Genomic DNA, 72,089 nt, shown 5'->3' on the forward strand with positions numbered 1-72,089 from the left:
CCAGGCATTTCAATATCCTGTTCCAATGTATTGCAGGGAACATTTTAGCTCTGAATGTTCATAAAAAAAGTACTCCCTCTGGTGCCCTGCAAGATATTTCAAACACTCTCCCATGACCAAAGCATGCTGGCAGTTTCTGCATAATGCTTAAATTCAATGGATCCCATATTAACTTACAATATAAATGCACTGGCAACACTCTGAGCTAACATGATAATCCAGAAATTGACCAATAAAGAACAGACTGATTTGATAAAGGACAAGACGAACAGTTAAGTTTTTCTGGGGCCTGACCATATTTTCATCTGGCTTTGTACTGTACCTTGCAAAATAGGGGCCTCTGGCTGCTCCTGTAGTACGAGTAATTACTGCGGATAACATACTGAATTGTGATTCAGAGTCTCTACGTTCCTTGGTGCTCACAAGACCCTTCAGCTAGTCAGTTCCTTACACCCACTGAAGGCATGTGATGACCAGAAAACATTTTCAAGGGCCAGCATGAGTTCAGTTTCATTCTAGGGGCCTGAATCAAGACAAAGGAAGTGATTCCTCTGAAATGCAGGCAGATTCCACATTAAGCTGTGTTTGGGGGAAGTGAAGCCAGCAGCATGGCCCCAACACTCCCTCTGCTCCCAGGGTATGGAGGTCAGAGACCCCTGTTTCAGGATTAGGTTTAGGCAAAGGAGAGCTGTCTACAATCAGGTCAAGGACTGTGGCATTCAGTTGCCACAGATGGTGTCTCACAGGAGGTGAAACCACAAGGTGGGGGCGGGGAGGGGGAAAAATGTCCCTTCTCGCCAACCTTTTGTTTTGCTGTAGATGCACAGCGCAGGAACATGCAGTCACACACCTGGGTCTCCTCCACCCATTGTTTCCAGTATGGTTGCACCTGGCTTCACTGGAGACTTTGCAGAGGGAGAGTAACTCAGACAAGAACAAAGCCACGCTGAAAGGATGAGTGCATACACAGCAGAGTTAAATACCCACTTAGTTCTGTGATTAAAAATACAATCTCTCTCTCACCTATGGCATTCTATCCACAGAAATACAATCAACAGGAGCGAAAGCCCGAGAACACTGAAGTTTCCATGCAAAAGGCATGGAACTGGGTGTTCCAAGGGTGTTTATGGAGCATTAATCTGGGTCGAAGGGGACTGTTGCTGGGATGGGTTGAGACTCTTATGTAGAGTAGGTGCTGCCTTGCATTCCCAGCCATTGCGCCTCATCTCCCACTTAGCCTGACAACCAGGTCAAACCAGCAGTAGGGCGTTCACATTTAGGCGAGGAGAACTGGTATCAGGCAGGAGCTGGAGCACTAGGTCTTCTGCGTGTGGCCAGGAAGCAACTAGTAGAGGAGCATACATCAGCTGGTATTTGCCTGTGCAGCTTCCTGAGGCCTTGACTCTTATGACAGTACTTCCCAGCTGCCACAAAGGTGAGTCTGTCTGTCCAGACTCCACCTGGATGACTCGTGGGAGTTCCCCTCTGCGTAGCTGAGGATACCGGACCTAACCAGGCAGTGTTGTCCTACTTACCTGCTCAGTATTTTAAGAAAATATTGAAGTTGGTTGGTATTCAGCACTGGAGAATTGCCATTGGGTGGGGATCAGGAATATTGAAGGGAGATTGCTTTATGGCAGCTGCATGCAACTCACGCAGCCTCACGACCATGGGAAAACTCAACGAGGGCTGGGACTGGAGAGCGAACAAAAATGCCCTTGAATAGACAGAGGCCTGCCAGCTGTCTCAGCCACAAAGGAATGTGCTCTTCTCCTCCCTCTGGCTACTTAATCTTACCCTTCTACCTGCACTCCCAGCTGCCTCTGTTCAGTGCAGTGCTGCTCCATTCCACCTCTGCCATCTAGCTCCTAGACCATGGGTGGCCAAACTTTTTGGCCTGAGGGCCACATCTGGGTATGGAAATTGCATGGCAGGCCATGAATGCTCATGAAATTTGGGGTTGGGCTGTGGGAGGGGATGAGGGCTCTGACTGGGGGTGCAGGCTCTGGGGCGGGGCCAGAAATGAGTTGTTCAGGGTGTGGGAGGGGACTCCAGGCTGGAGCTGATGGGTTCAGAGTGCAGGGCCTTTGGCTGGGGATGAGGGGTTTGGAGGGTGGGAGGAGGATCAGCGCAGGGGCAGGGGATTGGGGCATGGGAGGAGTTTCAGGGGTGCAGGCTCCAGGCAGTGCTTACCTCAAGCAGCTCCCAGAAGCAGCAGCATGTCCCCCCTCTGGCTCCTATGCAGAGGTATGGCAAGGAGGCTCTGCGCACTTCTCCATCCGCACGCACTGCCCTGCAGCTCTCATTGGCTGGGAACTGCAGCCAATGGGAGCTGTAGAGGTGGCGGTTGGGATGGGGCAGCGTGTGGAACCCCCTGGCTGTCCCTATGTGTAGGAGCCAGAGGGAACATATGCCACTGCTTCCGGGAGCCGCGCGGAGCCATGGCACGCACAGAGCAGGGCAAGCCTCTCACCTTGCTCTCCAGCTGGAGCTTGAGGGCTGGATTAAAAGGTCTGATGGGCTGGACACAGACTGTGGGCTCTAGTTGCCTACCTCTGTCCTAGACAGTCTCCCAGGTGGGGTAGTTTCAGAGATGGACTGAACTGAACTTCATCCTGGAACGAGGCTGCCCCAAAGCAGGTCAGACTCAGAGCTTTGCCCCCTAGGTCTCCCTCTTAGTGTTCCCAATTTCTCTTCCGGCACGTGTTCTTGCAGACCTGCTTTGGCATAGGGTTGGATATGAAAACCCTCCTCTGTTGGGTTTCAAACAGGTGTGCAACCAAACCTGTGCACAGCTGCTGAATCAGAGAGGTTACATCTTCATTGAACTTTTGCTTTCCACAGGCAAAGCTCAAAACAAGTACACTGCAGCCGTGATATGCAGATCCAGTAACAGCTGAAAAGTCTATGCAGCCACAGTCACGACATGTATCCACTTCTTGGACAGGAATTGCCTTGGGCAGTCAGATGCCTAAGGATGCGCTCTGCCTTAATGCAGAACTACATCCTGGGTCATCGGTGCCAAGGCTATGTAATTATTTAAGCATAGGAAGGTGTAATGGTTTTATGAACCTGGTATGTGACCTGGGTAGGGAGGCGAAATGAGTATATATCGGATTTAAGACATGCCTGTACGATTTCATTGATCTTGCTTAGAAGGGGGCGGTGGGGAAAGCCAACAGAGAAGCAGCACAGTGGATCTAGATAAGCAACCTTCAGAGAAACACTTAGTTTTTCCTATTGGGTGGTACTTACCCCTATTTCTTTTGAGGCCCTTATATCCAACGAAGAGGCAAACTTTGCTTCATGAGGCTAGGACTTGACTCAAAACAACTTTTGACTCTGCCCTTGAGATGGGGAGGGAGAAATGGTTTGTTAAGGGAATGAATGACAGCCAGACTTCTAGGACCCCTGCAGCGGTGGGGGGGGGGGGGTGCGATGTGGCTACAGGCAGCTTAAACCTATCAAGACCCCCTCCTGGAAAATGATTGAGATGCCAGGCTGAGGCCTGAGACCTGGGGGTGGGGGGGAGCAGGGATACACTTAGCCCAGTAACTGACACCACCTAAATACCATGCAGGGTTGTGCTGCCAACATTTCAACATCTCACCTACAGAGATGCAACAATTCCCACATATACATAACACCCCACCACCACCATCCCAAACACCCCAAGAAACAGCCCCACCCCCATTTTTAGCCTTTCTGCTCCTAACACTACTCCAGTACCTCAAGGTACCATGGGATTCCCTCCACCCCAGCCCTTAATGGAAGCTTCTCCAGTGATCCCCTCAGCAGCTGGCTCCTCTTTCCAAGACAGGTCCAACCCCTCTTCCTTCTCACATCTGGGATACAGTTTAATGCCATTCCAACACCTCCCATTACCTCCTGCAGAAGCCCCCAAAGCAATTCACATATAAATGTGAAAGTGTTCTCAAACTTCCAGGTTGCAACATATCAGAAGAGGACATGGATTTAGCAGAAGGGACATAAGGTGGTTAATTGCGATGGTGCAGGTGGACAAGAAGTTGAAATGCAGGACATTTTTAAACAATGGTAAGCAGACTAGCTGACTAATCCAATTCATGGACCTCTTTCCTGACTAGTTCAGGTAGTTTGAAAGTAGACTAAAGCAAAAAGCCTGAACATTTTTCATCTGATGCCCCATTAAACAAATGTAAACCTAGCCAGGGAAAAAAAGCCAGTGTACAAGTGCTACAGATGGCCAGTTTACCCTATCTAAAATAACAGTGCGAGTCTGAGGAACTCACCTTTACTAACCAATTCTGTAAAGGAACCCGTACCTGATGATTGATCAGAAGGCACATGCCACATTAGAGGCAGCTCTAGCAGAAGCAAATAAGCAATACATACTCAGAAGACTGCCCGGGTTATTTTAAAGGTCAGATGGAAGATCTGAGACAGACTAGTGAGTTACTTTTTCAAATCTCTGCATCTCAACAGGGTATCCATACAAAAAAAAGATGATAGGAATAGGATTTCAGATCCCAGCCTGATTCCACTGCCTTCACAGTGGATTGAAATGCTCTCTCAAGATGCTCTACAAGAAGTTCCCAACATGGCAAGAGGTAAATCGCTCTGCTAGTCATCCTGGACAAAGGAAGTGGTGGATTCTCCATCTCCTGATGGTTTCAAATCAAGCTTGGATGCCTTCTGAAAGACATGCATCAGCCAAACACAAGTTATGCTTTAGTCAAACATGTTCGGCTCAGTACAAGTGAATTTTAGTGACCTGAGACATACAGGAGGCTACACTGGGTCTAATGGTTCCTTGTGACCGTAAGCTTTAGGATTCCACACAGTTTTGTCTGGAAGTGTGCACACCTCACCTGCATTCCATCAGACTCTAGTCTGGGTCCCTTTCCAAAGCATTGCCAGCTCTGATTAAATATGCCAGTGATCACAAGTCTGAGGACAGTCAACTTTTGGATATTGCTTTGCTGGTGGGCTAAATCAGCAGTTCTCAACCAGGTGTCCAGGGCCTCCTGGAGGGGCCATGAGCAGATTTCAGGGGGTCTGCCAAAATAAACCAGACAGCAGGGCCAGTGTTTGTGACACTGGGGCTCAGTGCAGAAAGCCAAAGCCCAAGCCACATGGGGCTGAAGCCAAAGCCTAAGCAACTTTGCCCTGCTTGTTACCCTCCAACACCAGCCCTGTCTTTTAATCTACTGGATATGTAGAAAAATAGTTGGGGCACAGGTGGGGCATGGAGGTTTTTAATAGCATATTTTTTTGGGGGGGGGGGCACCTCAGAAAGAAAAAGATTGAGAACCTCAATCTTAACAATGCATGCCACCCAACAGATTCAGAGGGATTGTAGAACCAAGCTGCACTGGAGCTACAGCAAGTCTTGCTTGCTGACATGGATTGCTGTAACAGTTACCCCCAGCATATGGGAGACCAACAAATCTTCTCTGGACCTGCCTTTGGTAGATACCATCACTGTGAGTCACAGGAGACATGGCCTTGTGTCAGCACAGAGGTACGCTCACTTGAATAGGATTCCATCCCAACCCCTTACAGCATCCTGATTCTGCTGGTTCGTTAATTGCTTCTGGAAAGTTTGTATCAAGGAGCGCATACAGTCTGATTGTTATTCTGCTGGAGGGCTGCTAGATGTGTGTATAGAGGTGACCTTTGCCCAGCTCCATAGAGCTGCATTTTTGCTTTTTCATTGAAGTGCGAAGGTGAAGAGTATTATGCCCCCTGCCAATTGAATTAGTGCTAGGGGAAAACAACAGCAACCATAGCTGGAATAAGTTAGATACTCAGAATAAATCTGGTATGGATCATTTGTGACCCAGCGCCAACTTAGAGAGGATACCTGGCTCAGCCACATCAGCTATTTTCCCTCTGCATTGCACAATTCAGTCAGTCTTCACGAACTTCAGAGTAACAAGTGTCATTGACAAAATTGGGTCATGTTGCAAACATTGACTTTTGGGAGCCATGTGACAACAAATGTGATTAAATGTACTGCATCTTGTTGACACCTGCAGTGGAGTACAAACTCTGAAGCCTTCTTCTGGAGAGGAATAGCCCATCAACTACATTTTCTAGGATCTGACGGATTTGTGCTGATCTCATCTTGATTCTTCTACTCTGCACTATGAAGTCAATTGTTACTCAGGGTTTGTAGATCAAGACTAGCATAGCCAGGTGTCCTTGTGGAACAGACTGTCTTGTCTGTTTCCATTCAAATATCGATGCTGTTGCCAGAGTCTTCCTAGACCCACATACTTGAAAAAGACAAGGACTTTTAAATCATCCCTGAGCTGGAAAATAAGTGGTTGATTTAAGGATGCTTCCATCAGGCTCAAGCACCAAGTTCTCCAGGGCAATAGTGGAAAGTGGGATGCAGGCAGAATTGGATTTTGATACTGCCTAAGAGTGGGTGAATGTGTGAAGTAGGAGTCCATCTTTATAGCTCCCACAAGGTAGCACGAGGCAGCCTGGCTTGAGTAGGCCACATGTGGCCCCTGCACGTGTGGGGCGGGAAGGCAGCTAGAAGGGATTAGGGAAAGCTGTAGGTATACTGTTGCCTGTAAGAGGTGACCATGAGCCATTGTAGTCACCTCTGCTGATGGGGAGAGGACCAATAAGGAACAGCTCATATCCCCAGCCAGAGATGCATTGGCAGCCAGCAGCAGCATGACCAAAGGGTGAGACAGGGCACTACTTGAGGCACAGGTTTGAGTTCTATGGATTAGGGGAACCTCATTTATATGTTTGATACAGGAGAGGGCTGGTGGCCTACCAGAGCTAAGATCCAAGGAGCAGCTGGTGTTGACTGGGCCACCAAGTCCTCCTGCTGATCCAGCACTGACAAATGCCTGCGCTTGAGATCTCAGCTGCATCTTCCCGTTTGTTTTTGCTCTGCTGGGTAGCAGAGGGTGAAGCAGGGATAGTGCTCATCATCTTATGGAGTTGCCAGGCACAGGTGGCAAATGCCAGGAAACTGCTCCCAGCAAAGAGTGGATGGGAATGAGTAGGGGCTAAAATAAACTGGTGGAAGAAAAGTTGCAAGTCTCCTTGCCTGGCAAGGCTGTTTGGAGTAGAGCAGGCCATAAGCACAAAAAGGTGCCTCATGGTGGGCATGTCTGCCCAGCGTGAGGAACAAGGCAGCCCGGCAAGTCAGAGGGTACATTTCTTTGCAGGAAGAGAAAAGACATTTTGGAGCCAAGCTGGTAGTTTAATAGGCTCTCTGCTGCTCTAGAGTTGGGATCAGGGGATTGGAAGTTACCTGCTGCCACCAGGAGGAGGATCCAACTGGAGAGTTCTCTAGAAGCGGGAGCCAAGCCCTTACTGGCAACTCACAAGTCTGACTCTGCCTCAGATTAAAGAGCAGAGGAAAAGCCCACTGCAGAACAGCAAGGCTGGATGAATGAGATTAGTTGGATCAGCAATGCATGGTTTGGAGTGCTGATATAAAGGAACCATGACGCCAGTAGTCTGAAGTCACCATTAGTCTGCCACAAGAGGCTGGTCTAGCAACCAGATTTGATGGCTGTTAGTGGTAAGGGAAAAGTTACTGCCAAGCTGGAGTTCAGAGGCCAGCCCTAGCTCCCTTAGAGATGTAGCTCGTATTTTTATGACAAGGAATCACTAAGAACTACAGTGTGATCTCTTATTTCCAAGGTAAGCCCCCCGAAGTTTCAGGCTACCACTACAATGCACTTAAACAGATACTCACTCAACAAGGCATGTTATTGAAATGTTCCAGCACTGTACAGCCAGCTGCTTAGTTGTGAAATGCCCAATCCCACACCTGGCCAGAGGTGTGTCAATGAATAGCTGGGGAAGACCCAACTGGCTGCTGTAATGCCAGGCCTGACAATGAATGCTGTTTGTGCAAATTATTATACCTTCAAGGAAGGGAAAGCAGCATGAGCTGAAACAGCACAGTCTCCTTCCACCGTCAGACAAGTTCCACAGCAGTGATGCATTCTCCCCTTCATCTTCTATCAAAAAACGATCCCATTTTCCACTATTCCAAGCTATCATGTCAATTACTTGGTATCTGTTCCTTCAACCCTTGCTGTGCTAGGAAAACAAGCCTCACTCACCCAGAGATCTGTAGCAGGTGATGAGGTCAGTAACAGGACAGCAGTCCTGGCTAATGAACCCCAGCCTGCCAGCTCATCTTCAATAGGGAAAGCACATTGCAGTAGGATAACTAACGCATGACAATAGCACTACTCAAAAGTTACAGTGCAGCCCAATATCAAAACAAAGCTGGCCAATGCTAGCAAACTTCAATTGCAGTTACACAAAAAAGTTTCTTTAACTCAGTACAACACAAACTCCTGAGGCCCCTGCATTTCATCATAAACAGGGAAGCTTAAATGAAAGCACCTTTCAACCAAGAGTACTTATGCTATTTTACAATCACTTCCCCCTCTACTGAAAATGTGATCACCTACGGGGAGGTCCTGTTTAACGTAACAATTTAGGACAGAAAGTGAAAACTGCTGACCACTGGAACAGGATGGCTCACAAGCACTGGGCACTATCTTACTCAGGGCACGTCTTCACTACCCGCCAGATCGGCGGGTAGCAATCGATCTATTGGGGGATCGACTTATGTCTAGTGAAGACGCGATAAAATTGATCCCCGATGGCTCTTCCGTCGACTCCGGAAATCCACCGCGGCAAGAGGCGGAAGCGGAGTCGATGGCGGCGCGGCAGCGGTCGACTCGCTGCCGTCCTCACAGCCAGGTAAGTTGACCTAAAATACGCAACTTCAGCTATGCTATTCATGTAGCTGAAGTTGTGTATTTTAGGTCGACCTTCCTCCTCCCCCCCCCCCCCCCCCCATAGTGTAGACCTAGCCTCAGACTAACACACAGGGGAAAGAGGAAGAGGCTGTCAGAAAGCATTGATAGTTTGCTTTGATACAAGACTAGTAGGAATATGATTTCTGCATCTCTTTCAACAAGATGACCAACTGTTCTGCAATTGTCCTAGGCACTGCCCAACGCTTACCATGCTCAGTTCACAGACAAGCAGCTAACCTTTAAGAAAGGCATTTTTCAGAGTTCTAGAGTGGTTGAATTTGATTTGGTTTTCCCTCTCATGCTTCTAATATTCTACATTTCAGCTCAACATTAGGGAAGCCAAACAAAGATCTGTGCACTCTGGGCTGCCAGTTGGGGAAGCTTTTGTGCTAAATGGAAACAAGATGCTCTCTATCTAGGTTTGAGAATTGAGCACGGTTGTTTGACTAGGTGGCCTCTGCTGAGAGTTCATGAGGCCAGTAAAGCAACATCACCCCCTGTAAGAGTAATTACTGTACTAAAAGAAAATCAAGAGTCCATGCTATATTCTTAAATATGGTTTAATACTCTTCTCCATTTCTGTACATCACAACACCAAGATATCACTGCTTGGGATCTCTCTGCAGAGGCTATATAGTATGCGAAGGCTAGGATTTCTCACCCACCTTTTAATGTGTTTGTATGTGTAAGTGTAATACATATCAGTATATATTGATATACACATCAATATATAATGCAATATATATCACCAAAGAGAACACATTGATTAAAGAAATACAAAAATTTGGCATCATTTCCAAACTTAAATAGTAAAAATAAAAACTACAAAAAGGAGCTGCATATCCTAAATGTATCATGTGAAACAACAAGCAGTATATTCAAAAATGTAAATTTACATCCAATTTTTCTGGTCTTGTCATGTCACATTAGACCCATTTACAATGGCAAAATCCAAACATACTGCTTTGAAGACCGCAAACTCACTGGCGCTTGGGTTTTGTGCAAATCTATAGCAGACCCAACTGCAAAACTTTCATAGGAGACTCCAGCTTTGATGGGAACATCTGTTGTAGACAATGGCAAACACTGCCTTGTTTGCTGGGTTATAAAACAGCGGTACAAGTTATATTGCTCACATTGACAGTCATTTTGGACCTCTAGGAGTACAGTGTGTCAGAAGCTATGTTTTAAGACAAACACTCCCCTCCATTCAAGTGAAACAGGATTATTGGAACGATATGCAAGTATGCCACTTAGGAACAAAAAGCTGCTTCCAACCAACATGCTAAAAGTGACTGAGGAAGAATCAGTGAAGGACAGCAGTTAGGCACTAAAATGTCAGAGTACCCATCAGAAAACCCGCTATCCCAAGAGAACAGAAAGGTCAGCTCTGTGCATTAGATCTCGTGCCAATGCAGATTTTAACCTTTGGCTCTAGGTAAATGGAACCATTTTTACAGTTTCGAAATGCATTCTATTAACAGGCATTACAAAGACATTGCTTGAGGGTCTGGGTATAATCAGAAGTTTGAACCCACTTCTAAGGCTAGACTAGAGTTCAGTCTCAGATGTACATGACCACCTGCTGATCCATTATGAAGTCCTTGGTGCTGGGGAGCTGGGATTTCCCAATGGGGTACTTAAGTGTTCAACAGTAGCATCAAGTTTTCCAAATCCACCAGTGCCAAGGGTTTAATCACAGTCACATCTTGTTAGTTGCTCCTGTGAAATACCTGCTTCCATTTATGGGTTCACCAACAATCAAATTCACATAATCAAGGAAATTTTATGCAGTCCTAAAGCAAAAATAATAAAATCTTACCAAAAAAGACCCAAAGGGGTTCCACCTTACTTCCCTTACATCATGTGTTTATTTCTGAAAAGAGTGAAGGCCACACCACTCAATTCCCAAATTAAGCCTCCCAAGACTCTGGCAGCATTTCCATTGCAATCAAGGAAGTGTGCTTCCTAATTTGTACAAGTAGTGCTTTTGCAAAATGGATTAAGGTAAGAGTTTGGCTTGTCAAAGCAGCTCCCCAAGCTATCTGAATTTTCCAGCCACACCTTGTCAGCTGGCACTCAAAGAGTGCCTTTTCTCTTATTCTTCCAATACTAAATAGAGAAACAGTGGCTCCAATATCTCACTACATTTCTTCTTCTGCAGTCTAAGCTGAGAATGCCATGTAAATGGGTCATGTCACTGCAAAATGCAGCAATTGATTTTCTCCAATCAAAATAAAAGAAACAAACCAGTATGATCTTACTTCTATTAATTTTTGAAGGAAGAAGGTTTACAGCAGTTAATGTATCATGACGGTTAAAAAAATCATTTTCATAAAATACAAGAGCAACCAATTTCACCATTGAGTAAGAGTAAAAACTGGGATTCTTTTAAATTAGTCCAAAGTGGCATATAGGAACTTAGTAGTTTGCTGCTGTACTGACACTATGACAAATCAAAGTGTAGGGTTTTGTTTTTTTAAATCCAATGCTTATGGATCAAGTTCTGGAAATGTTCCAATTCTAAGGCAGGGATCTGTTGTGTTTTCCACCATTTGCTCCTTGGGTTGGATGCTGGAGGGGTGAGGCACGTTTTGCCGGACCCAGGTCGACTACCTAGTAGTCATCAAGGTCAAAAAATTCATCATCTCCTCCTTGGTATTCCATTCCCTGGAAATCCACTCGGTACCGCAAGATACCTGTAAAAACAAGACACCTTTTAGCTTCTTCCTAGTTCAGTGTACTAGAAAGGGCTTAGTACAAAATATATCTTACAATACACTGTGGACCTATTTAACATATGTGCTAGTCAGCAACTTCTGGATCATGTCATCTCAAACTTTGACTTGCACCATGGAGATGGAGACCATGATTTTTAACAACAGAGTCTAGTGTTTGGTCTGTGTGGAATTAAGATGCTACAGAACAAGGGTAGTCAATAGGCGGACCACAGGCCAAATCCAGACTGCCAATGGACCATGAAGTCTTTTTATTTACTGATTCTTATTTCAGTCTGAAAAACGTTTCTCTGGAGTCTGGACCTTGACCAAGAAATCTTGACCTTGACAAAAACTAATTAATATATTTTCCAAATATTTCATGTGCTTCCAAGTCACTAGACTTCCAGGAACAGAACTCTTGGCACAGAGAAGCAGTAGAGCAGAGTGAGCTTCATTGTCAGTATAGCTGGAAACCCCCTAACTGAAAAACATTGGGCTAAGCAGTACTCGTGGCAATGTGAAGTGACTTGGTAGTCCCAAGCTGGGCAGACAACTGTCAAACCCTACTCCACTTAGCACCATTGCTGGCAGTTTCTGAGACTGACCTTCTCTCCCACCCAATGCCAGAGTATGGCTGAGGTAGACTGTACAGGGCAGGGAGCATAGTGTGGAAGTGACCCCCACTATACATTTTGCAGCTGGTACACGCAGACAAGTTGCACCAGTATAGCTAAAGCAGTACAACTCCTTGGCATGGATGCCGTTATATTGGGATAGTTTACTCCCATACAGAAAGGGGAAGAAGCTACACTGGGTGTAAGAAACCTTTGTACTGGCGTAAATGGGTCCATGAGGAAGGGTGCAAAGGTGTAACTACCTATAAAAGAAATCACCCTGATAGTTATTGCAGTATGAAATCGTTTAGATTTAGACCTTCACCTGAGAGTCACCCATCAGCTCTGAATTCATCTCCCCCCAGGAAGGGCCTAGGTAAAATGGCTGACACTGGGGATCATGAGCAGAGTTCTATTTGACACAAAGTAGTTCCCTCCCCACAGTGCTCTGAAGGCCCTGATCCTTATCAATGCTTGCTTAAGTGAACAATAATCAGGAAGTCCATCCTTCTAGGACTATGGGCACTGGAGCACAGCAGTCAGTGGGCAATAAAATCCCACCAGGGAGTTAAGTCTTTAGGCCCATCAAGCTTTTAAGAGCTCCTGGACTTCTACAGCACTCCAAACTTACCCAGAGAGAAAACGGCCTCTTTCGCAGAGGAGCTGGAGGACTGGGAAGATGGATGGGGACAGATTTTCAAAGGAAAAAAGTAGCAGATACCCAAAATGCAGGTGTCCCTTTGAAACTCTCCCCATTGTCTCAGACACCTTCCTTCCCATTCATGAGGGCATAATATTCCCATGCAACTACAGCAGCTTCTTTGAGTGACAGGGCAGTAATGACATTTTGCAGCTGGATACAAGGGGAGCAAGCATCATGTGACCAGCCAACTCTCCACTGAGAACCGAAATGCGCTTTGTGGACCACCAGTTGTTCCTGGGCTGCAGTTTGAGATCCCTGCTATATGATGTAGCATACACAAAGTTGTTTTACTGAATGGGGTCCTTACTATATAGATAATTGAAGACAGTCACTGACTCACTGAGCAGAGGGAAAAATGACACTATGGGAATGTAGCCTCTCCTATTCTGGTTTCAGAACCAGATTAACAGCAGGTTACATAGGGCCAATGTTTTCAGCTTAGCCTACTTTTTCCTCTTGCAATTTACCTCCAATTCCTCCAAATCCTTTCACAAACTGGGATCCTTCCTGTGACTTGTCTGTAACAATTTCCAACGTTGCTCCAAATTTCTTGTAGTTGTTAGCAAACCATTCCAGAAGGGGCATACTTTCTATCAGTTCGTGTTCCTGGCCGGTCTACAGACAAAGAAAAAAAAAGTAAGGCCTGATCTACACTCAAAAGTTAGCTTAACAGCTATGGCACTCAGGGGTGAAAAATCCACACACCCGAGTGCCACAGCTGTGCAGATCTAACCAGTGATGCAGACCCAGCTACACTGACAGAAGAATGCTTCCGTCAGCCTAGCTACCATCACTCAAGGAGGTGGAGCTACTACAGCGACAGAAAATCCCATTGCTCTAGGAAGCGCCTGCATTACAGTAGCATAGCTACAGCGCCATAGCTGTGCCACGATAGCAGGTATGGCTTAAGTGATGTTTCTTTGACTTCAATTTTCACAGCATCTACTGAGGGGTCACTTTCTTCCCAATTCACATTAACTTTAGAAGCACTCTTTGGTCTCACAAACACAAGCACTGGTGGTGCTGTCAGAGTCCTGGCTCCATAGGCACACCATTGTTTAAGCATGTAGCTGATGGGCATTCAGGCATGCTCATGGCACAGGCCTGAAGAGATGCTCTGGTGCTGAGCATGCTAGTGAGAGCAGAGAACAGAGTGTCCTAGATGAGCACTAAGGCAGAGGGATCAGTGGTTTAAAGCAGTTGGGGGGGGGGGAGGGAAGGCGTAATATGCCTATACACCACTGACCACTCTCACCACAGCTGAGTGCCTTGTGCCACCATTACCATTAGGGCCCTCAGCATGCACACGGCAACCGTAACAGCAAAACAAAGCGAGACGGAAGTGGCTATGCTAGCCATGTGGTCAAACTGCAGCAGTTCAGTGTCTTTTCAGTGCTGTCTTTTTCAAGGGGACAGGGTCCTGCCTGACTCACGACAAAAGGGGAAAATTATATGTAAGAGCACTTAGCATCCTCTAGTTAAGGATGGGGAGGCATCCCCAAAGTTGTCCATCAACCCTACTATATCTAGAGGGAGATTCTCCATTGCCCTGCACCTTGTGCAGTCATTTAGACCAGTACAAATGCCACCCAATCAGAATGGTGATGTTTCACACTGGTGTAGACTGCTGCACCAGGTGCGGAGCATGTGCTCAAGGAGAAGAGCTAGGCTCAGTTGTGTTCAACTAGTCCCTTTTACTTCATCTTTCAAGCTCATTTGACCTGAGAACGAAGACAGAGCAGCAAGGAAATCAATTAGGAAAAAAACAACAAGGTGAGACTCTGGAGTAACATTCAAAGCCAATAGGAAAGACTGCAGCACAGCCCATCAAATCGAGACTTTGTAAAGGAGCCAGAGCATAATTTGGTGCAAAACTATCAAGCATTAGCTAAGTGTGGAGCATTAAGCATAGTTAGAGTCAATCAAAGCCCTGCACCAGTACAGCATAATCATCCTTTCTGAGTGTACTACAAAACCAGGAGTTGAAATACCTCTTTATCTGTGAAGTGGGATTTATCTTTCTCTTGTTCTGGTGTCAAATATAGAATCTTCTCCTCTGAGAGAGAAAAACAGTGTTAGAGATTTGATGCAACTAGCAGCAGGCTAGAAACTCTGTAGAAGCCAGTGCAACACAGGGGTCTACAAGGTCTCTGAATCCCTTCCTTTCTGTTTGGGGTCGCACAGTCAAGGCTGCACATGGAGGCACTGAGCACGAGGTGCAAAGTCAGAAAAGGTCTTTGGGCATGTAATGCCCTTGCTGGGGCAGGAAGAGAATTTTGCATCTGGCTAAAAGGAGGATGGAGGAATGTGGGTGCTAGTGGTGGGAAATGGGTGGGTGGCTAGATGCCGCAGGGTCAAGTCAATCTCCCACTGTATTATGGAAGTGTAAATACAATCACAACACAGGGATTAACACTTTCACAAAACTATATCTTCAAGGCCTACTTAGCCAAGCCCCCTCCCAGCACTGCTATGCCACCCCACCCAGTCTCTGCTTGTTTTCAGCTTCTCCTCCCACATCATCATGCAAGTGGGAAGTGACAAGCTAGTGACTTGGATTTCTATGAAAAACTCCTAAAAGGGAGGTTTTAAAGCACAGCTCCTGCCGAACAGCAGAGAGTTTTCCCAAGGAACACTGAACAGCTAATCCCCTCCAGGCTCCTACTCCAGCTCTGAATTAGGACATACCTTCCGTGCCTTGGCAATGGAGAACGTATCTCATTATATCCAGATTTTCATAAACTATCAGTATCTCTACTGCTCCCATTTCCAAAGCTTTCAGTGTATCTTCAACACCAAAGCAGTACTTCCCCGTGTCCTGACTGATTTCATCAAAGTATCGGCCTGCATTCAGGAGACAGAGAAACACTTGTGAACACAGATCATGTCACATGAAATTTTACTAAGCCTCGTTTGAAGAAAAGCTACAGTAAAGTGAGACTGTTTTGTGCCTGGCTATACAGGCCACACACTAGTATGCCAGGCAGAATTAACTATCCATCACCTGCTAGGGAGCTGGCAACATGTCACTCAGAGCTCTTAGCTAGGAAGTCTCAGTGCCAGCTAGGCAGCTCTCTCAGGAGCACTGTGAAGTGAGACAGAGAGGTTAACCTCTGACACCCAGCCACCAACCACAAGCAGGCACTAAACTTTATTCCCCTTCAGTGTAAGGCAGCTACTGTTATCGTCCCCCAGAGTGGGTCTTACTAAGCTTTCCTACTGGTGTGTGATGAGAGGATCATTTCTGCTGCAATTTCAAAGAAAAGCAAGAATCTAATCCTCATTTTCTTGGAGATGGGAGAGATCAGAGCAGAGGAGTTGATTTCCCTGACTGCATGGGAGGTCTGAGAAACTAAACCTGGCCCTGATGAAAGGATAAAGAATAGGGTGGAATGGATGGAAAGATTGCAAGGGAGGCAAACTGGTAAGAAAGGGAGAGCAATCTCCATTATCAGCTCCAGCTGTATTTCCAAGGGTATTTAAGGATCCAGTCATTCCCTAGCACTCTATTCACAATATCACATCAGTCTGTAATATTGTTATTGAGGCAGGTAACACCCAACGAGCCGTTTAGTCTGTACAGGCCGGGACTTGTTTTCGGACGCTATGAACAATGTTACAGCCAGAAGGGACTGTTTTACAGATGAGGAGCTGAGGCAGAGTTGATGCAACTTTCCCAAAGTCACGCAGCAAGTCAGTAGCAGGTCCAGGAATTGAACCCAGGTCACTAGAGTTGAAGCCCAGTGCCCTAACCCCAACTCTCACAGTCCTCCATATGTTGACAAACTTGGGGGTCCTTGACTAAAGCAACAACTGATAGCACTTCAGTGTGTCACAGTGGACCCAACCAGATGCGTATGTAACAGATACCAGGCCAGCTGCTGCGATGTCTCACTTCACACCACGTGCATTCTGAGGGCACTTTTGTGGCAAGGCAGAAAGAAGAGTGGAGGATTTATTTTAAGCAGAAAGCAGTGTTTGAGGTGGTGCTTGGAGAATGGAGGTCATCAGTGACATCCCCTTTTGCCCAACTTTCACATGAGGACTTAGCTAGGGGTGAGTAGTAAAGCAGGATGGGTATCCAACTCATGAGAGGCTAGCTATGTAGGTCTATTCATACCTATTAGTTTCTTCTCTTGAATGAATTTCACATTGGAGAGGACCTCGGTGGACAACTCAATTGCTTGATTGAATCCATTTTCTCCACCATACGAGATATCAACTAGTTTCAAGACTTTGGACTGCAACCGCTACATACAAAGAAAGTCAGTGTTAGCCAACCTATTGAGCAGCACTGCCATAAACTACTTCAGAAACCCATCAGAATGAAAATGCCTGACAAGCTACACTGGTAATCTGACTTCAGAACCTCTGCAGGCAAGTGAAACAAAACAGTTCTGAACATTCAGTGTGTAAATACAACTTTCAGAGTGCAGGGCCACACAGATCAAGTTTAGAGGAGTTGAATTCTACTAAAGCCTCTGCTTTTCGCTTTGGAATATAACCAAAGAACATTAATTCCACTTTTAGCCAGAAGAGACAAGCAACCCATCAGGTACGCTCCATTACTAAGTGAAATCCTAGCTCCTTACAGGTCACTGGGATATAGCTCCCTTTCTAGAAAGGGGCCCCCCCTTTAGAATACAACAATTTTACATTTTAATTGTATTCTTAATTTAAGATACTTTAGTTGGGTTTCTCCTGAAGAGCACGGATCAGCCATGAACCACTTGCCACCACTAGCACCACGAGGACATTAGTCACAGTCCTTAAGCAGGCAGGCTGTGGGTTTCATTTAGCACAGGAAGTCCACTTTCGCTTACCTGATCAAACATGTCAGATTGACTTAGTTCAGTTTTGAAGTCAGCTGATCCAGCTAAAACGAGACCAGCCACATTCACCTTATCACCGGAAATGAACAGCTGCACAGCTGTCTCCGCTACCTTCCTCACATAGTTGTGTCGCTTTTCCATCCTTAAACGAGCAAAACGCAAGGCAGATTGACCTCCTCTACCTTTAAGAAAGAACAGATGGGATGTAGCCATTTTGAGGTCTACTACCACAAAAACTGTTGGCATGTGGCCCCAACAGAACCCAAGATATGATGCAAATTAGTTTACCACAAGTAGGGATAAGGGCATTCAATTAAAACAGCGAAGAGTGAACAGGCAGGACCCACCCATCAGGTGATTTTCTACATGTCTTCCACATGAAAGCATGTCACAAGGAATCATTGAAGAATGACTAAAGATCTGGAGATGTGAGGCTTACACCAATGCAGTTTACTTTGGTATGTCACCAGGCTATGCTGTACTAATTTAAGCCTTGCTACATACTAGCACGGTGCGCCTCTGCAGTAGAGGTCTATACAGGTTTGGCTACATCGGGGCAAACTTCCTTAATGTGGATATGATTGGGGCAAAATTAGATGAAACAGAAAGATAGTTAACTAAGACTAGGCAACTGCTGGTTAAGTACTTAATTCACAAATATTTAGAGACAAAAGGAAGATATTTAAGTTAAATATCCTTGCTTACATCACAGACACCAGACTGAACATTTAGAAGTTTGGTTTACTGAACTCGGTACCACTAAACCTTTTGGCATTTCTTGTTGCTTTGACAGTGCAAGGGGCCAAGTCAGTTCCATTGTGGTTCTCATGCAATAGGTCAGTGTCGGAAATGCACACACTTTCAGGGCAAGATTCAAAGGCACTTTCCACTGCAATTTAAGAGCTGCTGGTCTTTGTTTTGGATAATTCATTTGTGAACACCCAAGTTTAGGGTCAAATTTGGCCAGAAAGTGTCCCTTTATATGGGTCATGTTGATTTGCTAACAGTTTATGAGACTAACATAAGATGGCAGGGAAATGGACTGCAGGATTTGGACGTTACCGGTTTCATTCTTTCAAATGTACCTGTGTCTTAATATTTCATTGTCTAAGTTAGTTTCCTGAGTGTGGAATTACACACTGTCTCGGCATCACTAACTGTACTTTACACTTCTCTCCCTGCCTCCACATTCCCTTTCTGCTGGAGGCAGTTAAGATCTTTGTTACTGCATTACCATGCTTCTTTGGGAGATCCACAGTGAATTTGTGCAGGACTTCTCTTGTGTTTCCTTGAAGAGTTCCGAAGAGTGCGCCACTACCATCTATTACAATAAAACCAAACTTGCTGTCATCAGACAGTAGTGCTGTCAGAGCCTGAAATGTGAACACAACATGGTTAGCAATAACCACTATCAAGCCATCATCAGCACTTTGGTCTGACTACTGAGCAGAGCAGCAGTTCATTAAGTGAGAACAGCAGGCACAATACAGATCATTGAAACAATGGTTTGGTAATCATGGATATTTTTATGAAGCAGTCAAGATAAAATTGACAAAAATACCCGAGAAAATTCTTGATTACTATCTTGTACCCGGTACCACTGAGTGCTAGAGCAAGATGCCAGTGCTTTGAGTCAGACACAAGTTGTCCCCACCATTTGCGGTGCCATTGATCAACTGTTCATTGCTTAAAGGGACAGGTTTAGCAGGAGGATTACCTCTGTAGTCCACGAAAGCTTATGCTCTAATAAATTTGTTAGTCTCTAAGGTGCCACAAGTACTCCTGTTCTTTTTGCGATTACCTCTGTGTATCCAAATTAGCTCTCCAAGTTAAAATCCTATTCTGCTTGGATGCGTGGAGAGGAAGGTGAGCTAGTTTTCCTAATAGTCCTGTCTGGGGGATTATGTCTCATGTAGTCCTCTGATCTGGCTCTATCCTTGCAGCGCCGTTAGGTTTACTGTATTAGTCACCAATGCAACCCAACCCAAACTTTAGCTCGGCTGCTATCAAGGAATTTCAACTTTAATCGCATGTCTACCAGCAAGAGAATCACAGTGTTGATAGTTATGAAATCCATGACAACTGTGACAAAAACTCAGCCTTACAGATTTAAGGGGGATTCGTAATGATTCTATTGATTTATTAGCTATGGGTGGAAGAGGGACAGACATCATCTGGAAGATCAGGTATCTCAAGCCTCCTTCCTACTGCAGTGTTGAAGGTTAAGCAGGGTTTGAGTCTCCAGCATGTTCTGAGTTGACTGTTCCCTTCTGAGCCAGCAAGCCTTATAATGGTTGCTCACTGACTAGACCTTATCAGTTGCTTCCTTCCAAAAGCTGCTTCCATTTCCAGTTTCTGGAAAGCAGGGAGGAATATTTCAAGTAGACAGTGAGCAAAGATTAGCATTTGAAGTTAGACTGTTTCTTGCCCAATCCTAATTCAGGAGTTTCAGAATCTGTAACTGGTACCTGAAATTAAATTTTAAGTTGACAAGTTCTCAGCAGCTTGTTGAATGCTGGAGAAGTGATGCTGTTAACTTGCTATCACAGGGCTTAAGCTGTTTGCATGTGTCTCAGAGTAGACAGACTGAATGGATGGAACAAAAAAGCATCAGCCACCTTTATTCAAAATCCACACAATCAAGCCTGTGGCTTTTGAGCTAAATATCAGGGAAATACTGATGCCAAACTAAGCATTTTTTAAATTAATTTATGAGGAGGAATAGTGGCCTATTACAATGTAACCTATTTAACTGGGACAGAGCCAAGCAAATTGTGTGACCAGGAAGAGCATTCCAGCCAAGGTATCAAAAAGTCTTCATAAATCCACTACTTAGACATAGATTTCAGAGTTCACACCCCCCTTGGGAAGTTACTTCAATTTCACACATGCAATAAAATAGCTTGAGGAAATCTTATCAGATCTCACGATTGCCAAGAGGTAAGTGACTAAAATCTGTGTGTTCTTGATTCATTCTTATTTTAATATAAGTATCAAATGGTCACCAGTGACTTCCCCTTCATCACTGCTCAGCCATGGATTCTATTGTTCCTGAACAGAAGCCCCGCAGCTTTTGTTCAGGCTATTCCTTCAGCCTGGGTCTCTCTTGCTACTCCATGACATCCATCCACTTCTGTCTGCCAAAACAAAGGTGCCACCTTGGATCACAGAAGTCAAGTGTTGCATCTTCCATTTTACCCATCAAAATGGATAGCAATTGTGGCATCCAGACGTCAGTGGAAATTGGCATTACAGAATAGAATACAACATGCTCTTTCAGAGATATACGGATTCTGCACCACAAGCAGAGCTAGGAAAACTGGAACTAAGCACTACTCAGTGGAGACAGGCGAAACAGGCAGGCCAAGGAACAAGGTGCTATTATCATGTCACTGTATCCATTACAATTTTCCAAAGTAAATGACATTCTCTTGCTGACCAATGCAACGCCAGCTAGGAAGTTATTTGCTGGGCTGCAGCTACATTTTTCAGAAGGGGTTTAGCCCACTTGAAGCCAAAGGTTCTAATTTTGCTGGAGCCCCCGATGTCTGAGACAGATTGCAGACTACTGTTCCGGTCTCAAACCTCCGGGTCCCCACACAATATGCTGGAGCAGTTGCCATGTCTCATGCCTTTGTATTCCTGGTCTTTCCCATTTCCCTGGGTTTGCTTTTTATTCTTTTTTGTGGTTTCCCTCCCCTTCTTCCATATGGTCTCTGCCCCAGATGAGTGAGAGTTGGAGCTTCTAGCAGCACTGCCTCTCCTGGACTGTAGGCTGGTGTACCACCTAGGCAGGGGGACTGCTGCCAGTGCCAGCAATTCCTGGCAAGCCAAAGGGGTGTTTGGGAGTCCTCCCAGGAGTATATCCCCAAAAGGAGGGGTGGGAAAGATCTCTCACATCTTGTACAAACAGAATAAAAAGACAGTTCCCACCCCACAGAGTTTATAATCCACTATGAGGCTGGCAATGGACCTTATCACCATTCGGAAGTGTGAACACTGAGTGGGAGAGCTGCGGTGAGACTCCAGTCGCTGATACGTACATGCCCCCAAATACTGGACTTCCTACTTCAGACGCATGATCTCATTTTAGATGCCAGGTAAGTATACCTCAGAAAGCTGCATGTTCAATTCACAAGTGCAAAGTGCAGCCAGAACTGTACCATGAACTTGAAGGCCTGTGCAAAGTGAAAACAGCCAGGAAGGACTATAAGTTCCAGCATGCCATGCTCCCTCCTAGTCCAGGTAGAAGGGACTCCCAGCACTGTTTTCAGAAGGGTGGCTGCAATCTGCCTCCTAAGTCATTGATGCAACTCATTAGGGCAGTTGCCTGAGTAGTAATTAACCCTCTGCTGTCAGAGGATAGAGTGGTGCTTGCTAGAAGTGTAATGAATTTAGACAGGCCAGGGTAATACTTATGCTAAGCTAACTGGCTTCAGCCTGGTCTTTGCTTGACTTGAGTGTTGCTTGCTAAATTCATCCTTATGAAGCTGTTTAAGTCATGATTACAGCTGCTATGTAGGATAAAGGTGATGCTTTGTAGTGTCTTGAAAGCCATAGATAAGAGGAAGTTAATCAGTACAACGAAACAAAAGTTACAGACAAAAAGTCCCTGTATTGGGAAAAACAGGAAAGTCCCTGCACTGAATGGTATGATGCGAGTAAGTAAACCGATTGGGAGAGAGACATGAAAATTGCATGGACAGCAAGAGTGATGTAAACTGAAGCCTGCTCATGCATACCGTATGGGTTATGTAAGAATGTTTAATGTTGATTGGATGGTCAGATAATGTGGAAAGGTATAAATATGCTGAACCGTTAGGGGATAGAGGGACCCTTGAAGAATAATCCATTGTGACCTGCCTATTCCTCAGGAGAAGGTAACTGATTGATACCTTTTTCTAGATATCTGTCATTCATTGCTTTTATAGTAACTGTAAATACAAAGCCATGCTTTCGGTTCAAACAAAGGTTTGAATTAATAAACCTGAATGGCTCGGCCCCGAGTGCGTGGTAATCCTCACCCAACATGCTGCTCCATTTCCTCCAGCAAGACATGTATGAGAACTAGTGACATTAGCACAGATGTATCTTGACTCTTTACTAAACCTCACTTCAAGCATGGCTCAGAATGACTTTATAGACTTTAAGGTCAGAAAGGACCATTATGATCATGTAGTCTGACCTTCTGCACAATGCAGGCCACAGAATCTCACCCACCCACTCCTGTATCAAACCTGTGTCTGAGCCATTGAAGTCCTCAAATCATGGTTTAAAGACTTCAAGGTGCAGAGAATCTTCCAGCAAGTGACTCGTGCCCCACGCTGCAGAGGAAGGCGAAACCCCCCAGGGCTTCTGCCAATCTGCCTTGGAGGAAAATTCCTTTCCGACCCCAAATATGGCGATCAGCTAAACCCTGAGTATGTGGGCAAGACTCACCAGCCAGACACCCAGGAAGGAATTCTCTGTCGTAACTCAGATCCCACCCCATCTAACATCCCATCACAAGCCATTGGGCATATTTACCGCTAGTAGTCAAAGACCAATTAATTGCCAAAATTAGGCTATCCCATTATACCGTCCCCTCCATAAACTTATCAAGCTTAGTCTTGAAGCCAGATGTGTCTTTTACCCCCGCTACTCCCCTTGGAAGGCTGTTCCAGAACTTCACTCCTCTGATAGTTAGAAACCTTTGTCTAATTTCAAGTCTAAACTTCCTGATAGCCAGTTTATATCATTTGTTCTTGTGTCCACATTGGAACTGAGCTTAAATAATTCCTCTCCCTCCCTGGTATTTATTCCTCTGATATATTTATAGAGGGCAATCATATCTCCCCATAGCCTTATTTTGGTTAGGCTAAACAAGCCAAGCTCTTTGAGTCTCCTTTCATAGACAGGTTTTTCATTCCTCGGATCATCCTAGTAGCCCTTCTCTGAACCTGTTCGTTTGAATTCATCCTTCTTAAACATGGGAGACCAGAACTGCACACAGTATTCCAGATGAGGTCTCACCAGTGCCTTGTATAACGCACTAACACCTCCTTATCTCTACTGGAAATACCTCGCCTGATGCATCCCAAGACCGCATTAGCTGTTTTAACAGCCAGATCACATTGGCAGCTCAGTCATCCTGTGATCAACCAATACTCTGAGGTCACAGCACTCTGATGCTAGATAAGGCCTGCCACCAACTCCAAAGAAAAGCCTGTGGGTTATACAAATTCAGCCAAGTTATCCACTTCGGTTATTAAGTTTAGCTGCAGCAGAGTGAGGACACAAGAACTCTGGATCTCTCCAAGACAAAACCCCAATCAGCAAATATCATGCATTTCTGAACACAATCCAGTTATAAGTCACCCCACAGCATTTACACAAAGAGGCTGGTTTCCTCTGTTAAGATCTACTGCTCTAGGGAGTCTGGATACAAGTATGATATGAATTATTTAGTAAGTCTAGCACAGCTGTTTGAAATGCATCACCATGCTTTGGCTACAGCAAGACCTGTGAGCAGTACAGGATCTCTCCTACCTCCGTATGGAATTTGTTGTCGCATAAATACAACGATGTATTGATTGGTTTGAAAGGCTCAAAGTCAATGTTCACTTTCTTTTCTTTTCCTTCTTCTGTCACAATTGTTCCACAGTAAACAACCAGACCATTTGGAGGTACTGTAAAGGACACATGAAGTACCATAGTTTTAGATCACCAAATATTACATTCAGTATTGCTTACTAAGAACACCAGGATTTCCAAGATCTGAGGACATAAGGATTTAATTTCAAATTTCCCCACACTACTACAGGAGTTCCCCTCCCCGCCAGCCCACTACCCACCCCCCACCTCACTTGTTCCTTCAAGAAACCCAAAGGACTAATTTGTGTGTTCTCATCATAGCTACACGGGGAGCAATGCACAAATGCATTTCTAAAAGCTAGCTAAAAGGAGTAAGCTTGCCAACAGGACTTATTTATTGGCAACTCAATGCATTATGATGACAAAGACTTCCCTGGGACTAAGTTAAGAACATGTACCCAGCTCTTAAACCAGCTAGAAGGCAAATATTTATGGTGTGGAAGAGAGTTAAACAGCATCACTCCATAAAGACTATCAATTCCTACATGGCAGCTCTCCTACAGCTGGCCTGATCCTGCAGCTCTTATTTGTGTGCACAGTCCTATTGGAGTAAGACTACTTGCTTGAAATAAGAGCTGCACAATTAGACCCGTCGAGGGTACACCTTGATGGCAGGCTTTATTTCCGCCCCAGATTTGCACATCCGTGTCACACTGCATACACAGAGGGGCTAAAAGATAAACCAAGGCCAAATTAAGCAGGGAAGTATGGATTTAACATTGAAGAATCCACACCCTTTTAAAACTGTTCAAGTTTCAGAACTGAGCCCACAAAGACAGCCAAAGAAAGGCAACCAGGAGCCCACTCATGACAGTGCTCAGAGGTCCTCGCATGAGGACTGGGCTCCACTGTGCTGGCCATTGTACCAACACACTGGAGATTGCATAGGTTTACAAAAGGGCCTAGGGTTTCAAAGCAGTGGATTGGAGGAGCCACACCCCTTTCCCTCCCCCCCACCCAAAGGGTGACTTGCTTTAAACATCTTGATAGCAGAGGGGAAATTTACTAGTGCAAAGCAGCAGAAGGATGGTGAGAGGCAGCAATAGACAACATGCTTTAACAGCAACTTATGGTCTGCCTTGGCCAGCCTGCTGCAACAGCCCAAGCAAATATCGTAGTAAGGACAGTTTGCCTTGGGAAAATATTTAGCAAGCAGGAGTCCCATACAGGCCATTGTGTTACCTTTGTTATAGAGTTTGAGTCTTTGCTGTACAGATGTAATGGCTCCCAGTACTGAAAGGCGATTCACTCGAGACTTTATGTTTGACGCGGTACCAAACTCATCCGCTAACATTTTTGCCACTCGTGAAATCTGGTCTTTGGGGGGAATGATCAACGAAATCATGCTGGTGCCATTGCTGAGGAAGGGAAAAAAATGGGGTTAATCACAGAAATTAAGACAGCACATATTGCTTAGGGTGGGGAGAATACAAGAATGTCTTTGGTATGAACAATACCCTAGGACTGTGGTTTTCAAACTTTTTTCCTAGCAACCAAGTTGAAGAAAACTGTTGCTGCCCACGATCCAACGGAGCTAGGGATGAGGGGTTTGGGGTGTAGGAGGGGCTCTTTCCATTTCAGTTTTTATACAAAAGTCTGAAGTGAAAGTGACTCAGGAAAGAACAGTTTGCAGAGTAACTACAAGCCCCCCTCACATTGCACACAACCATAGAAGCCATTTTAAGATAACTAGTTTTAAACAAATAGGTATGAGATTGCGAAGCATCTACTAGACTGTGCGAGCATGTCTGCTAGTTCAGCATTGCTAACTCCAAGCATTAAAAAAAAAATCATGAAACAGAAAGAATCACAGATTGGCTTTAAATGGGGTTGGGATTCCTTTTTATTTGGTCTTCTGGGTTGAGCTCTCTGGGGTTTACTTTGAACTTCTCTAGCCACAAGGGCTGAAAATTTACTTTTAAATGAAAATGAGATTCTCATGTAATCACAGGAATCCAGGAGCTGGGGCTTGAAGACAGATACCAAGTATCGTGAGATTCAAACTCCTATGGGTTAGTGCTAAGTACAAGGGGCTCCTCTTTTCTGTAACCGCCATCCCCCTGTTCTTTTTTAAACTGACCCATTAGTAATTGCCTGGGGACAAACAGGAGATGCATGCAGCATCTAAACAAGTGGACTACCAGAAAATCTGAACATCCCTTATTTTAACTATAATTAGTGTTACTACTGACTTTGCCAAGCAAGAACAGTTTAAGAGCCAGATTGGTTTTTGCAATTCAGTTTGGGAGGGAAAGTAGGCATGTCATTTTCCCATCAGCTTTCTCTTCAGTGTCTCAAGCACTAGCATAGTCCTCCAAAGTGCTGAGCTACAAACATACAGGGGAAGGTTTTAAAAAAAAAGCATACTTTCCATTAGCCTTTGAATGTACAAGTGTCCTTGGTGTTTTCCAAGACCTACATTTTGGGCCAAGTTTGACCCAACAGCATAAGTTTAAGCAAGTCCCCAAACTTAGAGGACTAATTGGTTTTAAATATCCATAACCGCCCCACACAGAATCAAACAGCCTTGAAGAGTCACTTGCATACAAGTTATTCCCCGAAGGGAACGTGAGCGACAGATCTTCAAGTGCAGCTTTGACTTCCAGGTCACTGCAGCCACAGAGTACTTCATACCACTCTTTCAAGCAATTAGCTACCTCACTGAATGGCATGAACCTTGCAGGAGACACAATGGTCTAAAATTCCCAGCTGGTTCTTTAAGAGAAAGGCTGATGAGAATGAAAACCCGCTCTTCCAGTCTTGGGTAGGAGCTCACTCTAGTGAATGCTACCTTTAGAAAAGGTATAGATATCTCCTCTAAAAGCACCCTGAGACACCTGGAGACTGTTAATCTCCCTAGTTCACACTATTAGTTGAAGACAATTTATTTGTGGCATGAAATAAGAATAGTCCTGCTCCAACAGGGGGAAAGGTTTTTTGCCATGTGCAGGTCCATACACTTTGTGCACTCCTTTCTAACAGCAGAGTCCTGGAGATTTCACACAAGTCTCTCTCCCTCTCCTCCACTGAACAGCGATGGGAACAGATAGTAGGCTGATGCAGAAAAGTGCCCTGGTGTAGAACAAAATATGGAGAGAGCACTTAGGTTCCATAAGTGTGCTCCTGGCCCGGTACGAGATCATCCATCACTGATAGATCTTCTTGAGCGTATGGCGGAGATCTGCCTTCACATTGTAACTTCATTGTTCTTTCCCCATCAACCCATTGTTCCTCAAGCCCCCCCTTGCCTAGAATTTCACACACTATCTTAAAGCATGCCATTGTTCCTATTCTAGCTTTAGACAAAGATCTGTTATACATACATACTGGCACGGCTTGCCCACTGCCTACTACCATTCCCTCACATAAGCTAGGGCAGCAAGCAGATCAGGCAATCCCACATCTTGCAGGCTTCCCTGAGACAGGAGCCATTGCTGCGTGCTGGATCGCCCGTCCAAGTTCACGCTAGCGTGACAGATTGTTTGGACAACCCATGGTTAAGGGTATAGGGGAAACTACAGTACAGTGCCAAACTACCGTGCCACCTGTAAATCCTATCTCAACATTGCAGCAAGGAATCCTGTTGCAATGAGCCACTCGTGGCCACATTCAAAATAGACTAGAACATATGAGACAGTGGGTATCTTCCCACCATCTTTGGCCATAATGGCACAGCTGGCTTCAGAGATCCTTGTAGTCTGCTACTGCAGTTAGCAATACAAGAGCAAAGGCATCCGAAGAGGAGGAAGAAGGCACATTGAATTGCTCTGCTCAAGCCAGAGTTTGATTAGCAATAATACTCTGCTTTATACCGAGCACTTTAATGAATTCTGCCTTCCCTGTTCATGTGAAAGCATGCTAAGTGCTTTCCTCTGATTTGACATGCTTCACTACCATTCACATAGTGAAGGCCATTTCACTGTTAAGCCGTTCCTGCAGAATCATGTAAGATAGCAGGCTCACGATTTGCTATTAGAAAGGCATGGCACAATCTGAGCTTGAAGCTGGCACGGAAAGACAGACAGCTCAGTTATTCAATTGCCATTTTCCAGTTTACTGAGCCATCTCTTTTCAACACTATCATGTCTATTCAGGTCCACTCAGTAGTTTATGCCGAGCATTCTGCTGCCATCTGCTGGGTAAGTGAGTAAAAGCAGCCAAATTATTTTTCATTAAAAAGGAAGGCATGGAAGATCAACAGCCAACCCAAATGCACTAAGTTTTAACATTCTGGGTTCAGAAGGATTTTCTTTGCTCTGAAGTAGTTTCACTTACTCAAACTGGGATCCATGAATGCTTTTGAGAGACAGGACCATCAGCTTCTGTAACTTAATACTAAGTGGACCTAGGAAACTAGAAATCCAGTAAGACACCAGCTCAAAGGAACGTGCATTAAGAGTCATCCGATGGTGGCTGGAGAGCTGTGGCTGTTACAGTGGTAATAAGACCCTGATGACAAAAGTTCTCAGAACTCTCACCTGCATCAGCAATAGCTTACCACAGGAAAGCAGCTTTCCTGTCTCAGAGCGATTACATATCTGTAACGCGTCATGGCCAAGCTATTCCTGTAAATCTGAAATCATATCTGTGAGATAAGTCATCTTCAGATAAGCACTGTTCTTTCTACAGTTTAACACACTGAGCCCAGAGTCTGAGATGCACTGAAGACAGTGTTTCTTTCTACAGTGATATGCACTGTATCTGGGCTCAGAAAATCACATTTGCTAGCAACCCCTATACTGTCACAGCGAGACTGCCTCGGCACCAGAAGACAAATATTTCTGCATACCCCATATCTTACTGGGCTTCTGACTGCTATACCAATTGTGTATTCTGGACAGAATTATTGTGGAAATTATCTACAGGAAAGGTGCCAATTGCGAATCCAGGTAGGAACGCGGTCTAATCTAAACAGGGGCACAAAGTCCATCAACTACTTACATGACTATGTAACTGTATTTCCTACCTAGATGGCATGCGGCAAGGCATGAACCCCCTACCATAGCTGGGAATAGCTGTGCTCCACCAAGTGTTTGCCACAATAAAGTTTTCAATACAGTGAAATTTAAGTATCAACGCCATGGCATGAGACATGAAAGTTGTCTGAATTAATGGAGTGTTCAGACTGGTTGCTAAGCATGCACCATGGTGTTAAAACTCCGGCTGACTCTCCCTGTTCCCTTCCCCTCATAGCCGCCCATGAAAGGCCAAGACCAAAGAGAGATTCCCTCCTACTTAGCTACACATGGGACTTTTCATTTAAGTGAAGACAGTGATTTTAAGAATTCCCCTCTGATTTTAGTGAGCCACAACAAAAGTTATACTAGATCTGCTAGAAGGATGGTACTAAGGTCCTTTGTACCAGGCATTTGTAAGCTGTTAGAGGCACAGTATCTCCTGTTAACGGGCAGGTCAGCTTGCCTGCACAGCAGCTTTCCTGTCATCCTCTTAATGGCATCTGTTCATCTGTAGTCACAGTTCAGCAGTGATATCACTGCACTCAGTCTGAAGTATTTGGGACATTTGCTCAGCAAGGAGGTGGGCGCTCTCTGGAGCATGCATGTAGAGAAGCAACAGATGAGGCAATGAACTCAGGATTCCTCCAGCTCTGGGCAGCAGGGTGAGGACCAGCCAAACAGACATACTAGGGGGCTCCTGTCCACACTGCATGGCAGGAAAGCCGCCATGTGCCAGCCTCTGACAAGGAGGAAACACTTAAGACTTGATTAGTTACCATAGAATGGTATCACCTGGTGTGCCAACCATGTCAGCAATCAGCAATTAACTCATACTTAAAAGTGGCCAGGGCTTAAGTAGATGTCAGCATAAGGAGTTCCAGAGCAGAATCCGGAGAAGGGCCAGAGTTTGAAACCCTTCCCCAATCACTACAGGTTTGAGGATCCAACGTGACCCTATGACACAACTGTCAGGAATTCAGTCACTAGGACAGTAACATGTCTTCTATTCTCCCTATACACAGCAAATTATTTTAAGGTTTTAAATGGTAAGCTCCAAGGGACCAGAGAGTAACTAATCCTGGAGTCTTATTACAATCATGGAATTTCTATATGGCCACATGGTGCTACACAAGAGTCTAATAACTGTAGGAAGACATCAGGGTTAGTGTTAACACTTGCCACTCCCAGTAATGGATGTGCTCTATTTGGTCATTAGCCAAGTTCTGCAAAGAAAAAAAAAGTGAAAAAAGTGAGCAGCACAGATTTGCGTCCCACTGATCAGGCATAGAGGCATTCAGCAACAACTTGCACTTAAAGATATTCCTGCTCCCCATAAAATCCTCTTGCACCTCCCAGTCGGAGTATCTCCAAGTGCCTCATCCGTCTCACTGCAACCTCTGGGGGCTGTTGGGGAATCTGCAGGGCCAGAAAAAATGTCTTCTGGGCTCTTTTGTGAAGCAACAGTGGAACTTCCAAACTTCCAGAGCAGACATTTTACACAACTAGTTTGGCATGGCTGTGCTGAATTGGTCCAGCCCGGGGAGCTGCAACTCCAAGATGTACTTGTTTCTGTGTCTTTTCCAGTCAGTCTGAAGGAAGAGCACAGCCAGCATATGAACGTTCACAAGACAAGTGGCATATTTCATTGGAGCAAACTGCCTTCTGTACTTGCAGACGGTTATTTTCATTACGATCGGCATTTGAGCTTCCTACCAGAGGCGGCCATCTTGCTGAGAAGGGATTTGGTTTCTAGACAGAGCTGAACAGGTTTTCACATTTTCAAGTTTCAATGGATAAGCCAAGCTGGCAATCAGTTTAGTCTCTTCCAGAAGGGGCACACAGCCTCCCCTCAGCAAACTGGCTGCCTCTTGCCCTAGACTCCAATGTGGTTTGGTACTACACAGATCATTCGTAGTGACAACGATTCTCACCTCAGGATCTTTCAGAGTGCTAGGAGAGCAAGTAGCAATCACAGGTGGAAATCTGAGGAGCTAGGCTCACTCTAGACTGCCTTACTGACCTGATGCTGGCAAGGGAGGATTATAGCTGTTTATAACCAACCTTGCTAAATAAATAGGAGTTAGTGGCCTACACTGAAATATCAGAGGAACCTTTGTTAGATACACAGAAAAAGCAATTCAACAGTAGCTGTTCCACAATAGATGGTTTTACTCTAATATCACAAGGTGTAATGAGCAGATATCAGCAAATGTAAGGAATGTCAGTAGTCAGAGCCAGCGAAGAGCAGTGGGGAGCTCTAAAGCTTGCCCTTTTCACCAACAGAAGTTGGTCCAATAGAAGATATTACCTTCACCCACCATGTCTCTCCAATAACTAAATGCTGTCAGTCAAGTGCAGAGATGGCTTGCTTTAGTTGAAGGTAGTAAAAGCTGGGAGCAATGTTCTCAAAGGGCTACTCTAAGCCCTTATTTCTTTAACTGTAAGAGCCTGCAGAGAGCCTACCACAAACAAGATATGCAGATAAGTGATCCTAGCTACATACTGTAGCTGGAAGACTTTCTATGGAACCATCGAGCCCAGATACTGCTATCAGAAGAGTCACCTTCCTGGATGTACTTCTGTGTTTTCTCCCCCCAAAAAGGACTAGAGAATACAAGCAAAGTCCCTCCATGTTTAATGTGGTGGCAACAGGCTGGGCAGAAGAACTCCCCACTGCCATACATAATTGACTTGCAGGTTATGCCCCACTGAGGCACATGTCCCATAGCCAAATGGGAGATTGAAACTTTTAGTGCACGGCTTCCATCAGTCAGTACTGCACATTAATTCAGATGTCCACATTTCTGAATGATCAATAGGCACAACTGGCCTCCAGGTGTTTGAGGCTCAACAAGTGTCCATGAAATTCAAGAATCCAATATGGCAAAAACAAGGAATGCTACATTAGTGGGGGAGGAAGGCTCAGGAAAGGCAGGATTCTGCACATACACCTCTACCCAGATAGAACGCTGTCCTCGAGAGCCAAAAAAAAACAACAAAAAACAAAAACTTACCACGTTATAGGTGAAACCGCATTATATCGAACTTGCTTCAATCTGCTGGAGCACGCAGCCCCGCCCCAAGGAGCGCTGCTTTACCGCATTATATCCGAATTCATGTTATACTGGGTCGCATTATATCGGGGTAGAGGTGTATACAATATCTGGAAACTCACTGACTTGATACTGCCTTGCCTCCCCCCCATGCCATACTGCAACAGCTGCAATGAGGCCCCTGAGCCTGATCCCCTTGCTCAGGAGCTGCTGGTAGTCCTGTAAGGCCTCCTCCTTTCCTTTGGAATGTTCTGGCCCCCCGAAGGTCTGAAATAGCCTGAATTTGCTGACCTTCCTGGCACAAAGCAGAGACTGCGTGAGCAAGGGTTGAGGGCTGAACTGGTGTTTAGTGGGAAAGTACAACGCATGCTGGCCACGTGGCTCAGAATCAAAGGATTTATGGTTGGGTGGGAGGAAGAGGTGCTGCTCCCGCTCTGGCGGAGTTTTACTTTACCTCTACATTCCTATGCTCAGAGCGCTGGATGGGTGTTCTTCAACGTGGATTTTGCAAAAACAAATCTCAATAAAATCATTGCTAGTCTTGGTTTTCTTGTTAAATCTGTCTTATACACATACGCCATTTTACTGAATACCTATAGTCACACCCTCAACTAGGCAATACCCCAATGGTATTCAGTCTGTTTTCTGCACCTAGCATTATAGGATGAGTACCTGACAATGCTATCCTACTTACATGGTACCCTGAATGTCATGCTTTGGGATGCATGCAGATAGGGCAAGCATTTCCCAGATAGGCGCCAGCACCGCCACAGAAACAAGGAGAAGCAGTCTCAAGTAGCCACTGCCCAAACCCATTCAGGGCTTGATAGACCAACATCACTTTGAAACGCACCCAATAATAGAAAGCCCTGGCTCAGTCTTCAAATAACTGGTATAATCTGCTGCCAGAGAGGAACTAACACAACCTCCAAGAAGGGAAGTGAAAATGCTTTCTACAGAACTGGCCCTTCTTGAGATGGTCTCAGCCAATCAGGAACAGGCAAAATTACTTGGAATGGATCACATGGCATCAGAATCTTGAAATGTCCCTTGAGCAGTAGACAAACAAGTCACAGATAGCTAATTTCTTGGCTCTCTTTAGATAACAGTTTGGACAGTGCAAGTTTCAAGCAACAACTGATGGGCCCCAAATGCAGGCTGAGCTCAAACCCAGGTCATCCAGAGCATTTATTCACTAAGTGGCAAATGTTTTGCAACTCTCAATATAGACTCAGTAAAAGCCCCATGTTCTCTTGCATCAATATACTGCCGTTTGTGTGGGTTTCTCAAGTGCACCAAGATGCAGAGCACCACCAGAGCACCACCCCATGTTCTGCACAGCGTCCTTCCAAAGGAAGGTTGTGGAAGCTGCTAGCGTTCTGTGCAGCATCTTTGTTGGACCACGTGGAATGCTATGCTCAACTACTGAGAAAAGGGCCAGTTGCTAGGTGGAAGGAAGTTGGGATCAAGTATCCGATAGCAGCTGGGAAAGAGAAGGACCATCTGCTTGGGATTGTGGTGGCAGGAATCTGATACATTCCTTCTCTAACTGTAGCTCTGGGTATAATGAGGGAGAACGGGAACTTGAAGGAAATGGAATTCCTTGCCCTGAAAGTCACTTCTGATCTGTGCAAAGCTAGTACCCCAGCTGCTCTGTAGTGCCCCACTCCACCCTGTGGCAAACTAGAGCAGCTTAGCAGCACTGAAGGAGATGCAATGCTTAACAGCACTGTGGACTGAAGTGACAGCTTGGGCCCAGTCTCTCACAACATAGTTCTCATCCCCAGCCCTGTAAACTCGATCCCTGCTCTTGCTCAACCTCATATGCCAGATTAGGCAGCACTAAACAGATGCCACACAGTGGATCATTTGGATTGTCCAAGCTCCCCAGCTTCCTCTGTTCCACCAAGGACTGCCTTAGGGAAGAGATGCTCCCCTTATGGAGGGGAGTTCTGTATGGTAGCAGGGGGAACAGTCACCAGCTGCTGTACAACCCTTGGATGCAAGCTGGGGAGCCAAGCACTGAGACCAACACGCAAGAGACACTAAGTAGCAAGGCTCTTCTCCCCCATCGCCTTGTCTAGGCAGGGACCTCATTCCGGCCAGTGGGAGAGAGCCCCACAAGGATGTGACAGGTGGGTGTTGAGTGAAGGAGCAGAGGCGAGACTGCTTACACTCAGTGAGATGCTACCCAGATGCAATGCTTCCCCTGAGCAGCTTCTGGCCTGCTGCCAGCATTGACTCCTGCACTCAGCATGCATAGCTCATCTCTGGGGAGGGTGGGGGTGGAGTGGAAGAGATGACAGAAGAACCAGATCATATACCTCCTCATACTTCCATCTGGTAGGAACTAGGCCAGGTGCCACTGCTGGGCTCTTGTGACATGTCAGACCCACCAACTCCCCTCTGCAGCCTCTAGGTTGGCCTCTTCCCTTCGCCCACCCGTGGAGGTCCCTAAGCTGCAACTGTTGCTCTGACAACTTCTGCCACCGTTTGTCTCCTCACTAGATCCCAACTCAGGTAATTCCATTTTGCTGCCCTGAATACCCTACCGTTCCAGCGGGCTATGTCATTTTTGGCTGCCCATGTACTGCTGCAGAGCACGGACGTATGATGGTAAGGAACCACTGATCTGCCCGTGGTCACTGCGCTTCAGTGGTGGGTAAAGTGCTCTCTCTATATCCCATAGCTCCCATACAGGGGAGCAGAAGCTGAATTAGTTACTGCCACTTTGCTGTATTCACTTTTCAGCCAAGGATTTCAAAGCATCACGGTATGGGCATGTTCTCAGAGGAAGCTTGCAGGCCTGAAGCACCAGGGTTCTCCTGGGGCAGTGAGGCAGATATTGGTAACCCATGTGAACACTTTTATACTTCAGACACAGATGACTCACTAGCAGACTTAGTTCTGCCACCATACTCTGTCACCAATTACTGTACTTTCCAACTTCAGAAGATTTTAGCTGCACTACACTATTAGGCCAGTCAGTTTGGTACAAGATGTACCCTGAATGACTGAAGCAAGGCGGCCAGATTTGCATATTCAGATGTTTAGGCCTCAGGGGTACATGGGGAATAGCGAACTGATTGCAAAGCACTCACCAGTAAGCACAGAAAGTTGTCCCCTTCTCAGTTTCCCACTCCCACCTCTCGCTGTGTCTATCTTTCAGATAAGTCAGTTTCAGTGATGATCTGTTCGTGAATAATGCTCTGTGCAAGAACCATGCCGTTTGGTAGTGATTCAGGCAGCATTGTGAAGGAAGATTACAGGGCACACAGGTCACTCCAAATGCTTGTCTTAAAGTCCTTTCCTTGACATCATGTGGCAAACCCAGAGGCATGAGCGCTTAGCAATCAGATGCACCCAGAGAGTTCTTTACACTGACTGCCAATGCATCAGCTATGAAAGACATGCAACAAGGTGTCCTGGAGCCCACCTGCACTGTTAGCATAGCTCAATAGAAAAGTTAAGAGCAGGGGAAGGAAAAAGCCTAAAGAAAACACTTCTGAAATTGACAGGCAAGAAAGGCAATAGGCAAATGGCCAGCTCCCCTTTACAGTTACAAGTTCCTTCTGGATAGCACATGGCACAAGGAAAACTGCTGTCCTGGAAGACTAGTTAGAACAGGGGTGTCAGACACTCACCCCATGGATTTATATTTATCCAGCTTCATGACAGACTACAGAAGGCAAGCTCTCATTTATAAAAGAGTGTAATGCTGCCTTAGATAGAATCAGCTCCCAGGGGTGAATGGCGGACACTCAGCCATTTGCATATTTAACTCCTAAGCCTAAGGACAACACAAGGGCCAGCATCCAAGTAACCTAGGTGCACAGCTAGGTAACAATACACATGACCAAATAAGCTAAGAGCAAGCGTAGTACTCAATGTGTGTCACTCCTCCTGAGTAATTGGAGTCATTGTGGATAGTTCTCTGAAAACATCCACTCACTGTGCAGCGGCAGTCAAAAAAGTGACCAGAATGTTGGGAATCATTAGGAAAGATAAGACAGAAAATATCATATTGCCTCTATAAATCCACGGTATGCCCACATCTTGAATACTGTGTGCAGATGTAGTCACCCCATCTCTAAAAAGATATATTGGAATTGGAAAAGGTTCAGAAAAGGGCAATAAAAATGATTAGGGGTACAGAATGAATGTCATATGAGGAGAGATTAATAAGATTGGGACTTTTCAGCTGGGAAAAGAGATGATTAAGGGGGGATACGAGATGTCTATAAAATCATGACTGGTGTGGAGAAAGTAAATAAGGAAGTGTTATTTACTCCTCCTCATAACACAAGAACTAGGGGTTGCCAAATGAAATAAATTGGCAGCAGGTTTAAAACAAACAAAAGGAAGTATTTCTTCACACAACGCAGTGTCAACCTGTGGAACTCCTTGCCAGAGGATGTTGTGAAGGCCAAGACTATAACAGGGTTCAAAAAAGAACTAGATAAATTCATGAAGGATAGGTCCATCAATGCCTATTAGTTAGGAGGGGCAGGGATGCAAAACCTTGCTCTAACCCAGCGGTTCTCAAACTGAGTCGGGACCCCATTTTAACAGGGTCGCCTGGGCTGGTGTTAGACTTGCTGGGGCCTGGGGCCAAAGACTGAGCCCCACTGCCTGGGACCGAAGCCTAAGGGCTTCAGCCTGGGGCAGCGGGGCTCAGGCTTTGGCTTCAGCCCAGGGCGGCGGGCCTCAGGTTATAGCTCTCCCTCCCCAGCACTGAAGCCCTTGGGCTTCAGCTTTGGACCGCCCAACCAGGGCAGCAGGGCTCAGGCAAGCTCAGGCTTTGGTCCCCCCTCTTGGGGCCTTGTAGTAATTTTTGTTGTCAGAAGAGAGTCGCAGCACAATGAAGTTTGAGAACTCCTCTAATCTGAAGTCTGGCTACCACAAAAGGGCCATACCCTTTCTGCAAACACTCCCTCTTATCAGGAGTGGGCCAGCTCACATAACATGCATTTAGCCCTCTCTTCAGCCTGGGGTAAACAGCCTAGGTTTGATGGGCTCTCTAGTCAAAGTTGGCCAACATCAGGTTTCATAAAGCACTCTTTATACATTAACTGAAGTAGCTGTTTAGCAATCCAATTAGAACACAGAGCACAAGAGTAACCATAAAGTAAGGAAGTCTACTTCCATTGGTGCCTCTCTTAACAGATCCCTTCTGCTTCAAGCTAACATGACAAGTTTATTAGGAACAAGGGAAACTGACATGGAGAGCACATGCTGACTGTCAGTTTCTTAGTCCTCTACCTTTTCTTCAAGGAGAAAAAAATGTCTCTTGCTAACCTGCAACATCTCACTAACAGGACAATAGCCATTGCACTACCTCCTACAGAGCTCATAGCAGCAGGACACTGTACGCAAAGGCAGAGAGATTTACAGAGATGCCAAAAAGCTGACTGATGGGACAGGAATTAGGTTAATGATTATGAAACTTCAGTTATGGAGTCTAAAGCTTCTCCTTAAGGTTAATAGTCATCACCGTCAAATTGTACGACTTTTAATGCACTTCTCATCTACCAGAGCAGTAAATATTCAGATAACTCCCTAGAAGGGAAGCAACATCTCTATTAAAGAACAGATTTAGGTGAGCCTTCAGGAGAAATAGGAAACATAGAACTCTTCTCACATGCTACAGACTTGACTGAGGGACCCTCAGCCCAAAACAAGAGACTTATTTTCCCTTCAGTAAGGTAAATCTCATGTAGTATTCCTGGCGGATATACGTATAGTATTTGGGACTTAACTCAAGCCTTCTCTCAGGTTGAATACGGAGTCATTTACTTTGGAACTGCCCCAACCCTGATGCAAGTACAGGCAAAGGGGGTTTTATTAAAGGTGATCCCACCACATTACAATTCCAGATTCCTCTGTTCAGTGCATGGGAGGGGTTTCAGTTAGTGAGATAACGATGCCTAAAGCTTGATGCTTGGAAGCAGGCATGCTCTGAGACTGTGCAGACAGGAGTACCTTTATCTCCTTTCTGCACTCCTCTGGCCACACAGACATTCCAGTGTCCCGCTTCCTCCTCCTTCCCGGACCCTGCAAGCCTCAAGAGAGATTGTGATGGGGGCTACAAATCCCTTGCGCCCAGAGAAGGAGACAGGGAAGACTAGAGGGCTTGGAAAGTAGCCTCAGTGAATGTGCATATTGCCACACTCCTCTCCCAAAGTCCTGCTGCGGGATGACAGTTGTATCCTGTTTGCAGTCAACTTTTTACTGCATTTTTAAAATCCAGCCTGTTCCAACCACCCCACACATGCCATTAGATATGTTTTTCCTTCCTGCCTTCACATCTTGGTACTATCTTTTCCTCTGCTATTTCCAGTGTCCATCCTTCCTCTCCATCACCTTAAACCCCTTTTGACCCCACCATACGTTACCTTCTACACCTCCCTCCCCTGAATTTTCAACCCTGCTCTTCTAACTTTGCTAATCTCTCCCCCTCCATCTCCCACTCAAACCCACCCCTCACACAGAGAGTGCAGTTTGTCACCTAATCTGCACAAGATTACATCGGAATAAGGGGCTATATAGCCCAGGAGCAGCGCCTAGATGATAAGCCAAACCACATTGTCCTAGGAGTGCTGGGATTCCTATCAGGGTGCCATCCCCAGACAATTTTGTAGCCTCTCTGATACAGATACCTCCCTCCCACCTCTGGCTGCTGTTCTATGTGATCCTCTCCCCTCCCAAATCTCTTCCACTCGCTGCATGAGGTGTCTGCAAACCCAGCCTTCCCATGTCTCAGATTTCAGGTTCTCCTCAGTGAGCAGTCTACTGTTAGCCTCTAATATCAGTGGGGTACCCGTGTTAGTCTGGATCTGTAAAAAGAGACAAAGAGTCCTGTGGCACCTTATAGACTAACAGACGTTTTATTCCCCACGAAAGCTTATGCTCCAAAACGTCTATTAGTCTACAACAGGAGTCGGCAACGTTTGGCACGCGGCTCACCAAGGTAAACACCCTGGCGGGCCGGGACAGTTTATTTACCTGCTGACGCGGCAGGTTCAGCCGATCGCAGCCCCCACTCGCCGTGGTTCGTGGTCCCGGGCCAATGGGGGCGGCAAGAAGTGGTGCGGGATGTGCTGGCCGTGGCTTCCTGCCGCCCCCATTGGCCTGGGACGGCGAACCGCAGCCAGTGGGGGCCGCGATCGGCCGAACCTGCCGTGTCAGCAGGTAAATAAACTGGCCCGGTCCACCAGGGTGCTTACCCCGGTGAGCCACGTGCCAAACGTTGCTGACCCCTGGTCTACAAGGGGCCACAGGACTCTTTGTCGCTGTTGGCCTCTGTTGCTCAGAGTTTGCCCTGCTGCAGCAAGGTAAAGCCTATTTGCTTTTTTAACGAGTTTCACAACTACACCTGGGGGTAAGCACAGCAGCAGAACCAATGGACAAGGCTCTGGTCAGTTTGCACTTTGCTGCATTTTGACAGAGCAGCAGCACGGGCACTGGAGCTGGATGGCTGCAGTGCAGGCTCAGGAAGACAGAACTGTTTACACTCCCGCTCACCTTTGGGAGCTTTTCCACAACCACAAGGGACGCTAAGAGGAAAGCTTAGATTCTGCAAAAGTGGATGACATTCAGGGAAAGCTGCAGACTCAGGACTGGGAAAGTTTCCTATTCAAACTGATATAGTGAGTTTTCCAGCTCCCGCTCACCAGGATCCAGAGGTGGGGCAGGGTCAAGATGGAAATGAGCATACCAATTCAGGCTGCAAGGGCTTTGGTTGTGGGAGGAGCACTAAGTGACATTGACTTGGTGTATGGCCAGAAGTGTGTGTGCAAATGAGAAAGGATACTGCAGCTTGTTCCTTCTTAGGCCTGGTCAGAATAATTATCAGTTGCGGGGAGGGGGTGTTACTGAAATAGTGATACCAGTACAAACCCGCACGTGGGTGCAATTATACTGATAAAAAGGTGCCTTATACCAGTTCTCCTATCCACCCGCCCAACACAGGAATAGCCAGGGGGGATCCACACTAGGGAGGGCTGTACTGCATTAACTGGACCAGTGTAGTTGAGGCAGAATAACCCAGCATTAACAAGGCCTTATGCTATGCCTGCTATTGGTAGAGTGAACCATTTACAGCCAGGAAGAGCTGTTTCAATAAGTAGTTTAAATACTCATGTTGCTGAATTTTGATATATTCTTTATTATATTCATCAAAACAGACAAGACTGTCTCTCCAGTGCACACCAACAAAATGCCAGCATGCCCCTACTGAACCTTTTCCTTTAGCTAGAGCCCGGTCCTCACACAGGACAGGAACTAGGCCAAAGTGTAAAGGGACATCTCACTCAGAACGGAGTGCCCATTCATTCAGGAGCAGAATGTCAGCCGTTCAAGGTTAGCACTATGCAGCATAATCCCCACTACTTAATAGAAGTTATGGGTCATTTGTTAAGAGGCCCGTCATGCCAATATCACACTATTAAATCTACCTTTTCTCCAGAGCCAGCAGGGTATGTGAACTTCCAAGGGGCTCGCAAAGTTTTGCCAGCTCATAAGACTGGCATGGTACAAGCATGCACCAAAACAATGCATGTAAATCTGATTCAAGCCCTCCCAGCTTTGACAGTGTGCTGTTACCCAGAATGGATTTCAATTAGTGTCGCACAGGGCTGGAAAGCGATGGCAGCCTGAGGCTACTCCTGTAACTGGGCCATTCCACATGGGTCAGTAAGTTGCCTGATGGGCCACAGGAAAATTCAGAAACAATGGCAGCTTTTTGCAACACATACTGGGTACTACCTTTGTTAAGTTATAAGTCACCCAGCTAGTGTTCAAGTATAACCAGTTTTGAAACAGGTCAGCTCTTAAATGTGGTATTTTGCAGATGTTCCTGCATCTTTTTACCTCACTTTGTATTTACCCTGTGTTTATTTTCCTACATGTAAGACACGAAGAGACCTGCTGGACAGCATCCCTCTTCCTGCAAGAGCCTGCACTGCTTTGCCTTCATGGAGTTGATACAGATCACTAAGCCGCCCCCCCATCCCCCCAATGGTTAGTTTAGTTCTTAGGATTAGTTGCAGAATTGCTTCTGAACAGGTCAATTTCTCTTCTTGCTATGAAAGGAAGTATCTGCTTTAGTTCCCAAGTGAACCCCTCTCTTTAAGTAAATAGCCTTAATTTGGAAGAAATGCAAACCTTAATCATGGGCCAGTAAAGCGACTATACAATCCTGGAGAGCCATGGGTATTCCAGTCACTTCACCAGCTACTGCCCTCAACTCTTACCCACCCATTTGTCAGCCTTACTTGTGTTTGCTACCCATATCAGCCCCCACAACACTCCTTTCACGTTTCTGCTTTGCCCCCCATTTCAACAACATTTAGTAAGAACTATTTCCCCTGAAAGGGAATCCCTCTACTTGGGTGCAGAGCTGCACAGATGTTTGGCCGGAGCAGAGCTCATAAGCCCTGCAGGAGCAATTTCACTACAGCTGTCCCTCCATCACCCTTCTCTTCCAACCCTAAAACGATGGATTCACACAAGGGCTCACAGGCTCAGCAGTCCTGCATGCAGTTGTTGAAGATGATTTGCTAGCTAGATCGTGAGGATGAACACTGACATCTCCCTTCCCCCCAAAATACCCTCAGTTTATCTGATGGTTTTAGGTGGCCAACATGCTCATGTCATCAGGCTCTGCTGTACAGGCACCATTAGAAGTGCTCCTGCTTTCTATAGGAAGGACAGCTCCTCTATCAGTCCTCCTTTGTACTCCCTTACTCTGGGTTTGAAAATCCATTCCCCCGCCCAGGAGGGGACGGCGGCATCACCTAAGTTTAATAAGAGCGTGATCAAGATGGTTTGCAGAAACAGAGCCACTATTCAGGTTTACTAAGAAGCAGCAGTTGAAGTTAATGAGTCTGGCAGTTTCACAGCTATCTAGTTCAGTACCCTGGTCACCAAGAAAATTCAAATATCGTGTCAGCTTTATGCTGCTAATGGGAATGCTGTGAGCAGCAACAGAGGCAGGCAAGGGAATTATTCAAAGGGGGAGGGATGAAAGAGGATCAACCAAACAAAAAGAGGCTAGGGAGGAGTACAGTGGCCAATACCATTTCTCTTCTGCCCTCTGCAGCAGCCAGACCACAGAGGATAGGAATGACTAAAGGAGTGGAGACACTGTCCCACTGCTGCAGCAGCCAGGAGGCTCAAAGAAGAGAGCTGCTCTCCCAGCACGGAGGATGTGAAGAGTCAGTTATACAAGAATGCAATAGCCAAAGATGATCCAAAAAGATGACCAAGCACTGCACCTTGGTAAGAATTTCAGCACTCTCCCCTTCCCTTGCAGCTGGAGATGACTAGGGGCTGGGTTTCTCTCCAGGATACTGCACTCACCTTACTGGCCCCCAGCCCGTCTGCCATTGGCTAGTAAAAGTTTAGTCACCAGGGTCACAAGTACCTAGGTTTTCAGGCCCTGCCTGCTCTCACAATAAGAAGCAGATAGCTACTCTCCCTCCTTCATCACTCCCTAAGGAGACTGCCTCATTAACTTTTACAAGATCAATCTGCAGCTCATCTAACTTGGAAGAAAGGGGAGTAACTAATAATAAGACATGGCTAGTTTGGCCTGTCAGACACTCCCTGACCACAGCTGTTCCCTTCCAGCAGCAAAGGGAAGAGAAATTTGATTCAATGGGTACTTACTAGCCAGATGCTGATGAGAAAGAGCAGGGTCCAGGGACAGCACCTTGACAGGAATTCCACCACCTTCCCAGGAGCTGGTATTCTCTGCAATGTTGCCCCAGGCGTATCTGGTGGGACCCCTCTTTTGTACTGGCCTCTGCCTAGTCATCTGATAAATATGGAGTCCTGTGTTCCATTCCCTCAGTTTTCTGGCCACATCCCTGCCGCTTACCTCATCTATTCCACAGACATGATAAAAGTATTCCCTGGCATCGCACTCACTTATTAACCCTTTTGGGAACATCCTGCAGATTTCACTAAGCTGTTACAAGTGGTCAAAAAAGAGCCAGAATAGCTTTGCCATCATGTGTCTACTTATTACCTTGTGCTGTACAGACCTAGACCCACCTCAGTAACACCCAGCACATGGAACTAGGACACTGCTTTTGGTTACTGTTTACCGCATCTCCACCCTTTTTTACTAATGCACTTCTGAGTCCCTGCCCTTTGCATCACCCTGTTTCTCCAGGACTTTGCCTGCCACCCACTCATCCTAGAATTCTCAGAGCTGGTCCTCCAACTTCACAAGGAAAGGAAATTACTCCTGAGGACAGGAAAAGCCTGTTCCACTGGTTCAGTTCTCTTGTGCTGAAGAACTTAGCACTCCTAGGTCGAGAAGAGCTGCTGAGCCTATCCCCATCTGAGGAGCTGTATAAGATACAATGTGTTCAACAGGGATCAACTTATGGGTTCCTGCAACCAACACATTAGAGCATAACTTGTCCTGTCTACACTAGGCTCTTTACAACACGATGTTAGTTAACATATTTTTAAAAGACCTCTCTCAGTCTCAGACCCTCTAAGTTAACATGTGGTAACACACACATACCATGGGTATGTCTACACCAGCAGTTCTCAAGCTGTGGGTCAGGACCCCAAACTGGGGCGCAACACCATTTTAATGGGGTCACAGGCTGGCTTAGATTTGGTGGGGCCTGAGGAAGAAGCCCGAGCCCCACCTCCTAGCGCCAAAGCCTGAGGACTTCAGGCCTGGGCAGCAGTGGTCAGGTTACAGGCCCCCTACCTGGGGCCGAAGCCCTTCGGCTTCGGTCTGCCTATGGGGTTCGGGCTTTGGCCCTCCCCCACTCAGGTCGGCAGGGCTCAGGCTTCGGTCCCCCTTCCTGGGGTCGTGCAATAATTTTTGTTGTCAGAAGGGGGTCGTGGTGTAATGAAGTTTGAGAACCCCTGGTCTACACTATGGAACCTATGCCAGCATAGCCGTCAACATACCCATAGCATAGGTACAGCCTACATCCACAGAAGTTTGTCAGCATAGGAACAGCACCTCCCTGAATAGCGTTAGCTACATCAACAGAAGCCCTCTTCTGCACAACTACACCTCTACCTCGATATAACACTGTCCTTGGGAGCCAAAAAATCTTACCGCGTTAAAGGTGAAACCGCATTATATCGAACTTGCTTTGATCTGCCCGAGCACGGAGCCTCCCCCCCGGAGCACTGCTTTATCGCCTTATATCAGAATTTGTGTTATATCAGGGTAGAGGTGTAAATCTGCACTAGAGGATTTGTTGGCATAGCTGTGTCGGTCAGAGTGTTCTTTTTTCCCCACCCGCCTGACCAGTGTAGCTATGACAACAACTTAAGTGCAGTAAAATCCTAATGAAGACATGGTAGCTGCAGTTCTAACATGTGTTGCAGAGCTAGATGAATCCTAGAATCTGGTGTTTCCCTGACCTGCTAGCACAAGTTTAACTTAAACTACCTTGTCTTCACTAGGATTTTACTATATATTAGCCAACACAACACGCTCCTCTTCCTCCATCCACTGCGTCCCTTATTTCTCTAGTCCACAGCCTGGTGCTTTGCACCAACACTTTAGTTAGAGGATATTATCCTTTGTGCAAAACTCTTTTCCTTAACTGCATTCACACTGCTGGTTTCCACGCTGCCTTTTTTCTGAGGCTTATGGTTTCTGTGTTTAGCTGAGATCTCTCACTACTAACCCTTGCAACAGCCATCTACTGCAAACAAAGAAAATCCGAAGAACTGCCTTTCTGGACTAAACCTGCTTATGCCAACATACTTTGAAACTCTGAGCACCAGAATGCTAGTAGTACATGATGGCTAGTAAATGTTCCATGCAGCCCAGCTATGATCAGCATCTCTCTAAAGAGTGAGGGACACTAAAGCACAGTGGCTGACTTCATAAGCAGTTTAACAGGAAACTCTAGTGCACACCTGTACTACCCCCCCATACCTGCTTAGTTTCCTACTGCATTCTGAATTCAAAGAAACAAGCTGTCTTCATTAGCTACACAAGAGCTCTAATACCCATAGCTCTCCCAACCATGCAGGGCTTGAGCTAGTGTGTTAAAAATGCAGCAGAGACTTGGATTGGCCACCTGAGCTCAGACTCTGGGAGGTTTGTGGGCTTGAGCATCCAAGCTGCCTGGGCTGCAATGTTCACACAGCTAGCACTAGTGACTCCCCCTGAGCTAGGAGGCTCGCTCCAAGCTGCACTGTAGACATAGCTCAGGCTCCTAGGGAGCCAGACTAGATAATCAGCAAAAATATGCTGGTTAGTCACATTAACCCAAGACCATAACAACCTCCCACCCCCAGGTAAACATAAACTCTGAATAACAGCTCAGTATCAGCTGGTGATACTGGAACAACTGGAAGGGAAAGTATCCTACAGATTCCTGAACTGGAACAGACATTCAGTGTTCTAGATGAGTGTGGGTATGTAATGGCTACTTCACTAGACACACCTAAAAGTTTGTCTCTTCTACCAACAGTAGTTGGTCCAATAAAAGATATCATCTCACCAACCTTGTCTCTGTAAGATCAAGAAAGTCAAACAAGGGGTGAAGAACTGACTTCTTTTCAACATCCAGGCCAAGCAGCTTCAAACAATTTTCCTTTTTTGCACTTAAATTGTTAAGGAAAAACATTGGAGAAAGGGCCTGAGGCACAGATGGACTCAGTGGCTTATAATATAATATGACCATACATTTCTGAGAAGGATTAGCTGGCAGCTTTTGGGGGAGTCAGGGGTCCTCGTTCTCTCACGAGGAGTCAGTCACTTTTTGGCTGTGATAGTAAAGAGGAAAGTTCCCATTAGTCACTCACACCAAAGAAAGTAGAGGCAGTATATGAAGCTCTACCTAGCTGACTGCAGAAGAACTGAGCAAAAGTCAAGCCCTGAGCCCCCTTTTCTCCTGACTGCCCTTGCACCTAGGGTAAAACCTAACCCAGCAATAGGACTGTCTGCACAAGCCTCCACAAACCCCACAGACTAGAAGCTGACATTCTTAAAATCCAGCTGACATGACAACTGGGCCATTAGGTGTTCCTAGCTCCACCCCATTCAAGAGGAGGGCTGCGCCCCTGGAATGCTCAGCTTGATGCTCTGCAGCCACCAGGAAAGGCAGCATTCAGACGATTCCCCGCTTCCCTTAGATGCGCAGGATTAGTCTTCAGTGCTGAAAAACACAGAGGACCTGTGGTGTTTCTATGGGCAAACAGCTGTAGACTGCTTTTGCTTAATGAAGCAAGTCACAGACCTACCAACTGCAACACAAACCTATTTCCTAGGCTCACAGTGGTGCTTTGAGGAAGATACTGCACTTCTCTTTACCCCCCCCCCCCCAATAAATAATTTCCATGCTTTACTTTTGTGATTAAAGTTTTATCAGTGTGTCTCTCAGGGAGCACTTCACTCTCCCTTCCAGCCCCACTTGCTTGCATTTAAAATACTCCAGCCTTTAAACACAGATTTTTATTTTCAGCCCAAATCAACTGAAACATTGAAGGCACCTGCTTGTTTCAACAGTCTGTTTAGACACATTATTAGAGGCTGCTAAAGATTCCCTGCCTCCCTTCCCCCTCCCCCCCACCCTCTTCCCAGCTGGTGATACTGGAACAACTGCAAGGGAAGGGAAAGTATCTTACAGCTCCCTGAGCTGGAACAGACATTCAGTGTTCTAGCTTAGTGTGGGTATGAAATAGCTACTTCATTATACACACCTAACATTCCCCCACATTTTAGCTCTGCTGAGAAAATGCCAGCTTTTAGGAACTTCGTCTCAAACCAGGGCTGACCAAAATACATACCACATGGCAACTGCCAGACTTACTCAGTGATATGTGCACATCTCGAGTTACAAGCTACTAATGCTAGGATAGCTTACTTTCTGCCAAGAAAGTATCCAGTTGCTATTAGTATATGCCAGCAGCTAGTTAAGGTATCACAGCCAGCTTAAACCTCCTTTCCCCTCAGTTATCATCAAAATGCTCTTTGTATCTGGACTCCCAAAGCATCACATGTTGCGCATTTCTCAACTCCTGGGCAATTTGGAGAGCCAACTGTCCTAGATCCCCAACTTTAGCTAGACACCCATGCAAATGTTTAAGGGAGAATGCCAGGACACACAGGGAATTTACATGGGATCAAACCATGGAGCCATCCAGTCCAGTATCCTGGACGGCAGTGCTCAGTACTTAGTTCTTCAGAGGAAGCTGCAGGGCACCCTTAAAGGATTATTATGGGGTCATTTGTGCGCATGAGAAGACTCACTGATTTAAACCCCAAGGCACGAAAATTTAATTACCTTGATCAATTCCACCTCATGTTTTGTGCCACCCTGGCCGTCCTCACACAGGGACACCTTTGCTTTCAGATCCCACCAAGAAGTGGACCTTCCAATCAGGAAGCCGCCGGCCCGTCAGCAGGGCTCCAGCACCGCTGAGCATAACACGATCGCCCCGGTACTGTGCCGCCGCCAGCCCGCGGGAGCCACGCATAGGGAAAGGAGGGCGGCCTAGTAACCTGTCCCTCTGACCCTCATCGTCCAGGGCGGAACAGCCTCGGGGGTCCACTGCCCGGGACGCCTGGCGCCGGCGAGGCCCCCTCCACGCGGGTGGGGCTCACTCTGCCACGAGCGATTCGCGCCCGGCCCGGGTTTCGGTTCAAATGCTGCCCCGCGCAGGCCAGCGGCGGGGCCCTCCCAGGACCAGCAGAACAAGGAGACCGAGCCTCCACCCCGCCGGGGACACGCGGGAGCGGCGGCCGCCCGCCTCCTCCCAGGCGGGACAGGGGGAGACCCCACCCGGGCCCCCTCAGCCCCGGCCCCGCACAGGCCCCGCCCGCTCCCCGCCGCTGCTCACCCGCGGGCCGCCTCCAGGCTCTTGATGAGCTTCTTGATCTTCCAGATCTCCACGTTCCGGTCGGCAGCGCTGGGGTCGTCCGCCATCTTCTCCTCCTCCGCCTCCTCCCTGCGGCGGCCGGGCCGGCGGACACACAGAGCACAGCGGTTAGTCCCGGCCCGCGCGCCCCGCGACCCCGCCCGGAGCGGCGCTCACCTCAGGCCCTGTCCCCCCGGCAGCGGCGGCGGCTCCTCCCTGCGCGGCGGCGGGGGCGGCTCGGGGCTCGCGGCGGCTCTGACGTCGGAAACCGGCTTCTCTCCCCCTCTCCGCGCTGCATGTGTTGCAATCCGCTCACATGGGGCCTGTGACATCACTTCCGAGGGACCCCGGAGAGGGCGGGGAGGAGAAAAGGGGGCGGGACCCTCCGACTCCGCCAATCGGCGCCTTTCAGCTCGCTCTCCTCCCCATCACTATTGGCTGACTACTCAGGCCAGCCTCCGCCCCCTGTGCAGCGCTTGTCGGGGTTTGTAGTTCCCTGGGCCGCGAGGGGGCAGAGCTGGTCACAGAGGGAGAGGCCCGGATCTCGCGATGTCTCAGCAATGCCGCGTCAGGCCAAGCGGTGGCTCTTAAAGGGCAAGGCGCACGTGTAGGGAAGCATCAGCTGGCGCGGGAGGGACTCGCTGCCGGGCCAGGGCGGGGTTCTGCCCACGTGGCGGGAGCTTATGGGAGAAGAGCCAGGTCACAGCAGCCTTGCACGCCAGCCCCAACCCCGCTGGGACAGTGCCACCCGTCCCACCTAGGTGCAGGCGGGGTCCGATCCTGCCCTGTGCTGCCAGGGCCAGCCTGGCTGCCCCATGCCACAGGGTTGAGAGCAGGTGGCAGGATCAGACCCCCCTGCATCCTCCTGTTCTCACGGGTGTGTGCCTAGCTGAGGGCAGCGAAACCATGCAGTCCAATGGAAATCAGTGAGCGCGAAGCATCTAAATACCTTTGAGGAGCTGGGCCTACCTAGCTCTCCACCCACCCCCACACACACACACACTCTCTCTCTCTCTCTGAACACAGAATCATGTTAGAATCATGCTGCTCAGGCAACATGCTGTCACGGGCACAGAGCACATACTTGGAATGCCACTTCGTTCTCACTAGTCATTATTTACCATCATTCCTTCCCAGCGGCCTCTGCATGAAAACCGGAGCTCTTGTTGCTACTTTTCCGCCTATATGAAGCTACTGTCTCCCACACATGGAGCCATAGAGCAGTGGTTCCCAAACTGGGATTTGTGAACCCCTGGGGGTTCACGAAATGTTACAGGGGGTTCTCGGGAAAAAATTCCCTAATGGCAGACAGAGCTGTCCCTAGGGACCCCGGGCAGCACGGGATCAGGAGCCCGGAGCCCCTGGACTTCCAAGAGCTAAGCAGATCAAAGCAAGCGTATCTATCACACTGAGGAGATTTAAACTTCAAGACTCCTTATAAGAAATGGAAAGGGAAGTGGATATTTTTTGCTGTTTTTAAAATGAAATAGGCAGCTAGTATTGTTTTTAAAATTATTATGAAGAACAAGTTTAAGCTTTGTTATAACATGTGTTGTTTGCTTGAACTGCTCATAGGGTGACCAGATGAGATGAAGAAAATACTGGGACACCGGGGTGGGGGGCAAAAAAAAAAAAAAAAAGCCAGCGCAAAATATCAGGACAAATTGCATCCCGACCAATCTCTGGGACAAACAGCTCAAAATCGGGACGGTCCCGATTTTATCGGGACATCTGGTCACCCTAACTGCACAAGACCTGAATGCTTGTATAAGAGGAACTCTTTGAGTTGGCTTCTTAGATACCTTCATGCTGTTTCACATCTGATACTCCTTGATGAAACATAGGAGCCTTGTCTTATAACAAGCTTATTCAAAGTGATACAAGCTACGAAAGTGAGATCTTGGAAGAGTATTGCCATTTTCATAATGTAATAAAAATACTGTAATGATAAATAATAATTAATAATAAATAGTGTGTAATAAGCATGTCATAAACAAATTTTATATTTGCAAGATCACTGCTTTTATAATTTATTCTCAGGTAAAGGAGAAAATCCCTGGAAATATTCTTTTTTAGGAGGGGGTTTGCGAGACCTGACATATTGGTGAAAGGGGTTCACAGGTTGTTAAAGTTTGGAAATCACTGCCATAGAGCATAGGTCCATCAATGGCTATTAGCCAAGATGCTTAGGGACACAACACCATGCTCTGGCTGTCTCTAGCCAGAAGCTGGTAGTAGATAACAACAGGATGGATCACTCAATGATTGCCTGTTCTGTTCATTCCCTCTGAAGCACATGGAATTGGCCACTGTCGGAAAACAGGATACTGGGCTAGATGGATCATTGGTCTTACCCAGTATGACCGTTCTTATGTTCATAAACATCCACAGAAGCGTGTCACACACCCACTCAGTCACTGATACTTGGAGAACAGCTAGTCTGACAGTTAATGTGGCCTGACAGGGACATAGTTGCACCAAGTTCCCTATGTCAAAATGACTACACACCAGCTGGAAAACCATTATCCTTGCACCACAGATTCATTAAGGCCAGGAGTCACAATTATGATCATCTAGTTTGACACTGCATCATACAGATCAGAGGACTTCACACAATAATTCATCTCCATTGCAGGAGTAAGAGGAATATGCAGCAGGGGCCTGTATTTTCCAGCTGCGCATTTCAATTTATATATGATCAACAAAAGGCTGTTCTACTCAAAGATTCCTTGTCCAGGATTGGCCCTTAAGTTACTGAGCAGAGCAAGAGGAAACTTGGTCTTGCAGTGAAGACACTGGACTGGAAGTCAGGAAATGTTTCAGTTCCTAGCTCTGCCTTAGACAACCTGCATAACCTCGCGCAAATCAGGCTGCATCTGCCCTGGAAAACTGCACCATTGGTAGCTGAACCAGTAAAAGAGTACTGTTGTAGGTACCAACCCTGCAGTGTACTGTCACTACATAATCTGCTTTGGGAGACAAATGGTTGCAGTTTTGACCCACATCCATCGTAACACTACACTACACTGTTGCAATCACAATGCTCTGCGAGTATTTATTTCACACTTCCTGCTACAGCTCCCAGAAGCAGTGGGTTTCATTTAGCCTTTTGAGGACCCAGTGAGAACTGGGAGTGAAACAGCCTAACTCTCAAAATTCCCTGGGAACTCTTATCGGTCTCTTGGTGTCAGCGTCTTTTCAAGCCATTATCTCAAAATGGGAGCCAGAGTAAATGTTTAGTTGCTCAGAAAAAAAATAGATTTCTGCTAATTTTTTAAAAACCATCCTGAAGTGCCTGAGGCGGCTTTTGCAAGGTGTCATAGACCCAGAGACTGAGGTCAGCTGCTCGTCACACTGCTCACTAGTAGGGGCTGGTCAGGCTCCCAGCACCACTGCTGGAGCCTCTGGTGTGCCGCAATCGTGGCTAATGTCTGCCAGGTGGGGCACTGCTTTTGAGTGTGGACAGTGACCATAGACAGATGGGACCATATTCTTCTTGAGATCTGAGATGACAGCAGCTTGCCCTGACATTACGCCCCCAGAGCATCTGGATGAGAGCCCCATGGAAAAGTTTTATGTGTGCTGCTAAGAACCTGGTATATTTAGTAACATACCCAGTACCAGTCCTGGAAGAGGGATGCTGGACAATACAGGACACTGGAGCCAAACATGTATCTTAATGGACTTTTTTATTCTGTAGACCCATACAGCCGGGTCGCTATCAGTTAGCAATATTCTGCTGAGCTCAGCCATTCCTACAGGCCGTACTCCTGCATTCTTAGCTTAAATACTGTATAAGAACCACATTTTGCCTTTCAGCTCATGATCTCAAAACTACTTCTAAACACTCATAATTAAGGGATGCTCTATTCCCAGTTTGTACACTTTTTTAACTACTTTGAGTTAAATCGGTGTAACCCCCTCAGTCCTGTCCACAAAACACTTGCCACCTAGGTTACAACACAACCAGTTCAAAGGATCTTAAAGGTGTTAAATTGCTGGAGGGGGTTCAATGGCATTCAGCTAACTTGACTGAAAAATTCACCTTTTTTGTCAGTGTAGGCAGGCCCATAGTGTGGACATTCTTAAACTGGTTTAATAGTGTCCATACTAAGGGTATTACACTGAGTTAATGTAATCAGTTCAGTAGCCAGCTGACTTAAAGCAATGCACAAAATGTGTAGACCAGGCTCACAACCCCAATCCTATCAGATCCATTTCACAGATAGATGCAGTGATGAATGCCAATGAGGTTTGTCTGTGGGTATATACACACTATGGAGACTATATTGGCATAGCTAGTTCTCTGTAACTATGCCAGCCTAACCCCCTAGTGTAGATGCAGACTACAGTGATGGAAGGGGGTTTTCCATTGGTGAGTGAACATCACCTCCCCGAATGACACGAGCTACGTCGACGGAAGCATTCTTCTGTCAACATAGCTGCATGTATGCTGGGGGTTAGATCAGCATAGCTATGGCGCTCAAGGGGTGTTTTTTCATACCTCTGACCCATGCATCTATAGTGACCTAACTTTTAAGTGTAAATCAGGCCTGAGGTCATGCACTGAGTCTGCAGCAGAGTTTAATAATACAACCCAGGACAGGAGCCCCAGCATCAACCCTCCACTCTACAAATCAGTCCCTCCCACAGGCTCCACTCCTTAGCCCCACAGAAAGCCTACCAGAGCTCTGAGTTGTCAGAGTACAGTACTGTTTTCGGTATCTCTGCTGTCAGGCTGTAAAGTTCCACGGGATACAGGTCAACCTCTATCACCTTTGTCACCTTTGTCTGGCTTGTCCTCGTCCATCCCTCCACAAATGCAAGTCGATGCCACACCATTCCATTTTGTACAGAGCACGTTCTTTCCATTTCTGGCAAAAGAGTTTTGTCATTGGATCAGCCCAGTGGGTTTTCAGTCTCCCCAGCAGCCCATAATGATTCATGTTAATGAGCTCTCTTTTCTCATGCTCCTGCTTCTGCGGTTCTTACAGATTTTGCAGTGCCTCAATAGCTGCCATCAGCCCAGGCCAAAGGAATACCCCCATTCTTTCTGGAAGCCTTAAAGACTTACTGGGATAGGGATTGAGCTCTGCAACACTGGATCCTAAATTCAAGGCGTCTGATCTCTTATGGCAGCAGGGCCAGTTTACTATACTATAGCCTGCTGTGAACTAGCCACTGCCTACTGCTTCTCATTGCGCTGTACAGACAAACTTGCCACAGAGCCTGTGCAGGGTGGCAGAGCGAGTGGACGGAGGGATTTATTCCTCAGATATCCACATTGCACATGTTATTGAACTGCCCCCATTCCTCCTAGATTTGCACCATGATGCATGGTCGTTGTGTGGGCATAGGGCAAGGATGGCCATGGCTGGGCCTGATGGGTGCCAAAGTCCAGTGCACAGCAGTCCTTTTGGGCAGTGTCTTTTGCCACTAAGGACCTCCGTGGAACGCCCCCAGATGGACGGCTAGCTGTGACATAAGCAGGGGAACCTGTCAAATGAGCAGTCATGAACAAGTGACGCCAGTACTAACAGGGTGCACTGGAGCAACAGAGGCCACTGCTGTCTCTATAAAATGGCACAAATGTCCAAAGCTGGCCCTGTGAAACAGCGAGTGCAGGCTGCCATTCAATAAGCCGGCTGTAGGGTTCAAACCCCAAAAAACTGGCTACACTTGATTCATGGGGTCCTTGTGCAGGATTAGCCCCAAAGTTATACTGTGATAACCTGATCTAGTATTCTGCAACTGCCATGCAAGCTGATTGGCCCTCAGTGTGAACCAGATGTGTGAATTTGGCAATTACAGGGATGGCAGAAAAAGAAGATCTTGGATGGATGAGGTGGTAACCTGGGTGGATCAAAAGAACCATTCATCCACAAAGAGATTAGCAGAGGACCGTACAGAATGGGCCACCATGGCTGGAAACCTCTTGTGGTGGAGATGCCATGAAAGAAAAAGGAATTGACCTTTGATTGCTGAATTTCCTGGCTTTTTGAGTTTAAATTCCAATCTTAACAATAGACTGATGAAGGCTTTTATTCATGAGTGTCCATGTTAATTTCTAAGGTCAGAGAAATCAGAGCAGGAGCCAGAAGAGCTGAGATCTTGCATATATCTAAGGCCTTGTCTAGACTGCCAAGCTTTTTTTGCCAAAAGGCAGCTTTTGGTGACAAAACAGTGGATGTGTATACACTGCAATGCCACTTTCGGTGACAAAACTCCTCAGTTTCGGTGACAAAATAAAGCCACCTCAAAGAGAGTCATAACCTTTTCATGCACAAGTTCAGTCGCCAAAGTGCCAGTGTAGACACCACGCTTGATTTTATTGCTATAATTGGCCCCCAGAAGGTGTCCCACAATGTCCATCATGACTGCTCTGGTCAACAGTTCCAACTCTGCTGCCCTGAAGCCAGGTAAGCAACTGTCCGCCCCTCCTCCTTTAAAGCCCCGGGAGTTTTTGAAATTCCACTTCCTGTTTGCTCATCTTCCCAGCTGACCATGGTGGCTCCATGCAGCAAACGCTCTCCTGCTTGGACTAATGGGGAGCTGATGGATCTGCTCCGCATTTGGGGAGAGGAGGCTGTGCAGTCCCAGCCATAGGAATTTTGATACTTACGGGCAGATTTCTCGAAGCTTGCACGAAAAGGACTATGATTGGGACACACTGCAGTGCACAGCAAAGATCAAGGAGCTGACACAGGCGTATCAGAAGGTAAGGAAGGCAAACCATTTTTATAAGGAGTTGGACACTATCCTTGGCTGCGACCCCACCTCCACCTCCAAGAATCCTGTGGATACTTCAGCGGGGCTGGAGCAGGCAGAAAGTGGACCTAGCTCTGAGGACGAAGTCATTGACCAAGAGGTGGAGGAGGATGACAGTGTGGAGACCATGGCAGGATTGCCCAGTGGTTCGTCCAGTCAGGAGCTGTTCTCCACCCCGGAGGTGTCTAGACAGTCTCGGCAGTTGCAATCCAGCGAGCAAGAAGCAGGAGAGGAGACCGCCGATAAGTGGTTTTGCTTTGTGAAGTGCGGAGGTGGGTTGAGGGCATAGACATGTACAAGGCTGGCTGTGTTTCTGTGTGCTGGACATTTCCCCATGCAGCTAAACACTATGGCAGAACAGGATGTTGATGCACACCGAGATTTCACTGGAATCGTCCAGAAAGATCTCTAGGAAACTTTCCTGGATGCACTTGCCAATCCTCTGCTGGAGGTTCCTTGGCAGAGCTACTTTGTTCCTTTCCCCATTGAAGGAAATTTTCCTGAACCATTCTGCAATCACTTGCGCAGGGACCAAAGCAGCACATAAGTGAGCAGCATAGGGACCGGGGTGGAAGCCGCAAGTGTGTAGTAGATGCACTCTTTCTTCCCTGTTAACCTCAGGAATGAGATATCTGCCATAATGACCCCCGCCTGTGGAAAAGGGTGGGAAAATTTAGAATATTGTCCCTAGTCAACTGCAGCACGACTCTTTCATATTGATTATCTCCCCATGTACAATGCTCCCCACCCCAGGGTAAACTCACCATGCTTGGGGTGTTCACCGGTATGTGTGCTTGTCAAGGATCAGTGAGAAAGTGATCGGTATGTTTCTAGAGGTGTATTTTACTGTATTGTTTCAATGCTGTGCATGTGCTTAACAATCATGCTTCTGTGTATTGTTCCTTGTGCTTCTGCAGATGTGGCCTTAAAAGGGCCCCTACACACTGGCAGAGTGCCTCCACTGGATAAGAAAGTGCCCAAGATGGAGCAAGGATGACATGTTCCAGTAGGTGATGCAATGCTTGGATGCCAAAAACAGGGAATGTGGACATTGGAGGGAAATCGAAAGGCAGGACAGACAAGAAAATGAGGCCCATGCTAGGGACCCAACAGAGAGGATGATTAAAGTTATGGAGAAGCAAACTGAGATGCTATAGTCTCTCATAACACTCCAAACTGAGCAGATGCATGCCCGCTTTCCCCTTCAGCGCATACAGAACTCTTTCCCATGTCCTCCCCAAACTCCACCCGCAAATTCCTTTCCGCTGTCTGGGACTTCTCACTATCTCATTCACTCCACCGCCACAAATGATAGCTGGACTTACGCCCAGTTCTGAAAGTCGGCCCTCCCCTGGTATCTCTTCTTCCCACAAGCATTTCTCTGTGTGTGTGTGTGGTGCTGTAGTTTTTTTGTGCAATAAAAGCAAAGTTTTTTGAATGATAAGAAGTCTTTATTTGTCTCCTGCAAATTGTGATAGCAGATGGCAGGAACTAATAAACAAGCAGTTAAATCATTTGCTTACATTTTGAATCCTAAGCCACAAAAATCACAAGTGCTTCCTTGCAAAACTTGATTTCATTAAGCACTGTAGTCCAGAGTACACCAACCTACATTACTGGTTCTCATCTTCAAAGAGTTGCCTCAAAGCCTCCCTGATTCAATAGCGTCCTGTTGTGCCTCTTTAATAGCTCTGGTGTCTGGCTGCTCAAAATCAGCTGCCACAGCAGTCTGCCCCTGAGCAAACTTTTCACCCTTCCCTCCACAAATATTGTGCGACGTGCAACATGCGGCTATGACCATGGAAATATTATCCTCATTGAGGTCTAGCCTGCCATAAAGGCATCGCCAGTGCACCTTTAATTTGCCAAACGCACATTCCACAGTCATCCTGCACCTACTCAGCCTGTTGTGGAACCACTCCTTACTGCTGTCCAGGTTTCCCTTGTAAGGCTTCATGAGCCATGGGAGTAAGGGGTCTGCTGGGTCTCCCAGGATCACTATGGGCATTTCAACATCCCCCACTCTAATCTTCTAGTCTAGAAAGAAAGCTTCCACTTGCAGATTTCTGTACAGGCTGGTGTTCCTGAAGATACATGCGTCATGCACCTTTCTCAACCACCCAGCATGGATGTCAGTGAAACATCCGTGGTGATCCACAAGTGCCTGAAACACCATGCAAAAGGTACCTCTTCCTATTGATGTACTCCGTCGCAAGGTGGTCCAGTGCCAAAATTGGAACACATGTGCCATTTATCGCCCTGCCGCAGTTAGGGAATCCCATTGCTACAAAGCCACCCTGTATTTCATGCACATTGTCAAGAGTCACAGTCCTTCACAGCAGGATGCAATTAATGGCCCTGCACACTTGCATTAACACAGCCCCAACGGTTAACTTCCTGACTCCAAACTGATTTGCAACCGACCAGTAGCAGTCTAGAGTCACCAGCTTCCACACTGCAATTGCCATGCGCTTTTCCACTGTGAGGGCAACTCTCATTTGGGTGTCCCAGCGCCGCAGGGCTAGGACGAGCTTAGCACACAGTTCCAGGAAGGTGGCTTTCCTCAACCAAAAATTCTGCTGCCAGTGCTCATCTTCCCATACCTGCATAACGATGCAATACCACTACTCAGTGCTAGTTTCCCCAGCCCAAAAGCAACGTTCCATCACATTCAGCTGCTCCATGAATGCCAGAAGTAATCTAATGTTGCTCCTATCCATGTCAGACAGCACATCAGGCAACTGAATCCTGTTGAATTTGGAACTTCAAGATTAAGTGCACTGCCATTCACGATGTGCTACTGACAGCTAGCAGAACATTGGAGAGTAGTGCAGGATCCATTCTTTCAGACAGAGATGGCAGGGCAAGCAGAAAACAAGGGACATTGAAAAATGCCACGAACTGAAGTTGGAAGCATATGGAATGCTGGAACAGAAAGCAATGCATCATAGTACATTGAGCCTAGACCCATGATGCATTGCAATCCCCTCTGCCTTCCCACAAGACCTAGCAGCAGAAGATGAAGAGCTGAACTGTGGGATAGCGTCCCACCTGCATTGCTCTCACGGTTGATGCTACTGCCCCAAGTGTGGACATGCTATGCCAACATAGAAGGACAGTGTGAACATGCAACAATGATTTTCTTTTTGTGCTTTTTAATCATCGACCAAACTTCTGTCGAAAAAACTCTGCCAGTGTAGACATAGCCTAAATACCCCACAATCTAGTTGTGCTAACCCCTTGGAAAAGCAGGTACAGTCAGGCTTGGATCCTGTGTGTTCATGGTACTCTCCAGTACAAACAGGAGCAGAGGGCATAAATTGAGTTAAGTTTGAAATTTCCAGCCCCTCTGGGGTTTGCTTGCTCCCAGCCATGTCAAAGAGCTAAAATGATCAACAATTAAATAATTAAAGTGTCAGCATCAGGCTTTAGAGTTGCCACCCTGACAAGCTTAATAGCGGTGGGGCCATTCACACTGCTGTGTCTTCATTGCAGAGTGAATTGGGTGACTGGCAGTCGGCTCTGAGTGCCAGGTTAGCCACGCCTGGGTGCAAGCAGCCACAGTGCAAAGCCCTGCATGTGTTACTGGGTATGTCTACACTGCAAAAAAACCAATAACACAGCAGTGAGCCTTAGATCCTGGGTTAGCTGACTCAGACTTTGAGGCTGGCGCTAGGGACATAGCAGCATAGACGTTCCTGCGCGCAGAATAAAGTTTGGGGAAAAAATCCCCCGAGTCTCCATCCACTCTCCCAATGGAGACGTAAGCAACTCAAGTGACTTAATTCAGCTCCAGTGAGTCCAAACTCCCCCGGGCTGCTCAGCCACCAGGCATGTTAACAACAGCATGGCTGCCTTCTGGCACTGGACCCCTCAGTATCAAATTACTACTGTCCCCTCCCGAATTGCTGGGTGGAAAACAATTCCGTCACCCCCAGCACTGTGTGACAAACCCAGACCAGTGGGGTACAGAGTCTGGTAGAGGGCAAATATACTGGTCACTGGATGAGTAGTTTTCTGTTCCCTGAGTGACCAGAGCAGGGGCTGCGCTAGAGTAATCAGGAACCTGCTAGAACCAGTTAAGGCAGGCAGGCTAATTAGGACACCTGGACCCAATTAAGAAGAAGCTGCTAGAATCAATTAAGGCAGGCTAATCAGGGCACCTGGGTTTTAAAAGGAGCTCACTTCAGTTTGTGGGGCAAGTGTGAGGAGCTGGGAGCAATAGGCGCAAGGAGCTGAGAGTGAGAGGGTGTGCTGCTGGAGGACTGAGGCGCACAAGCGTTATCAGACACGAGGAGGAAGGTCCTGTGGTGAGAATAAGGAAGGTGTTTGGAGGAGGCCATGGGGAAGTAGCCCAGGGAGTTGTAACTGTCATGCAGCAGTTACAGGAGGCACTATAGACAGCTGCAGTCCACAGGGCCCTGGGCTGGAACCAGGAGTAGAGAGTGGGCCCGGGTTCCCCCCAAACCTCCCAATTGACCTGGACTGTGGGTTCTTCCAAGGGGGAAGGTCTCTGGGCTGTTCCCCAACCCACATGGTGAACCTCTGAGGCAGGAAAATCTGCCAATAAGCGCAGGACCCACCAAGATAGAGGAGGAACTTTGTCACAACTGGCTCCAGAGCATGAGGCCATACCAGTCACGCTGCCAGGCCGAAGGAGGTAAAACCGATTCTGTTCACATTTGGAAGCTTCCTCTGCAGAACAGCGGAGGTTTCGCCCCAGAATGGTGGTAATGGATCCCAGGCGGTCCTAGGGTTGGTGGCATACAGAGAAGCAGGAAATCTAACACGTTTCCGTCTGTCTCCTGGCTGGCAGCATGCCAGGAACCACACAACTCCTTTGCTCCCACTACAGTTTACCATGCTGCATCAGGAGGAGAAAAAATGGCTTTTGGGAGCATAGGATCTGGCATAAAAACCGACTGGGCCAGTCCATTGTTCTGCTTCCAGCAGTGATGCCTCAAACACCAGAGTGGAGGGCAGGACTCATTAAGTGCATGGATAGATGGGCAGAGAGATGCCGGTTCTTAATGCTTCAGAGAAAGGCCATAAAAGCAACCCCACTGCACACCTAGCACGTGCTGCCTAGAAGGGGAACACCCTCCTGCGTCTCCTGGCTGGGAATTGCAGGGGCTGAGAGGGTAGTTCATCTCACACCCCAGCCAATCCTGGGCTTCTTGGCTGAAATTGCCAACAAGTGGGCCAGTTAGTGCCACTGCTCATGGCGTGTTGTGTGTGGCAGACACCAGCCCACGGCAAACAAAGTAGAAGACATTTCATGTGTTTTATTTATTTGAATTTCTGCCTTTGTTCCATCAACAGGCCACTGAGCAACCACGAGCCAGTGACCATTTACGTCAGTGTTGCCCTGGGCTGGCTTTGAACCAGTGACACACAGGCTGGATGCAACACAGCTTTTGTAGAAGACTGTGAAAGGGAAAGGAGATCCTGATGGTTAAAGCATTATACTGGGCCTGAAGAGATCTGGCTTCAATTTGCAGCTCTGATGTAGACTCCCTGTGTACCTTGGGTAAGTCACTTTGGCCCAGTTCCATGAAGCTATTTTGGCTCTTAACTCCCATTGGCAGCTTTGTGGATCTGGGCCTTGCGTCTCTCTGGGCCTCACTTCCCCATCCTTTGTTTAGCTTGTCTATTCAGACGGTAACATCTTTGGGGCAGGGACCATCTCTATGTAACAGCACCTCATACAGTGGGAGCCCACTCTCAAGTACTAACAATGGTGTCCAACCAGAGTGTCCTAGAGCTAGATCAACTATTGTCTCACCTGCAATTAAGGCCTCTGCCCTAATAGGAAAGGACAGCATTAAAAACATTGACTCATGGACATTAGAGCTGGAGAAGATCTCCTTGGTCATTTAGTTCCTGCTCCTTGCCAGTACGGGACCATTCTCTCCAGAATAATATAAGCTGTTCTACCAGGTCCATCTTGTCATTCCTCTAGTGGTGGCAGGGGCTCCATCACATGCCTGGATGAGTCTTCCATGGTCTGACAGATGTTACACTTAGGGAAGTGTCCTCTGTGTAATTCCATTCCCCTTTGCTTCATTCCAGTTGTCCCAGCACATATGTTATGCACTGTGGGTGCAACGGAAGTATGCATCCGGCACAAACACACGCATTTGATATTGAATCAGCTCCCAGCACTACCCGGCCCTAGCTTGGGTTAATGCAAGTGAAAGATAAGCCATGGGACTTTCTGGCAGCGTTCCAAGCAGCTGAGTGCCTAGAGCAGGGAAGCTCTCTGTCCAGAGCACAGAGCGCTTCGATTGTGTCTCTGGGCCCCCAGACAGTGCTATCAGAAGAGCCCATTCAGCTCACCCCACCCACCCACTTTTAAAGCTGCCCTTTTTGTTTGATAGCTTTTTAAATTTCCAGGGTGGTTCCTTACCTGGCAGCTAAGTAGGGGCAGAGCTGAGAGAAGCAAGACCTTCTGACCCTAAAGACAACAGCCATAAACCCCCTGACACTTTTATATTATGTAAAGCCCATCATTTTCCCCAGCTGGGTGATGGGCTAGGGATACAGATCTGGGGTTACTATTTATAATTGTCAGCTGGTTTTGAGAAGGAATGTGGGTACTTTAGTATTTAAATTAATATTTTCAAATGATGGCATGGCACTGGTGGCCCCAATCCAGCAAAGCACCTAAGTACGTGCTTAAGGTAAGCCCTGAGTAATCCCCATGGCTTCACATGATTAAAGTGATGTCCTTATGCTTTGCTAGATGGAAGCTTTCAGTTCTATAAGTGCCTAGGTCCCAATTCCCTGGTATAAAACAGGAGTGATGCCCATGTAGTTGGCAGCTTCACCTGAACCAGGTAAAACTAAATGTACTTTCCATAGACGATAGTAAATACCTTGGTGTTTTCTAGTGTGAATTATACCCTGCCTCACCCACTTCCCCAAGTGGATTCAATAGGATACAGTCTTCTTCACTTCTTGCTCTAAGAAGTTGCTTTGTGTTGCTGTGCACTGGTAAACAATTGATATGTTCCACCCCAGGGCTGACTGCATTTTAAAGGGGGAGAAAGTGATGCCTCTATGGAATTCATCTATCAGCTTAAGGGCCCGATTCTGGTGCATGGAACTCCTATGGATGTCAATGCATGTAGAAGGCTGTCCGGATCAGCTCCTTGCTTTGGAAATCTTAATGATGAAGGATGGGTGATATTAAATTAACCGCTTTCCTGTTAAAAACCCAAATATAAAGAAGAGACTGAATGGAGAGTATTTACACTAGATTCTACCCCAGTTCTTTTAAAAACAAAAAAAACCTTTGAAGAGGCAGGACAGTACACCAGCCATTCTTTAGTGAAATCTTTCATCTTTTTCCCAGGCACACCTTCCATAGCGAAGTACTAGATAATGCCTACATCAGGTATACTCAAAGTATCTCAGCTCATCATACTACTTCACTCCTCTCCATGGACAGCTAGGGGAATCAGAGGTGGCTTCTGAAATTTTTGGCACCCATAATGCATTTTGTCTGCTTCTGTGCATATCACCCTAGGCAGTAACTCTGCACCTAAGAAATCATTTCAGACATAGACTAAGGCAGTAAGCAGCCTTTTACTGATGGTATGCCCAGCTTCCAGAAAGAATTGCACCACAACCAATCAACAGCATTTCTCCAATGTCTTATTGCCTGGACAAATAGGCTACTTGCAATAGCACCATCTGGTGATAGAAAGACAATATCATGGCTCTTTCTCCTCCCCTACAAAGGGGAGACAGAAAAATCACACCCCACTCAGTCTGTTTTCTCAGTGTTCCATATCACACCTGAATGAGTGAGGCACATTACAGTGACTGGCACTCCAAGTGCTCTCCCCGATTGGCATGCTTCTTCCACAGGCCCAGCCAAGCGAGGTGGGACACAACCCTGGAATAAGGAGGGGCTGCCCCTCTTGCCCCTCTGCTTGCAGCTCAGGTAGGATTTATGCTGCAGCATTCTCCCCTTCCCCACCTGCCTTTTTTTGGAGTTTAGCTGCAGTGATTCAGTGGGACTTTTACACCCCGAGAAACAAAAATTAGGTCTGAAGTCTCCCCTTTGGAAAGCGCAGTATATTAAGGCTACATTATGCTTCTTCATGAAGGTCACTGCAATGTACACAGCTCACCCAAATTGGCCAGTGTATTTGTTTGCAAACACATCCACAAATCTGCTCGGCAGTGGCGGCTGTGCCGGAAAACACATTGTATTAATTAGCTTAAAACCATGCCAGTCTCATCGTCGTAGATACGAGGAAGGCGCAGCGATTTGCAACCTTTATGCATTGTCAAGCATGCGATTGCAGTGCTGTAGGGTTGCTAGAGGCGGTGACCCCCCCCCCCCATACATAGTCTGCAGCATACTTATCCCCGATTCAGCAAGACAGTGGGGGCCACATTCAATGGCAAAGAGGGAATTCTGTGGGAAAGAAGCGCTCAGCAGAGCCCTCAGGAAATGGGGGCAGGAGGGAGGGTCTAGTGCTTTCCCCCATACCAGGGATGGCTGGCTTAGTCACTTACTGTTTCACTGAAGGGGAACTTCTCTTTGCAACTGTTTCACAGAGCATGCCAGGATGCTGCCTGCTTCCCAGGGAGTTCAGGAGCCTGGACTGGGATGCTGTAAAAAATGACGGGTGCAGAATTTATGGTGTGTGCCATCCCCCCTCTTCTGGCGGTGGGATGGTTCTGCCAAAATGATCAGTAGTGAAATAGATAATGTGCCCATTTATGTTGTTATGTTTGGGGTTCAGAGGAAGAGGGACACATTTACAATGTGCTTGTACAGCCTCTTGCACAATGGGGCCCCAATTGGCTGCCCCTAAGGCTCTACTGCCAAATAAGTGTTGAATAACAAATAGTCTATAGAGATGCATGGAGCAGTTCACCCCTCTCAGAGCTATTGTTTCAGGCTGTTTGCAGACTCAAGCAGGAATTACTGCATCAGTTTACACGTGGTTCACATTTTCATCGTGGCCACGAGGGCTAAAAACACCATTTTAAGCTTAACTGAAACGTAGCTTGTGGCACACAGTCCTGCAGCATGGGGCTCGGTGCTACTACAAATGCTGAAACTGCAAATCACTGCATGCACAGGGCCCTGGTTGTAACTCCCAGCCCACCATTCTACACCCCACTGGCAACTATGTCTCCAAAGTGTCCTCAGGGGTTAACCCCCGTGCGACTCCCTGCTAGCCTGCCTAATGCACAGAGTCATGCACACCCCACATTGAACACAGCTCCTGCCTGGCTGACTTTCAGATGGGGCAACCCCCACTGGGGCAAGAGACAAAGTGCAAAAAACCCAAACCAAACAAAAACCCACCCCACACCAGGGGAGAGGAGGGAGACCAAGCTGGAAAAATGGGTAGAGGGACACAAGTCTTCAGCTCCTCCTGCAAACCCTGGCTGCAGCCCAAGTACAGCGCTATGACGATGTATGGTGCTACATCATATGTAATGGCTATGGTGCATCTGGATTTCAACAGTGCCCACCCCCCAGCTGAGAGCAGGGCCTCGTCAGGCTGGCAACTGTACGGACACAGCCATGCCCCCAAAAGCTCACCATCAGCCTAGAAAAGACAAAGGCGAGAGGGGAGACTGAAGCACCAAGCAGTGCCAGGAGTTGCCCAAGATCATTTGGCCAATCAGGGGCATGGCTGGAAACAGAACATAGGCCTTAAGCCAGCACCCTAACCACCAGGGCATAGGTGGTCATGCCTAATGGTTGGAACAGTGGCAGTCAGAGCCAGGCAGGAGCAGTTGCAGACATAAAGCAGGCACTAGCCAAGTGCTACTGCTGGGCTTAAGAGCGGTCCTGGCAATGCTGTTCAGCCAGTCAGGCGATCTGGCCGATTAGGGGTTCAGCTGTGATGAGCAGCTGCTCCCAGGCCCAGCTGCACACCCCATTCCTGACACAGACCACCCAGCCCTGATAAGCAATATTGACCTACAGTGATCAAATATGAATGAGAACCTGTATCCCCTCATCTCTGGGGTGCTCCGGCCCTGGGGCGAGGAGCACTATAGAAATGACCAGAGATGAACTCATTAAAGCATGAACCAGCCTAGCAAAAGGCATCACTGAGGATATTCCAGGTCCAGTTTACAAGCTGGGTGGTCAATCCAGCTGGTCCAGTGTAGGTCCCCAGACAGTCCCATGCACTTAGCCCCATGACCCACCTCATCCCAAACTTCCTTTTCTCTCTGCCAGCAGGTATTTTGCCCTTCCTGGATGCATTTGATTCCATCAAGCTAGGGAGCGGGACAGGTTCATGCAGAGGGCCTGGGCAGTACTTGTGTTTAGTGAATTAGTGCCCCAGCGCTTGGTGCTGTCCATGGCCTGGGGGCATCCAAGTTGTCAGGGGGAGAAGGTCGTGTCCCACTGTGAGTTATGGCCTCCAGGCCAGGGTTTGCAGCTCAGACTCCATACTGCCCTCTGTGCCCCACTGCTATCAACAGGAGATTTGCTCAATGATCACGGGGGGAATATGGCCTTGTGAAAGGCCTGACCTCATTTGTTATTGTTTGCTCAGTGTCTTATTGTCTCACTCAGCACCCCGCGTCAGGGGAAGGCACGCTCCCCTTCGGGCCTGCCATTATCCTTTCCCATCCTCCTTCCCCATGTCTCTCACCTCCCAGTGCCCACGGAGCAGTAAATGCATTACACTAGTGCCTAGGCGCCACAACCAACCTGGACCATTCACTTTTCCAGAGCAAAACGTTCTGCATCTCCTCATGGATTGGTACCGGGGCAGTCAGCCAAGTCACTCGTCATCCCTCATCCTGACTCCACACAGGGTTGAGTCTAGCTTTGGCAGCTCTCCATGCAAGATAACACCTGAGCAGCCTGTAACTGGGTCAGCCACCTCCCAAGCACCCACTCGTGGCCAAGGGTGGCTCTGCAGCACCCTGCCTCAGTTTCCCCTTCACTCAAGCTCCTCACTTACACCACAAAGGTTTGCAGCCAATAACAACACCCCTTCTTGGGGGCCAGTTTAGTAACAAAAAATAAACTCAAAACCAAAGACTCCTCTGCAGGAGACACACGCTGGGCAAAACGCCTCTTCCCTGAGGGTGTCTGTCTGTCTTTCGGAAGTTCCTTTCTTTCACCCTGTCCCAAGTTAAGCAAAACCTCTGGTCCCAGAGGGTGGGTGGAGCAGTCTGTCTGTCTGTCTGTCTTCCTGCTCATTCAGCATTTCTTGCCTGGTGTATAGCCTTCTCAACCAGCCTCCAGCCCCACCGGCATCTTCTGCTAGCTGAATCAGGGCCCTGAGGAAATCTTCCTGCTGTCTGCAGGCATCTGCCACCCCTTCTCTGACCCAATGGTTCCTTATCTACTGCAGGCCAGCTTCACTCACCTGACCCATCAGTCACATGAACGTCATTCTCCCTACCTGGGGAGGTGAGTTAAGCATGTAGCAGTTGGACTGAGGCCCATCTCTACTGAAGGGGCCCAGCCACTCTACGCCAGAGCCCTGTCCAATACCCCATACCCACCACCACACTCCCCCCCACTGACCATCCACTGCTTAGCAGCAAGCCTGTGGCAACCCCTCCAACACCATCTGTTTGTGAAGCTCCGCTGCCTCTGGGGGCACTCTCCCCACCCCTACCATGGACTGGAAACTAAGAGCCAGCGCTGAAGGACACATTGCCACGGAGATAGTAGGAGAGAGACAGTTCAGGGTTGAGTTCCTTGCTGCTGCTTGTTGACATAGGGCAGGGACAGGAGTCAGGGAAGCAGGGCTGGTACTATGGTGAGTTGGATGTCAGCAGAGTCACTGTGTAGCCCTGGGCCTCAGTGGAGAAAAAATAAGAGTGCAATGAACACAGGGCTTTTCACCGTGGTCCTTCCTCAGTGGCTTGTCCTTGTACTTGGAGCAGCGCTTAGAAAGAGCCCATTTGGAGCAGACGAAGAAAATTCACCACAAGGATTGAGCTGTTCCTGCTCTCCAGGTGAATGCCACTCTGTGTAACCTGCTGCACATCCGACCTAGGCACATCATGCTCTGACACTACTTCTCCGATGCTCAGAAACAAACACAGCCAGAAGCTTAAGGCTTAAGGAAGTAGTTTCTTGCATTTCAGATCCCTGTTACCTAGCTTGTCTCTTCTGGTGCAAGGGGAAGGTTTGGTGCTCAGAACAATAACCCTTAGCACTAGAGCTGAATGAATAATTCCTAACAAATCAGGTCCTTGATGAATTGTGCGGGGAGAGGAGGTTGTGTTAACAGATGCCTGTGAGCTGATCTGATTTTCTCAGATTCATTCATTCTCTGAAATGATTCACCAAACAATTCTGGGACTCTAGATTGCTGGCGAGCAAGTCTGTGTGAGTATTTGCCAGTCAACACTCAAAATTCCAGCAGCACTGGTGACTTTTGCCTGGATGTGCAGATCACAAGGCATGCATTGGTTCCCTGGCTGGCTGAGTCTAAGCCAGACTCCGGTTTATGGCTATGAATATTCACCTTTGAAAATGTAAAATGTGCTCCCTGCGAACATTCTTTATTAATCACTGAAACTGGTTTGTTTCCACACTCAGTCCTGCTAGTAACTCTCACATTCGAGCGTCCATGAAGCATGAACGTGAAAAAAGCCATGAACCCAGCCAAGGCTCATTTCAACAGCTGCTCATAGACAATTTTTCCACAGTGTTCATCCAGCGCTGCATAGAGCTTCCATCCTGCTTTACATTTTCAACATAATGTGCAGCCGTTAATCAATTCCTTCTCATTCATTAGGAAGCATTATTCCTGTCCATTCTGCCTCTCAAGAGTCCCTCAGAAACTAATACCTGGAGCTGTTGCCCAAAGCAACACAATTGCAGAAGTAGAAGTAGAACTCAGACATCCAGCGCTGTGGTTAGGATATAGGCCTGACCATACTGCTACAGATAGGAGTTTGTCTCCCCCTGTCTGATGGGTGTGGACCACTGAATTCAGCTATTTGACCATCATTTCCCAGGCTAGTTCATCGTCAGCGTTAATCCCAACTCCTGCAGTGGTTTAATACTATTTTTAAACAGGAGTGAAGCAGTCTCTCTGTATGTTAACAAAATGATTATTATACTGCTGCCCCAAGCAGCCCTGGAACAAGACACTGCAGTTTCTCTGCCTCCTGTCCTGGTTTCCTCTCTTGTTCTCCTCTCAGTCTAGCTGCTGGGTAGCCAGTTCTAGCCTGTCAGCATCAGAGTTTTTTTTGTTGCTGTTCTCTTTGCCAGTTATGGGTAGAACTGTCTTTTGGGCTGGGACTGGCTCTCCAGATTATAAATACAGTGTATGTATGTAGATTATGGAACATTTACCACAGTATAAATGTATCATCCTTGTCATCACAATACGTTTGCAGAGGGGCTTGTTTTTCACACCGAGTGCTCAGGGGTAGGCATTCTCTGCTCCCAGACCTAGCTGCCGAATCCACCTCACCGGGATCGAGGAATGAAATGGAGACTAACATGGACACCTGCGATATCTTGTGGTACGTGTGATGGGTTGGATCACAGAAACCCTCTTGGGAGCTGCCACCCGATGTGCCAAGACTACTTCTACCCCTGCTTTCCCTGCCAGCTCAGGACTCCAGCACCCTGTCTTGCTGAGCCAGACACTCCCGTCTGCTCCAGCACAGACCCAGGGTCTGAATTACTTGCCCCAAAGCTGCAGGTTTACCTGAAAGCAGCTAACCAAAGTGTTCCTGTCTTTAACACTCAGATGCCCAACTCCCAATGGGGTCTAACCTCAAATAAATCCGTTTTATTCTGTATAAAGCTTATGCAGGGTAAACTCATAAATTGTTTGCCCTCTATAACACTGATAGAGAGATATACACAGTTGTTTGTTCCCCCAGGTATTAATATATACTCTGAGTTAATTAATAAGTAAAAAGTGATTTTATTAAATCCAGAAAGTAGGATTTAAGTGGTTCCAAGTAGTAACAGACAGAACAAAGTAAGTCACCAAGCAAAATAAAATAAAATGCACAAATCTATGTCTAATCAAACTGAATACAGATAAGAGCCTCACCAGTTCCAGAATGTTCCCTTTTACAGACTAATCTCCTTTTAGCCTGGGTCCAGCAATCACTCACACCTCTTGCACACTGTCCTTTGTTCCAGTTTATTTCAAGTATCCTGGGGGGTGGAGAGGCTCCCTCTTTAGCCAGCTGAAGACCAAATGGAGGGGTTTAAATAAACTTTATCTTGTGGGTGGAGACCCCCTCCTCACTCCTATGCAAAGTCCAGCTCCAGGATGGAGTTTAGGAATCACCTGGGCAAGTCACATGTCCATGCATGACTCTCAGTTTTTACAGGTAGCATCCATTGTTTACATGCTACCTTGAACGTCCTCAAGTAGACTTATGTGGATTGGAGCATTCCAAGATCCATTGTCCTTTAAGTGTTTCTTGATTAGGTACTTAACTTCAACATTCCTTTCTCCAGGAACTGACCAAATGCTCTACTAAGGTTATTTAGAAATCAAGCCAGTACACAGTCAACATTCATAACATTCATAACTTCAAATACAAAAATAATACATGCATACAAATAGGATTAATACATTCAGTAGATCATAACCTTTGAGATACACCTCTACCTCGATATAACACTGTCCTCGGGAGCCAAAAACTCTTACCGCTTTATAGGTGAAACCGTGTTATATTGAACTTGCTTTGATCCACCGGAGTGCGCAGCCCCGCCCTCCCCAGAGCACTGCTTTATCGCGTTATATCCGAATTCATGTTATATCAGGTCGCATTATATGGAGGTAGTGGTGTATGTTACATTGCATATGTAGCATAAAACACATTCTAAGCATATTTCCATAAAGCCTTATGGGAGGTACCGTCACACTACGGACCCAATTAACGGTGTAAGCGGAGGAATTTTCTCTAATATGCCCAGCGTTAAGATGATCACGATGTTCAGGAGGAATTTCTCTTCAGGGCTAGGGGTACTTCCCTCCCTCTGGAGCTCTGTTGGTATTACTGAGCAATGCCAATTAGATTGTGTCCAAAATTCTCATTATTCTTTGCAAGAAATTAACAAAAAAATGTTTTTATTTTTCACAGAGCAAGTCCTGGGAAATTCTCCTGGTGTGAGGAAGAGGGAAGGGCAGATTTCAGAGACATGCACCAAGAAGTGTAAGTATGGGAGAGAAGGAGTTTGCAGCATCAGCTCTATTCCTGAGACCATGAATGTGTGTAACCCATCGGTCAGTGTGTGTTATAGGCCACCCTCTGAGCCTGATCCAAAAAGCTCATGAGCCAGCCCCATCTGGAGAGCCTGACTCTTTAGCCCAAGCTGTAGCAGCTCATGCTTTTAGCGCTGGAGGTCCTTGACTGAATGCCAGGTGGTTGGCCAAAGTGACAGCAGTCACAAGTGAAGGACATTGCTGATGCGGGTAGGGGAAGAAGAAGGGCACAAGAGAAAGACGCGGAGCTCCAGTTCTACCATGTAGACTGTCAGCAGGCAGTGGGACCTCCAGGATAGGAGGAGAGGAAGAGATGTGAGGCGGAGAGGAGCGATTGTGTGGTGGGTGCCCTGCTCTTGCAGGGGTGGATAGTGGCAGGCTCTAGTCCTGCCCAGCTCCTCTCCCTTTGGGATGGTGCTTCAGTGATGCTGTATCTCAAGGATTTGTTAATTGGCACTTAGCCACGACTTGTAACATTAGCACTGAGGGAATCTGACAGGCAGAAAAATATCTCCATCTGTTGGCCAGCTCTCTCTGTCCATGGGAGCCAGCAAATGTGGCATGTTCTCAGTTCAGGGGGTAGCAAGGCTGCCAGGGTAGCTTTAGGAGCTGGCAGTGCCACACTGGCCTGCTGGGGCAAAGAGGGACACTCTCAGCTTCTTTTGTTTTCATGTATCAGCATTTAGACTTTGCAAACACAACCCAGCTCTCTGAGTGTGTAGCACCACAGAACACAAAGCATGCTGAGGCTCTCTTCTCTTGGGCTGAATCCACGGCCATGGGCTCCATCACATCTGATAGCCTGCCTGGGGCTGCGGCTACCGCAGCCGTCCCTCAGAGGCATCTTGGTGAAGAAAACTGGGTCAGCGTGCAATGCTGTGCATTATGGGAAATTCCATCCTGACCCCCACTGTGATGACCATGTGAATAAGATCCTGATCCCACATGTGCTTACCCATGTGAGTAGGGTTTTGCAGGCTCAGGCCTTAAAAGACTCGACTGGGCAAAAAAGCTATGAAACACTGTTTGGAGGGAGTGTTTATGTATTGCAATGTCCTCTATGAGGGGGGCAAATTCATCACAAGGGCAAATCCATTGACCATATTGTTCACCGTTAAACAGCTGCTATGTTCCATCCCAGAGGTGGCAGCCGTTCAGTGGCAGTTTGTTTCCTGTATAAATTTAGGCCCTGGGCTATATGTAAGGGGACTGTTGCCCCCTTACTAACACTCAGTGGGGGTGTTTTGGTTGGCTAGCTCCCAGCACTAAAAGGGGAAGGGTCGATGGGAAATCAGGAGCCTGAGACTGACAGTCCCCAGGAACAATGGGGAGAGGCCAATGCTCCAGATCAGCCTGATTGACAGGGCGGGCAGGCTAAGCAGGGAGTCAGGAGGCCGGGGGGGGTCCCATCCTCGTGTGTGAGCCGGAATTGCCTGAGTCAGACAGAGTGGGGCCGAGCTAAGGAGAGAGCAGGGGCCTGAGCTAAGCTGTTGGAAGCAGAGCTGCAGCCCCAAAGCCAGAGCACAGCCCAGAGAGAGCGGAGCTGCCCTGGGAGCAGAGCTGCAGCAACCAGAGCCAGAGGGGCCAGACAAACAGCCAGGAAGCAGGTCAGAGCTGGGAGCAGAGTCACAGAAGCAGCCTGCAGAGCAGACCTGTCCTGGGGGCAGAGCTGTAGCAACCAGAGCCAGAGAGGCCAGAGAAGCAGCCAGGGAGAGCAGATCCTGTGCTGGGAGCAGAGCTGCAGCCACAGAGCCAGGTGTGGAGAGCAAGTGAGGCCAGCCAACGGGGGACCCTGGGCAAAGGGCCCAGCAAAGAAAGACACCCCTAGCCAAGGGTCCTTGCAGGCCAGACCGGGAGGGGGACCATAACCTGACGGGGGGCTGACACTGGGAAGAAGGGTCCCACCACTCAAAGCCCGGAGGTGTGTGGCCACCACCATTGCAAGTGTCCAA

At 47.2% G+C, this 72,089-nt stretch overlaps 1 protein-coding gene across 1 annotated transcript; it reads right to left on the reverse strand.

Annotated features, from left to right (window-relative positions):
- Positions 1–9,340: 9,340 nt before the first annotated feature.
- ETF1 (eukaryotic translation termination factor 1) lies at positions 9,341–48,496 on the reverse strand. The gene is made up of 11 exons (XM_034778834.1): positions 48,347–48,496; positions 48,152–48,259; positions 25,483–25,658; positions 24,196–24,335; positions 18,902–19,040; positions 17,659–17,849; positions 16,956–17,085; positions 15,524–15,679; positions 14,827–14,891; positions 13,303–13,450; positions 9,341–11,497 (listed from the first exon to the last, which is right to left on the reverse strand). Exons 2-11 carry the CDS (start codon positions 48,235–48,237, stop codon positions 11,415–11,417), a joined length of 1,314 nt encoding a protein of 437 aa, XP_034634725.1. The 5' UTR covers positions 48,238–48,259; positions 48,347–48,496; the 3' UTR covers positions 9,341–11,414.
- Between the last annotated feature and the right edge of the window lie 23,593 nt (positions 48,497–72,089).

This window comes from Trachemys scripta, chromosome 8, assembly GCF_013100865.1.
Source record: "Trachemys scripta elegans isolate TJP31775 chromosome 8, CAS_Tse_1.0, whole genome shotgun sequence".
Taxonomy (NCBI): Eukaryota; Metazoa; Chordata; order Testudines; family Emydidae; genus Trachemys; species Trachemys scripta.

Bases quoted from the DNA above. Each gene is read 5' to 3' on its own strand.
- ETF1 (XM_034778834.1), bottom strand. From the start codon at position 48,237: ATGGCGGACGACCCCAGCGCTGCCGACCGGAACGTGGAGATCTGGAAG. The intron at 19,041-24,195 runs GTAGGAGAGATC...TTCACATTTCAG, and splicing joins ACAACAAATTCCATACGGAG to GCTCTGACAGCACTACTGTC. The intron at 17,850-18,901 runs GTAATGCAGTAA...TCTTTCTTAAAG, and splicing joins GGATCTCCCAAAGAAGCATG to GTAGAGGAGGTCAATCTGCC.